The 72089-nt window shown below is 38.6% G+C and overlaps 4 protein-coding genes across 5 annotated transcripts; 2 read left to right on the top strand and 2 right to left on the bottom strand.

Annotated features, from left to right (window-relative positions):
- The first annotated feature begins 9482 nt into the window (after positions 1-9482).
- LOC121974689 lies at positions 9483-10896 on the top strand. The gene is made up of 2 exons (XM_042525853.1): positions 9483-9967; positions 10052-10896. Exons 1-2 carry the CDS (start codon positions 9622-9624, stop codon positions 10819-10821), a joined length of 1116 nt encoding a protein of 371 aa, XP_042381787.1. The 5' UTR covers positions 9483-9621; the 3' UTR covers positions 10822-10896.
- A 398-nt stretch (positions 10897-11294) lies between these two features.
- LOC121974688 (GDP-mannose 4,6 dehydratase 1-like) lies at positions 11295-12632 on the top strand. Its single transcript, XM_042525851.1, has one exon. It carries the CDS (start codon positions 11355-11357, stop codon positions 12474-12476), a length of 1122 nt encoding a protein of 373 aa, XP_042381785.1. The 5' UTR covers positions 11295-11354; the 3' UTR covers positions 12477-12632.
- A 5822-nt stretch (positions 12633-18454) lies between these two features.
- On the bottom strand, positions 18455-34520 carry LOC121974687 (vacuolar protein sorting-associated protein 25-like). Of its 2 annotated transcripts, none has more exons than XM_042525850.1 (7): positions 34200-34520; positions 26119-26192; positions 19799-19938; positions 19399-19452; positions 19180-19268; positions 19022-19097; positions 18455-18741 (listed from the first exon to the last, which is right to left on the bottom strand). In XM_042525850.1, exons 2-7 carry the CDS (start codon positions 26175-26177, stop codon positions 18713-18715), a joined length of 447 nt encoding a protein of 148 aa, XP_042381784.1. In that variant the 5' UTR covers positions 26178-26192; positions 34200-34520; the 3' UTR covers positions 18455-18712. The 2 variants fall into 2 exon arrangements, with proteins under 2 accessions (XP_042381784.1, XP_042381783.1); XM_042525849.1 differs by having other exon boundaries at positions 26119-26228; positions 34200-34519.
- A 10804-nt stretch (positions 34521-45324) lies between these two features.
- LOC121977385 (NAC domain-containing protein 92-like) lies at positions 45325-47020 on the bottom strand. Its single transcript, XM_042529969.1, has 3 exons — positions 46556-47020; positions 46162-46427; positions 45325-45956 (listed from the first exon to the last, which is right to left on the bottom strand). The coding sequence occupies exons 1-3, from the start codon at positions 46722-46724 to the stop codon at positions 45489-45491; spliced, it is 903 nt and encodes a 300-aa protein (XP_042385903.1). The 5' UTR covers positions 46725-47020; the 3' UTR covers positions 45325-45488.
- Positions 47021-72089: the final 25069 nt, after the last annotated feature.

Genomic DNA, 72089 nt, shown 5'->3' with positions numbered 1-72089 from the left:
AAAGAGAGTTTAAAATTTGAAATCTTTCCTTATTTGTTGATTAAAGGAGGATTTTAAATTTTGAGAAAACTTTCAATTTTAATCATGTTCATGATTTAAAAGAGTGTTTAAAATTAAATATTCTCTTTTATAAGTTTCTACAAAAGATTAAGAAAAGATTTGATATCTTTCCTTATTTGTAGATTAAAAGAGATTTTAATTTTTTAGCGATAACTTTCTTTTTATCCACATGTTTAAAAGAAATATTTTAATTTATAAAATTTCCTTTTTATTAACCACCACGAAAGGAAAAATTATTTGAGAATTTTTTATTAATTTCCGGAAGCAAATTAGGAAGTTTTAATTCTTGTGTGAATTAAAATTTCCTTGATTAAAGGGATTAAGGTGGCCGACCATTAACATGATGAAAAGAAAATTATTTTTAATTAAATAAATTTTTCTTTTTAATGGCAAAAGAATTAAGGAAGTTTTTATTAAATTTTCCTTATTTGCCAAGACCAAGGATTATAAAAGAGGGGGTAGAGGAGGCTTCATGATGTATGTCTCTATTATTTCTCTCCCTCTCTTCTTCTTTGGGTATGGTCGGCCCTTTTCTTTTCTCTCCTCTCCTTTGTGTGACCGAAACTCTCTCATGGTGGAGATTGCTTTGGTGGCCGGATCTAAGAAGGAGAAGAAGGAGAGAAAAGAAGCCTCTTTTCTAGCATCTCTTGGAGCATGGTGGTGGTGGCCGAACTTCATCCTAGAAGAAGTTTTGATGGCCGAAACTTACAAGGAAGAAGAAGGTGCTTGGTGGTTCTCATCTCGGAAGATCGTTGCCCACACAACGTCTGAGGTTAGAAGAGGAATACGGTAGAAGATTAAGAGGTTTTTCTAAAAGGTATAACTAGTATTTTTCTTTCCGCATCATACTAGTTATTTTTGGAAATAATACTAAATACAAGAGGCATACGATTCTAGTATTTCGAATTTGTTTTCGATATAGTGTTCTTTTGTTTTTCTTTTTCTTGTGAATTGATTGTTCTTTTCGGTTAACCTAAAGTTATTTTAGGAAATTAAATATTAGCTTTCCATAAAAGGTTTTGTCTAGTCGGTGGTGGTTGCTCCCATATCCAAGAAGGCCATGTGCCTCGCCACGTCAGTACTGGGAACCAATTATGGAGATTAATATTTAATGGAATTAATAACTTAAGGTGATTTGGGTCGAACGTGTTAAGTTCCGCAGGAGATCCAAGTCTAAACCTAAAAGAACAAATAGATTAAGTTTTGGATCAAACGTGTTAAGTTCCGCAGGCGATCCAAAATTTAATTTAAAAGAGCACATGGTATCTAGGAAAAGGTTCAGACCTTTGTACAAAATTTTTGTACAGTGGAACCTCTAGGTTTTCCGAGTAGCAACCAACAGGCTATTCGACGCCGAGCGTCCACCCAAGCTTGGGCCAGGGGGCCTGTCAAGGTAATCTGCTGCTCGGGGACCACAGGCCGATCAGCAGCAGCCATGTACGCCTCCGAAGGAAGGCGCAGAACAGTTTTAATTAAGTTTTGGCCGCTCGGCTCGCTCTGGGAAGCGTCGGCCTTACCGGACGGCCCACCGGTGGACGAGGAGGGAAGCTCGCCCAAGCGCCTGATACGGCGCAAAGTTCTTGAAGGGCTGGACGGCGGCACCTCAGAGCTGGCCCTCGGAGAACCATGAGGAGTCGGAGTACTCTCGAGGGAAATCGTCCCGGACAGCACCGGCGCATCCGCGCCCCGCTCAGGCTATGGCTCATCAAGTGTAGTTGAGGCAGATGCGGATTCCGGTCGTCGGCGTTTCCGAGCGCGTAGCGGCACATCATCGGCCGAACGACCCTCCACCTCGGCTTCGGTAGGAGGTGCTATGTCACCCGCGGCCTCATCGTGAGAGGCAGGGGCGTCTGAGGCTTCGGGGACAGTTGGTGTCCCCTTACCTTCTTCGCCGGCCGGATCAGTTGGAGCAAGGCCCCGTTCGGCGGCCTCCTTGTTCGTCACCGCCTCAATCTGAGCGGCCTTCAGTTTGAGCTTCTCGGTAGCTTTGGCGCGCCACATGACTTCAGCTGCAGGAGCAAAAAATAAATCAGTTAGAACAAAACAAATGGGAAGATAAGGAAACTTACTCATGCTGCAGGGCAGATCGGCTGTGGTAGAGGACAAGACGAATATGTGCATTACTCCCGGAAGGAGTAGCTTGTCAATATGATAGCGCTGGCCGACTAGCCGTTCGGCTGCATGAAGGTAGGCCGCGTCACCTCTAAATTTGCCGAGCTCCGGTTGCGATGACATCGCCGTCTGCCACTTAGTGCGAAAAGTTGGCCGCTCGGGAAAACGTATATAGAAAAAATGCTCCTTCCAATGTTTGTTGGAGCTCGGCATATTATAAAAAAGGACGAAGCCTATCCTAGACTGGAAAACAAAGGTGCCCCACTCGGCTTGCTTGGGATAAAAAAAGTAGTGGAAAATTTTTGGTTCTAAGGGGATGCCGTTCAGTTTGAATAAAACTATCACTCCGCTCAGCAACCTAATAGAGTTGGGAACTACCTGGCCGAGCGGAATGCGGAAATAATTGCAAACTTCTAAGAAAAACTTGTGGGGTGGAAAACGCAGTCCGGCCAGAAATTGGTCTCGAAGAAAACAACAGTGTCGGGCGGCGGATCATGAGGTCGATCGGCCGGTGTGGCTAACACTATTTGGTGGTCGATCGACAGATCATAGGCTCGAGTGAGGTGCAAGGCGTCCTCCTCGTCGAACCGGCTTTCCATGTTCGAGTACCAAAGACCCGGAGCACCGCCGATCGGCTGCGAGGTGCTAGTCATGATCGACAAACAAGGATACGGGACCAAAAGGGAAGGTTCAAGCTTGAATGGAGGAAAACCGACTGAAGAAAGCGATTAACAGAAAGAAGAAAACGTTGGGAACGAGAAGGAGGGTCTTACGAGCAAGAAAGATGATCGACGGGGGCCTGGGGGTTGCCGAAGAATTGAGGGGCGAGGTCGCCGGAAAAAAAAAACGAGTAGAGGAGCGCCGGAGGAAGATGCAGCAACAAGGCGACGGAAACGGAGTTGCGGGCTTTATATTGCCGCCCGGGAGCAACCTCCACCGTCGGATCCAGGTCGTCGATAACGAGGTCATCATCCAGCCGTCCATTTCAAACGGTGGCTGTCCCATCGGAAGTGACGCCACCGCCATACTCTGACAAACGCATGATCGCCACGTGTCAGCTGGATACTGGCCACATTTAAATGAGCTCCCCTTACCGTGCGCAGTGCACGTGATGAATACTAGGGGAGAGCCTAGGACATGGAGTCCAAGAGACCACAAGGCACGGACCAGATATCGCCGAACGGGCGAGCATCATTAGACCTGGCCGAGCGGCCCAATACAATTATCGTTGTTCTGTCAGATCTGCAGTCCAGTCACTCGGACTTCGCCTCCTTCGACTAGACTCGAGGGGAAGGCAAGTGATCCGGTGGTAAGAGCCCGGGACCCCCTAACGAGGGGTCAACGCCACGTGGAGGTCAAATGGTCATGTAGCCCGCCGGAGAAGGGTGAGCCGACCGGACTTGGAAGAAATGGATAAGGCCGATCGGCCTACCAATGGACATTCGGTTGTAAAAGGCGCCCTGACCGGGTCGGGGTTCCGACGCTCAATGAAACAATGTCTCAGAGCCGAGAGGAAGTCACTCGCCTGGAGGTCTCCCCGGCATCGCAGCACAAGCGACAGGCGAGATATGAGGGGCGTGCCGTCCGGGCGGCGCAGGGGATGAAGGCCGTCCGGACGATGTTCTCCATCCAGCCGGCCGGACGTACGTCCCGTCCCGGCCGGCGGTAAAGGAGAATAGGAACATCTCCTGATAGCCGTCAAGTCACATGACTAAGTCATACTCTTAGTCTGACAACGGGGTGTCTTGTTGTCCCATCGAAGGCGCGATGGGACTGTTGCAGTATGGCGTCAGGTAAGTTTTCTGACAGGCACACACCGAGGCATGGGCTGAGGATACGCACGCGCCTCGATAGGTGTGTAGGAGCTTTTTCATCGCCCTATATAAAAAATCGTAGACTTCGCCGGAGGTACGCATTCTACAAGCTTGGGAGCTCCTTTTTCCACTACTTACCTGACTTGAGCGTCGGAGGGTCGCCGCCGGGAACACCTTCCCGGCCCGACTTCTGTGCAGGAACGCCGGAGCTTCGGAGGCCTGTGCCATTGACTAGGAGAGCGCCACGTGCCCAGCGTCCCTTGGTTCGGCGATTCGGACAGGATCAGATGCAACTCCGACTTTCTCTCTAATGCTCTCATTTTTATTTTGTTCATCCTCGTATATCCATACATCCACCTTAACATTCTCATTTCTGCAACTCTCATTTTATACTCATGTGCTCGAGTTATAGTCCAACATTCAGCTCCATATAACATAACAGGTCTAACTGTGATTTTATAGAACTTACTTTTAAGTTTAAGAGGTACTTTACTATAAGGAACTAGTGCGCTAAACACACAGAAAGCGCAGCGAAAAACATCTAATTCCTATCAAAAGATCCATGCGAAGGAAGAAAACATATACTAAGTTTTAACATAATAAGTAGTTATACCTTTGATGTGTGTACTCGATCTCCCGACAGCTAGGATCTCAGCATGATCATGTGTCCGTGCCTCTTTCGATATCCACACGAACACAAGAAAATGGAGAATATCAACACTCAAGATTGTGCTAGCAACCCTCTTCGATGAGTTTCGGCCAAAGAAAGAGAGGAGAAGAAGAAGAAGAGTGAATTCAAACTAAAAAATGAGAGGAAAAAATGCTTTTGTACTTCATCTAATGAAAATACTTAATGAACATTAATTCACTTAATGAGACTTAATGAGCATTAACACTCCATTAAAGTCATTTTTAAACTCTTTATTTTTGAATTCAATTTCAAAATTGAATGAATTTCGAAATGATCTCTTCTAATGTTTCATTAATCCCCATTAACCCTTTTTAGTGAATGAATTCACTTGAGTCTAACTCAAGTCTAATTCGGATTGGATTGAATTCATATGGTTGGATTCACTTGAGTTTAACTCAATGATTCTAATCAGAATGTATCAATCATCTCATAATTGACTCTTAGAGCTAATACTAACAATCTCCCACTAGCTCAAGTGTCAATCATTAAAATAATCTCATCTAATGGTTCATCATATTTTAGTCAAACTAAAATGAACCTATCTCCAAATCAATATGTTCTTTATGTGTAACCCAATAGGCTCTCATAACATTAGCAATGTCTCTAAAATTATTTAGATATATAAGCAATGAATGATATTTAGCAATACATCATTGCTACCCAAGTGACGAGGATATCGAGATCTGACTTAACCTTTCCGTGGTTATTATCTTGTATGACTCAATCCTTCTATCATTGATATCTAGATTGATCAATGAGACATAGATCGTGTTACCATCTTATCAAACTTTATGTTTCTTGATCTCTAAGTAGACACACTTAATCAAATAAGCTCAATATTATTGGTGCAATCGACCTCTAGGATTTCAATGTTTCACAATATGACCAAGGGTTGACCCAAACGGGACTTGATGTTTGGGAGAGAGAAATCTAGTCAGGACTAAATAACTTGCAAAGGTAAGTCCTAACTAAAGGTTAGGCAAAGTGAAAGTCCCGGTAAGTGAAGTCGGGCCCTAGTGAGTGAAGCTAGGTGGTGGAAGTCCCGGTGAGTGAAGTCAGACCCTAGTGAGTGAAGCTAGGTGGTGGAAGTCCCGGTGAGTGAAGTCGGGCCCTAGTGAGTGAAGCTAGGTGGAGGAAGTCCTGCTGAATGAAGCCAGACCCTAATGAGTGAAGGTAGGTAGAGGAAGTCCCGGTGAGTGAAGCCAGACAATAAAAGTTCTAGTGAGTGAAGCAAAATAACCCTAGGAGGTAACCCTAGGTTATATTTGAATTCTGTTAACACTGTTTTTTTTTCTATTGTGCTAACTCAATGTTGCAGGGAAGTTCTGCTAGGTCGACGGGTTTGATTAGGTAGCTGACACGAAGTCCAGATGGGTCGACGGGCTGACCGAACCTCTGGGGGGTAAGTTGAGTTAAGTCACTGGAGGGGAGTGACTGTGAGGACGCGTTCCCAGGAAGGGAACATTAGATGTCGATCGAACTTAGATCTATTTCAAAAATCTAAGTTGAGATCGTGACTAGATTCCGGTCTCAAGGAGACGGAATCTAATTAATACTTATTCCTTATATAAATTGTGCTAACACTTTGTTTTGCAGGGTAGTTTTGCATTTTGCATCGGACTAATGTTTTTTGCAGGTTGCTGAAAAAACAAAGGTCCGGGCGCTCGGAATGCAAAGTATATCCTCTTGTCGCGTCGCCACGTGGAGCTTCATGGTTGGCTGGGATATGTCACACTCCAGGCGCCCGGAAGGGATCTAGGAGCTCGGAGCCTCCTATATAAGGAGGATGCGCCCTGGAGCAAAGAATCAATGAACGACAAGATCTCCCATCGATTGCTCTGCTATGCTCCTGCGACACTGCGAAGGCTCTTTGACAAGTGTTGTTTTTTCTTTCTTCTAAATTAGTGTCGATATTATATTTACTAGCATTTCTGTACCTTACTTTTGTAATCAACTTTTCGAATTGCTAGTGGATTACCCAATGAAAGCACTCAACGAGTGCGGCCTTGGATTAGAAGTCGCCAAAGGCTCCGAACCAAGTAAAAATTACTTGTGTTAGCGTTGTTGTTTTCGTGTTTATTCAGCTGCGTACTCTCGCAAAATTTTTTAATCACTATTCACCCAATCTATAAAACATTCTTATGGTGGGTCATTCAGTACATATTCTCTAATATATACACATGTGTTAACCTGATATCTCATATCTATGACTTGTGAGATTAAATTATTCATTTACCTACATGCTAGTCTCAACGTATTAATATTGTCCTTACATATTAATACTTGACTAGGAATAGTTTAGAATAGTGTTCTTAACGTATCTCATATTAATGCTTGATTTTCTTCCTTAGAGAGTATAAATGTTTTATCGAAACTTTTGATAACAGAGATATCCTATCATAAACTACTCCAAGGTTATGGACTAACTCCGAGACTTTAGGTTTTGGTATTTGTGCAAGGTCTAAGTATTCAAGGTTTACGGTTTGGGATTTGTTATACCATTCTCTTATATTTTGCTCAAATCTTTCGGACATGGATGATACATCAGATACACATACTTACGGCTTAGGAATTCATAAAACTTTCATGCTCACCTGACTGGTAAGGGCTCCGTTTGGAGACTTGCGTACGCGTCAGTCTTTTGCATTTAGTTAATAAATTTTATCACCTTATCATATGCTTATCTGAGTATACTTCTAATCCCTACCAAGAAGTATCCTCTATTAAGGCCTTCAGGCTTACCATCTTACACACTTACTAGCCTTGCGGAACTCCGGATCAAGGATGTTTGTCGAGTCTCCACCTTTCAGCCTTGCGACAAACTTCTTGTAAATAACGATTATTAATGGGTGTATAACTGTGTGGTATAAAAAACCCTTACCTTCACCTTGAACTAGAACTTTAGCCTTCCATAAGCTTAGAACTTCAAGCTCTGATACCAAAATAGGATCGCTTTTCCGAGAAATTGAAATGAAACCCGAGTCGAAACTCAGAATTTATTTCACCTTTAGAAAGTTTTATAGCTTACGAAACTTGCTACACAGGAATAAACACCTTGGTGTTCCTCAAGTGTGTCTAAACCTCTACACTCATAGTCTATATATAGCTTCGTCAAAGTTATAACGATAAGAAGCGGGTGCCCCTTTTAGCCCCATCGTTCTTCTTACTCATTACCTTTGTCGGCCATTATAGACTTTACTGCACATACTGACTCAGCATACCTTACTTTACATGACTCAGCACACCTTTACTTTACATAAAGTAACTTTATAGCTAAGAGTGACTAGAGAAAGGATGGTTCCCCGGGACTCAATCATTTCTACCTTACATCTGTTGAATCTTGGGCTCACCACTTGCTTCCTTGCTATGGTGGGATTTCCTGTATTACATGATAAACATCGCGTAGGATATTGGATGCCCTCCAAAGGTCTTTTCATGTCTCTTGAATAATTGGGAGCTTTTCCATCCAGTAGTTTTCCTTTCCACCTTCTAGATGTCTTCTATGATTAAAATCATATTCCTTCATCTGTTGGATAAGCTCCAACTCATTTATTGTCAGGGAGACATTTCTGATAGCCTGATCCTCGATTTCTTTCTTTTAGACAGGATAATTCATTTCCAAGCCTTCCTCTAGATCCAGATGAGCTATCATCTGTTCATCAAAGACATCTGATTCAGTCGAATAAAAAGAAGTGGAAGAGTTATATCTCATACTACTAATTTATATTGGGTAATTAAATTTTTTTAGGATGAATTTATAATCATTCATGTGCTAGATATATTAGGTTAAATCATCCACTGTTAATTTTGAATACGACAAAGTTTTCTATAACTTTAAAGCTAATTTTCTACTATATTATACGATACTAATTAATTGATATTTTTTTGCAAGTACAAATTGGTCCATGTGCTGTATTTTAAGCTACACAATTAAATATTTGTAATTAAGTGTAATCTCGAAGTAAGAATAGCTTTTTAATTAAGTCAAAGTGCATTAACTTTGACCTGCCCAAGGTTTACCTAAATTAACGGAACCGTCATATTACCAGTGGGCTTTAATTACTAATTAAACATTCAGGAGGAGACTGATTAATGTAATAATGTCAAATGTGAGTGGTGCTTTTGAAAAAATTTCATATATTTTTTTTGTCAACTTATAAGAATATATTTATGGCCTTGGCTGAATTGAGCATTTTGTCAAAATACTTTTTATCTGTGAGCATTATCAAACGCACCCCTATAACTACTCATATTTGCATGCCGACTTGTAGCAGGCTCAAGGATGGATTAAGCACGGCAGCGGAGACTTTGTGTAATAGAACAAAAATTTAGAAAAATAAACCCCAACTAAATTTTTTTCTCAAACCAAAAAAAAAAAACAGAGTGAAAATATGAAAAGTTATTTCTGGAATTAATTTATCAAAAGTTTCGTTACATAAATATAAAATAATGTATATAATATATTTTATATCAACATAAAATTTACCCAGACATTATGGCAATTTTTTTATATTTATTTTAGTAATTTGTTCAAAATTATGATAATATATTATCATACTATTGTTATGTTAACTTAATTAAAATTTACTAGTATCGTAATAATTTTTATAAAAAATTATTCATAATAATTATAACTAAATTAAGAAAACAATCATAATTTTAATATAAAAAATAGGACTAGATACATTTTTAATGTTTTTTTAATATAAGACGCTAAGTTTTGAATTTAAGGAACGCGCCCTTTTTTGCCGCGTTTTAAGTCGTCTTCTTCTTCTACTTGTTAAGCACTCAACTCCATCGATCTTCCCATTTACACTCAATTGATCCAGTACACTAAATCTGCCTGCTATAAGACTATCTCAGATCTTCACTTCTCTGCAAGTATATGCACAATACAAATCTTTCCTCGCCCAGCATTTGCGAAAACAGAGAGGTCGGACAGCCATGGCGTCCAGGGGCTTGACGTTTTCTATTGCGATCGCGGTCGCGGTCGTGACCGTGATGATCTCCATGGAGGCCACGGCGGCGCAGAGGAACAACAACAACAATGGCAGAGGCCGGGGAAACGGGCGAGGCAAGGGGTTTCTCGACCCAGCCTCCACCCACTACATCGTCCTCGACCCGAGGAGCGCCACCGGCCAGGAGCGTTTCTTCTGCCTCGCTCGCGGCCGCTGCCACTACCAAATCATCGACTGCCCTGCCCAGTGCCCCCAGCGCAAGCCCCGCCGCAACCGCCGCGTCAAGGGCTGCTTCGCCGACTGCAGCAGCCGCTGCGAGACCACCTGCAGAAGTACGAGTTCCTTAGATTTCAGCACAAATTCTTGAGTCATCCAACGTTTTCTCTGATCAATTCTTCCATTTCCTCGCCTCGCAGGACGACTTCCCAATTGCAGGGGCTATGGCTCTGTTTGCTACGACCCCCGGTTCGTGGGCGGTGACGGCCAAATGTTCTACTTCCACGGCGCCAAGGGCGGCAACTTCTCGCTCGTCTCCGACGAGCAGTTCCAGATCAACGCCCACTTCATCGGGTGGCGGCCGGAGGGGCGCTCCCGCGACTTCACCTGGGTGCAGTCCCTCGCCGTCATATTCGACTCTCACGTGCTGGTCGTGGCCGCAAAGCCCGTCGCAAAGTGGGACGACCGCCTCGACGCGCTCGCCGTCCTCTGGGACGGCGAGGAGGTAGATCTCCCTGCCGACGGAGACGCAGAGTGGCGCCGCGCGCTGCCGGAGTCGAATGGAGAAGAAATCGATGAGATTATTGAAGTGGGTCAGCGGGAGGTTGTGGTGGAGAGGACGGCGGACAGGAATAGCGCGAAGGTGACGGTCTCGGGGCTGGTGGAGATGGACGTCAAGGTGGTGCCGATAACGGCGGAGGAAGACAGAGCACACAATTACCTGCTGCCGCCGGGAGACGCGTTCGCGCACCTGGAAATGCAGTTCCAATTCAAGCGACTGACGGAGAAGGTGGAGGGGGTTTTGGGGCAGACGTACCGGCCGGGCTACGTGAGCCCGGTGAAGAAGGGGGTGGCGATGCCAATGATGGGCGGCGAGGACAAGTACCAGCTTCCGTCCTTCCTCTCCACCACTTGCGCCAAGTGCATTTACCGTCCGGCCGCTGGCGTCGTCGACGTGGCGCAATACTGATTTTATTTATACTAATTTGGAGTATGTAATAACTAATAATCAGAATGCAATTTTAAAAAGTGTGAAAAAGTTGAATATTTATGGCATATTTATTGTTTCAAATTTACTGTGTTTGTATTATGCAATAAATAAACAAGTGTCCAAATGCATAAAGTCTTACGTTATTAATATAATATTCATATTGTTAGGTGTTTGCCGAAATACTAAAATAATCCTATTTATAGACCTAAAAAAAACAAATTCGAATTGAAATGAAAATTTAAAAGTTGCAAAAGAAAAAAAAAATCGAATTTTGTCATCTAAACTAAATTTTTCTTAGATAATAATAATAATATTCTAGAACGAAGAATATAGACGATTTCTACGATGGATTTATTTGTAGTCGTCCGATTTATATGGGTTAAAATCTTAGCCGTCGAGAAGTTGTAACTGACAACTTTTTTTTTTTCTTTTTCCGTTCATAATTTTTCTATTCCCTTTTCTTCTCCCTTCCCTTCCCTTCCCTTTCCTCCCCTTCCGCAGATCTGGAAAACATGGCGTCCCATGAATCCAACAACGGCGCCAACGAAAACAAGGAGAAGGCCCATGCCGCTTCCGCGGTCCCAAGGTCGATTCCCGGCGATCAGCGGAAGGTTGCCCTGATCACCGGGATCACGGGGCAGGACGGATCGTACCTGACGGAGTTCCTGCTGGGGAAGGGGTACGAGGTGCACGGCCTCATCCGCCGCTCCTCCAACTTCAACACTTCCCGCCTAGATCACCTCTACGTCGACCCCCACAACGCCGCCAAGGCTCGGATGAAGCTTCACTATGCCGATCTCTCCGACGCCTCATCCCTCCGCCGCTGGGTCGACGCCCTCCTCCCCGACGAGGTCTACAACCTCGCCGCTCAGTCCCATGTCGCCGTCTCCTTCGAGATCCCCGACTACACCGCCGACGTCGTCGCCACCGGCGCCCTCCGCCTCCTCGAGGCCGTCCGGTGTTCCCCCAAGGCCGCCCGCTACTACCAGGCAGGATCTTCGGAGATGTTCGGCTCCACGCCGCCGCCCCAGTCGGAGACCTCCCCCTTCCACCCGCGATCCCCCTACGCGGCCGCCAAGGTTGCCGCCCACTGGTACACCGTCAACTACCGCGAGGCCTACGGGGTCTTCGCCTGCAACGGCATCCTCTTCAACCACGAGAGCCCCCGCCGCGGCGAGAACTTTGTGACCCGCAAGATCACCCGCGCCGTCGGCCGGATCCGCCTCGGCCTCCAGACGAAGATCTTCCTCGGGAACCTGTCAGCCGCCCGGGACTGGGGCTTCGCCGGCGACTACGTGGAGGCGATGTGGATGATGCTGCAGCAGGAGGAGGCGGGGGACTACGTGGTGGCGACGGAGGAGTCCCACACGGTGGAGGAGTTCCTGCAGGCGGCGTTCGGCTACGTGGGACTGGATTGGAAGGAGCACGTGGTGATCGATCCCCGGTACTTCCGGCCTGCGGAGGTGGACAGCCTGAAGGGCGACTCGAGCAAGGCGAGGAAGGCGCTGGGGTGGAAGCCCAAGGTGGGGTTCCCGGAGCTGGTTAAGATGATGGTGGACCAAGACGTGGAGATCGCCAAGAGGGAGAAGGTGCTCGCCGACGCCGGATATATCGACGCCCACCAGCAGCCCTAGCTAGCTCGGATCCATTTCTGCTTTTGGTTGTTTGGAATTGTTTGTGTTCGGATCAAATTTCCATCTTGTTATCGATCGATTACTAGTGAGTTTGGTACTCGATCATATTCGTTTTGTCATCGTTATCACACTTTAAGAGCATTTTTTTTAATCAAACCATTAAATGAGCAATTACGAAATCGCAGACTAAATCTGCCTGCATACACAATACAAATCTTTCCTCGCTTAGAACTCGTGCAAACAGAGAGGTGGGACAGCCATGGCGTTCAGGGGCTTGACGTTTTCCTGTGCCCCCTTTGCCACGCGGGGCCCCTCGGCTATATCCACATCAACAGCGATGGTCTCCATGGAGGCTGCGACGGCGCAGAGGAACAACAACGATGGGGGGGGGGGGGGGGGACCCAGCCTCCAGCCACTACATCGTCCTCGACCCGAGGAGGCGCACCGACCATGAGCGTTTCTTCTGCCTCGCTAGGGCCGCTGCTGCTACCACACCATTGAGTGCCCCAATGCAAGCGCCGGCACTTTAAAGGCTGCTTCATCGACTACAGCAGCCGCTGTGAGATCAGCTGCAGAAGTAATTTTCTCTGATCAATTCTGCCTTTCCTTGCCTCGCAGACCGACTTCCCAATTGCGAGGGTTATGGCTTTGTTTACTATGACCCCTTGCTTCGTACTTTGTAGGGTGTTCAAAATGAATCCCATCCAGATCTGAGTCAATTCGAAACAAACCAAGTTCAGTTTGAGATTTTCAGATTCGGGTTGATGGTTTTGAGTTGGTTTAATTTTAAGACAGATTAAGTTGACATAAATTTAGGATTTAGTGATTTTATCGAGTTAAATTAAATTTTATTTTAAAAATTATGATGTCATACATAACATAATATAATATAACATAATAATGATAAAACATAGAGAGAAGTGAAAAATTATAGAAAGATAATAAAATAAATTCAAGTTGGATGGGTTATTTAGATTTATGATTTTTAGGTTAAGTTCAAGTCAGTTTCAGATTGATATTTAATTTGATCTGAATCTATTCAATTCATCCGAATTGACATCTTTATTTTCATGACACCAAGGCTAGTGTTCAATCAAAATCTCACCATGATGATGTGGCCAAAATTCCAACTTGGACTCAAGAGCGAATGATGTCGAAGTTTTTTTCCTACGTTCTTCCGATAGCTTGACCAATCTTGTGGAGAATAACATGCGTTAGAGGATTCATCGAGAGTTTCTGACAAAGTCCCTCGGATTAGACCTGACCCCGGGCCGGGTCTGGCCCGGACCCGGCCCGGGCCCGTAACCGTGTCTGGCCCGGACCCGGCCCGGGCCCGTAACCGGGTCAACGGGCCGGTTGCCCGTTGACCCGGTTCGCCGGGCCGGTTCCGGTTCATTGGTGTAAAAACCGGTTGAACCGCCGGAACCGCCGGTTAACCGACGGTTCATAGCCGTTGGAACCGCCGATTAACCGGCGGTTCGTAGCCGTTGGGAGGGTTTTTTAGGTTTTTTTTTCAACGGTTAGGATTATTTGACCGTTTTTTGATCAATGGCTATGATTTAGTGTCTGTTACTATCAAAACTCTATAAATAGAGAGCTTATTTCATCATTTTTCACACACATCTTCTCTACTCTTAATCTCATTTTCGTATTCTCTAATCTCTACATGCTTTCGTTTTCAATTTTCAATTACAATGGAAGGAGGCCGCGGAGGTGCATCATCTCGAGCTCGGAAGGGAAAGCAAATAATGAATCCGCGGGAGGAGGACCCCAACATTCAATCCACCGATGATGAGATCGAGCATCTTCCGAATCCGACACCCGAAACACAAGGAAGTACCGATGCAATTACTTCTAAGGTTCGGGAACTTCCTCCTCTAAAGTCTTCTATTTTCACTAAACATTTTGAGAAGGTCACTCTTCCGTCGGGAGAAATGCGTGCAAAATGTAAGCACTGCAATGCTTCCTACAAATTCCAAGCCGGCGGCGGCTATGGGTCGTTGAAACGACATGTAGAAACGAAGCACCCGACGGAATATGGACTCGACCGTTCTCAAACACAATTATCAAGATTTTCTTCAACTAGTGGTAGTTCCGGTTTATTTTTATATTCGGATAATAAATTAAGAGAATCATTAGCTAAATTTGTTTTCGTAGAACATCTTTCTTTTAGTTTTGGATCTAAATGCATATTTGAAGATTTTTGTAAAGAATCTCTTAATCCATGTGCTAAACGTGTTCCTAGGACTACACTTACTCGTATAATTAAAAATTAGTAAAACAAGGAAAAAAGAATTTAATTGATGAATTTAGTAAATTAGATAATAAAGTTTCTTTATGTTCCGATATTTGGAGTGATCATTGGCAAACACATTCGTATATGGGTGTGACTTGCCATTGGATCGATAACTCTTGGAACCTCCAAAAAAGATTATTAGCTTATAGAGTTTTTGATGAATCACATAATGCTCATAATATCCCACAATTATTATGTTTAATTTTAGAAGAATATGGTTTAACTCATAAAATATTTTCAATATCATTAGATAATGCTAGTTCTAATACCGCTTGTATAGATGATATAAAATTTGTTTGTCAACCTATTATTGGAGGTTTATTTTTTCATATTCGTTGTGTATGTCATGTTTTAAATTTATGTGTTCAAGATGGTTTAAAAATTTTAGAAAGTTATATTAAACCAATTAGAATTGCAATTTCTTATTTATGGTCTCATCCATCTATAATGAAACAATGGGGTAGGTTTTGTAAAATTAATGGAATGAGACCTAAAAAATTTCCACGTAATGTACCAACACGTTGGAATTCAACATACCAATTATTACAAGATTCATTTCAATATAAGGAATTATTATGTTCATTTTTTGCACAAAACACTAATACTAATATATATTTATTTTCACAACAATGGAATATTTGTAGTAGTATTTGTGAAATTTTAAAAGTATTTAATGATGCAACCGAACAACTTTTCGGTGTTTATTATCCCACTGCTCAATTAGTTTTAGAAAATTTTTCTAATATAGTATTAGTTTTAAATAAACATATTAATAATGAATCTTTATCTCCTTGCATCTTAGCTATGAAAACTAAATGGGAAAAATATTTTTATTTAATTCCTGAAATTTATTTAATTGCATTTACTTTAGATCCTAGATTTAAATTAGAAGTTTTAGAAGAAATGTTAACTTTATATTATGACGCTTTAATTCCAATTAAAGATTCTTCTTCCCCTGATCCAGTTAATATATAATGTTAGAATTTATTTATATGATATTTATAATCAATATTATGCAAAATATGGAACACAAATTAATATTTCTGAAATTCAACAAACTACTAGTAGTAATTTAAAACTTACAAAAGCACAACTCTTATTAAAAGAACGGACAAAATGTCCACGAGGATCCTCAAGTTCCACACAGGAACTTGAGAATTATTTTACGACTTCTTTTGATTTTAATGAAGCAGATAGCGAAAACTTCGATATCTTAAAGTGGTGGTCACAGAAGGCTCAAAGCTTTAGCTTGTCCAGTGTTAACTGTTGCTGTGGAGCAGACGTTCAGTGCCGACGGCAACATATTAGATGAACGACGATCAACTTTGTCTCCCGACTCATTGGAAGCCCAAGCATTACTGGACGATTGGACTAGAGCGGAGAAAAGAATCTAAGGAATGCAACTTTCAGATGACGAAGTTGAAGATTTTGATACTGAAGGAACAAATACGACAGGAACAGGAAATGGAAGTGAATGGAAATGTAAAAGGATAAAAATGTAAAAGAACTACGTGGGCTTTGATTCCCCTAAAGGGATACGTATGCAACTTAAATAAGTGCAAGCCCTTTTTTTAATAAATTTTAATTTCTAATTTTTAATGTTTAATGTTTAATGTTTAATTTTTAATTTTTAATTTTTTTTAACATATTAATCTTGAATCGTGACGAACCGTGAACCGAACCGTGAACCGGCGGTTCTGAACCGTGACCTGCCTGGAACCGTCGAACCGGCGGTTCCGAACCGTCGAACCGTCGGTTCCGAACCGTGGTCAGGTCTACCTCGGATACTTGAGTCATTATGGTGCCTCAAATAATATAATGAAAGAGTAAAATAACAAGTTGCAAGTTGCAAGAAAAGGCGGGTCCCGCCGCCTAGCGGCCCCCTCACCCCTGCCCCACGAGTATGAGAAAGAGTAAAATAACAAGAAAGCATAAGTGAGAGAGAGAGAGTGTGTCTTGTACCTAGCCTTTTAGAAGTGTGAGGTGCACTTAAAAATCATGGAGAGATTGAGAAAAGGTCATGGGGAAAAGAACGTGAAAAAAGTGGGTATCCTATCCTATGTCTCCTTGTGCCTGATTGAACCTGATTACTAGAACTTGATCGGACTGGGGACTCGATTCTACTGACTCTGCTTGGCAAGTCAGTTTGGCTCAGCAAATTGGGAAGTTAGGCACTCAAGAGATAGACTCCGCTCGATCGAGAAGTCAGGAGGTTGGGAGCTCAGCTCAGCAAGTCAGGAGGTCCAGTTTGATAAGTCAGTGAGTCCAGTTGATTCACCATGTGAAATCTATGTTAACCAAGTCTTGATCATGCCACCCGAACTCTTTGTTAATCGGATCTTGCCATGTGGACCTTGTCATCTCCAATGTATTACAAGCATCTCAAATCTAGTCGAAGGAAGATTTAGTCCAGCTAACTAAACAAATGTCATGTCAACGACTCCAAGATCCTTGATGCCAAGGTCCATATGGCTGAGATGCAGGTTGATACGTCAAAGAGCTCCAGGTAAAAAAAGTTGAACATATTGAAAAATCAATACAATTGAACTAAGATGCAGAACATGTTTTTAGTGTGTAACCAAGATTTGATCCCCAATTTCAGCATGTCTCTTGTTGTGTCTCATGGTTTCCTTGTTTCTCTTAGTTTTGGTAAATATCCTCTTTCTTTCAGCTGTCAGAACTTTTTTCTCAATTCCTTTCACTCCTATTGTCTATTTTATTTCATGTCTCTATTTGTTTGTTGGTTGGTTACTTTCTTGCATCGTTTATTCCTTTTGTTTTTTATTTTTATCCTGATACATCCTTTTTAATTTTTTTTTACCTTAATTTTCTAAGGTATTTACAAATGATTTCATTATGATATATAATTTAATTTTTTAACTTTAATTTTCTAAGGTGTTTATGAATAATTTCATTATATTTATATATATATATATATATAAACAAGTTTCGATTTAAAACTTAGCACGTCTTCAAATTCATCCCGAATCAAAAGTTATTACAAACTTGCTTTGTTGTTCTACATCAATTGTCTATGTAGATCTTGAATCATCTTATTTTGGACACTATGATCATGATACATGAATTCCTCAACCAAAACATATCTGTCACAACCGAGGTCAGATCCTCTGATCCAGAATCTTCTTGACCAGAGGAGGCTCTGCACCCCATCTATTTAACAGGTGGAGTACAGTCCACCCATCCAATGAACATGCAAAGGTCCAGGATTGGTCCAGGGATCCTGGATCAGAGGATCCCTGCCCGTCACAACCACAATCATGACCACGACTATCATCCATGGGGTATGATAAGCTTTGGTACTCATCTCCACCTTTCATCCGAAAGAGAGGAATGTCTTTCTTAAATCTATTTCACAAATGGAAAATGAAGATTACTCTCAACTTAATTTTCTACTGCATGAGAGTAATGTTTTCCATTCTAGGAAACCATGAAGAGAAACAAAACTGATCTGATTTCTTATTATAAGAAGATCAAACAAGCTGCCACAAAGTCTCAAAACCAACAAAAGTAGCATCCACTCAAATTCTGGGGAAATAGATACAATCCAGGGCTCAGGCAAAAGTACTTTGAAGTTAAGCCGAAGCCGAAGGAATCTAATCTAATCGGCAGTTCTGAAGTGTGAACCATAACTATTTTCGAAGGTTAAGATTAAGGGTCGATGTTTCTTGAACCGTCAAACCAACAGTTTTGAACCATTAAACTATCGGTTCTAAACAGTGGTCAGGTCTATATGCATGTGGGTATAAATTATTCACTCATGAAAAAAACCAAAAGTATGCTGAAATTTTAGTTTACATCAGGGTTCACTTAGTGGATGGAAATGATCACCAATTGGTAATGGGATTGTAAAACACATTATGATTAAGCAGAGAACTTCACCCCATCATCATCTGTTGATGCCCCCTTGAAGATTGCAACTTTACCTTTCTGCTCGAGTAGTTTCAGAGCCTGCAAGAGTAAACCACGATCAATCCTCGCAAGCTCTTCAGCAATTGCATAAGAACCAACACAAGTTCAGCTTATCGGCAAAAGATGCAATGTAAAGCTAGATTGGCAAAGCTATCAATAGTTTGAGTAATCGTTATGGATAGGATTCACCTTTTTTGTTTTTTGACGTTCTAATACAACCAACACAGACACAAAAACTCATCTAAGTATAAATGCTGGATATTCAGAAAATTTCTAGGACAAACAGTTCAATGCATTCATCAAGTTAGAGTGACATTACCAGTGCCACGAGTTTCAATCCCCGACCGTATTTCTTCGATAGTCATGACACTGCCCTCAAACCCATTTTCTTTAACCTGAAAAGTGCAGGGATAAACAACAGTAGGCAACCATTAAGATTCTTTCCACTTTGTAATGTAGGTCCAATCCTTAACTCACAAAGTTCAAAATATAATCAGCCCACTCTTGGATTCTTAACCAAAGTAGAAGACATTTCTTATGACCTTTGTCCATCCATTCTGCACGACCTGAAAGGAAAAAAACAAGTCACGGAGAATAATGTACTTAAAAATCTAGTACATGAATTGTTATATTTAATTCACAGTTTTGTATTCAACTCGAAGCGCATCATAACTTCCACTGTAACTAAAAACAAACCTTCATTTACCATAGCAGAAAGAAATACCTCCCTTGCCTCATGGCTTAAAGATCCTACATTCCAATTGTCAAAACTTTTAGTTAGTCTGCCAGAAACAAGGGAAATCTGTTTGAGAGAGCTCCAGTCTGTCATCATTTATATTTTATGCTTCCATATCATTGAATGCTTGCAAACAGCCATGTTAATTTCTAATGTATTCAAGTTTTACTTTATGTAGAATATCTTCTTGTTATTATCCTGTTAAAAAAAATCATTTGGATGCATTAGATATCAAATTGGAGCTTTGCACTCAAATTCCTATGCAGTAAAAGCAAAAAAAAAAAAAAAAGGAAAAAGAGCATTATGTCTAGCTAAGCGTGCACACAAAATGAATATGCAATCAGCATAATGTCAACTCACTTTCAATTACAGGATTAGAAAAAAGAGGCAAATCTTCTTCTAATCCTATCACAAATATCCTTTGACTTCTGCAGTAGCCAAGTATCAGCTCTTTCCATAGCTTCACTTGATTATCACGTGTTTCCTTCACAGGCTGCAAACTAAAGGAAGAAAGAAGATAATGATTTAACTCACTTTCTTATACGAAAGTACAAATCTCCAATCATGCAAACAACTAAATTTAACTAAAATGTGACACAATGAGGCATATGTGTGAAACTAGTTATACTTACTAAGTGAAACTAGTTATACTTACTAAGTGAAACAATATAATCAATGAGAAAAAAAGTCTAGTGACACCATATATATATCAAAAATGGACCATATTGAACATTTGAACATTTTGAAATGGGCACAACAGAATGTATGTCATAGAATGAAACAATCATTAAACAATCTTGCTATTGTGACTCAATCAATGGAAAGGCTCAATTTATATATAATCAAGCTTCAACAACTCTTTTTAAATAATTAAATAACAACAGAATGTACAATAATAGTCGATAGGATTGTATCAGGTCTGGCCTATGATCAATATCCAGTATACCCAATTCAGTTGGTCCAAGTACCGACTGATAGCTGGGTTTAGTACTTGTCCAAGGCATTGCCGACCAATGTACTGTATTGTATAATCTACAATGGCCGTACTCCCTAGCTATTCCGTCCCCAAACCATCAAAAACACACACAGCTACATAATATATATTCCATTTTTTAGTTTGCTGACCAATTCACTAACTCTAGCAAACCAAACCTATGTCCAAACTGTATTCTCTTCAAATTTTCTGTGTACTCTTTGAACTTTGTGCAGAATAGGGATGCCAAAGACTACAAATGTTTGGATAGGAGAAGCTGAACGACACGAGTAAAACTAGTTCATCTTTGTCCTTTCTCCTAAAAATTAATGGGCTTCCAACACGAAGACAGTGAAGCAACTATCAATGAAATACAATTAATATTCCCTTAGCATATTCACATCTCACTCAATTTACATCTACAATGAACTATTCAGTATGTTTCAGGTGAAAAGGAGGCTGATTTGCATAAGTGTAACAAAGGCTTCTCAATCAATCTGAATATGACCCAAAAAAACTAGGTTACTTGAAAAACTTATGCAAGATGGTAGGAACTCTACTGGTGTTGTTGATTATAGCACTGATACCCAAACAACTAAGTCCAGTATTAAATGGACATGGGAGTGAGGCTAATTCAGGAATCAAAAGACTGAATATAATGGCCAATACAAGCCAATGGAACAAGATGAGTATTGCCACATTTCATGGACAATTTACTTTATCAAGTTATAAAAGATTACTTCATTTTTTTGCACATACAACAAGATGAAGACAAAGTTACAAAAGTTTTAACGGCTTTTTACTAAAAGGAGCGGCCACGTTTCCTTATTTACCAAAAGAAACACCCTAGTTTCAAAACTACCAAAAAGAGCACCAAAAATAGTGTTATTCCCTTCCTACCCTCCCGCCAACCTCTTAAATCCCACGCTATTTTTCAATGCGTGGACCTAATATGGGAAAATATTAGGCCGGGCCTGATATGGAAAATATCAAGCCCAGGCTAGGCCTGGACCATATCAGGCCCAGAGTAGGTCTGATACGGGAAAATATCAGGCCAACGGTGGGCCTGGTATGGGAACATATCAAGCCCTTATTAATCATGGAGAGAGGGGATGCATTGGAAAACGGCGAGAGATAGAGGGGATTTAGGAGGTTGGCGGGAGGGGTAGGAAGGGAATACCACTATTTTTGGTGCTCTTTTTGGTAGTTTTAAAACTAGGGTGCTCTTTTGGATAAATAAAAAAATGTGGCCACTCCTTCTGATAAAAAGTCGAAGTTTTAAACAAGACTAATAAGCATGGGCACATACGGACTTGTCTCAAGTATCATTCTGATATTTTTGTCAATATCATGCAATCAGACCCATTGGACTGGTATGGTCCAAATAAAGTTTTGAAAAAAAATCATAACCTAATGTTTTGTCTCTCTGATTTTTGGCAATGGTTATTCAAGAGCAAGGCCTGACACATGAACATTAAACATCAGAAAGCAACATACCATTTTGCATCGAAGTATAGATACAAGTCACCTAACCAAGCAAATCATTTTCATATGGAGGAGAATAGAAATATAAATTTTGTTACTAGGAAAAATATTTGTCATGTACCATTTACTACATGGTTATAACATCTAAGAGGAAATTACAATCTCAGTAGTTGTCTTATGTGCAATAAATCAAGTAAAAGGACTACAAAAGTTTGATTTTCAGAGTAACTTCAGCAATGGCAAGTGTGGTCCTAGGAATGATGGTTCATAGAAAGGTGTGGTTACACTGCAACATGCTTGGTTTGGCTAATATAAACGTGGTTTGCTTATGCTTGGTTCAAAGCCAACTTTAAAACTATTTTAAGGGTTAAACCCCATCAAAACCTAGCCAATTGGGTTAGTATCTTGAGTAAGCCCACGAAATGAGATTGGACATAGGGACATCTTCCCAAAAAACCTCATGACAGACCAAGAAAATCTATCAGATCCAAGGACCTTACCCATGCCACAATGGCACACATCATCAATGACTAAGTCACAACTAGAGGGACACACCCCTCATTTATACTGGTGAAGGGGCAGCAGACTGATTGCTCGTCACCAAATGGGAATACCCAATCACCCTTTCGAACCTCACTCCTATATTATATTCAAGACTGCTACCCAACTCACAGTCACTGTGATGGCTAACTCAGCAATGAAGGGTCAGTTGATAAGTCACCTCCGCTCAATGAAAACAGTATTAGACTTTATAGTTAAAGAACTAATACACTAGTGTATATGATTGACAACACAGAAGGTGTTAAATTGAGCCAAAAAAAGAATGTGCTAATTCATGGCCTCATATGAGATTGGATTCCCTCATGTACAGGGTAAATATGCTCTACCTTACTCTTTTCTTGAGAGCAAACTTATTCTCTTTGAACTATGTGCCCACTGAAACCCTTATTGTCGTGCCTCTCTTTTTTATTTGTAGGATCAACATTCAACTCACAATCTCCTCATCATATTTGGTTTTCCATCAAGTCAACAAAGGAATCCAGTCTAGTCACTCAACGTCAACAACAAACACCAAATCAAAAGTTAACATAATGTTTCAAACCAAAACCAAATTATCAACCAATGATCAAGAAATTAAATATAATTGAACTTTTCCAGTTTGGTTCAGATTAAGTAACACATTTCATATATTTATAATGCAAACAAGGAAACAAATATCGCAAGAAAGAAATTTTTGCAAATAAATTGAAGATAAGATCAGTTCATTTGAAATAAAAGGAAAGAAATTAAAAATTTTCAAGAAGAGAAAAAAAATCAAGATTGGCACATCCGTAACAAATGAAATTAAATTGGAAAATATTCAAGATTAGCACATTTTGAGTAATAAATAGGGAATAATTATAATCCCTATTAGATTAGTCTATTTTCTTTATGCAGAATATTTATTTTTATATTTATTGTTGAGTTAACTCTATAAAAGGAGTCTTGAGTCATGTATTGTAATTATCTTTGAATTGATAGATTTTTTTTTGGTGTGTGTGTGTGAAGTTATCTCCTTATTTGCTCCATCAATTTTGTTCCTAACTGCTGGGTGGTTCGACAGTTTGAATTTAGTGCTACATCAATGGGTATCATACCCAAAGCCTAGTGGTTGGATTTCGGTATTAGTTATCCTTCCATTTCCCATCATCCTCAAGCTTCCACAACATTCTTGTCCATGACTCCTTGGTTGTTCTCCTTTAACAGGGTTCCAATTGGATTTTTGCACCTCTTCCTCATGTATTGTCGACCTCACCATTTCAAAAAAAGAAAAAAAAATTATTGTAGTTTCATTCTTGCCTCTGTTCATTGCTTTCTTGATCTCATTTTTGGCTACGGTATATTTTTGTAAATTTTTATCATTTCTACAAGTGTATAATATCTTATAGGCTATTCGTTTTCTGTCACTTCCTTTTATACTTTCTCATTCCACTACCAAAATTTTTTACAAGGTGCACACTCCTTTGACTCACCAAATACTCTCTTGGCTGTCATTTTCAATTTTAATGTCATCTTATCTCATGTCGTATTGGAATTGCTATGTATTTCTCCTAATACTTATACTCTCATCCTCTTTAAATATATATAACTTCCCATCTTTTAACTTCCACCATTTAATTTTAAAAGTCGTGCACATTTTTCTTCTATTGATACTATGTTTGAGGCACATATTGCAATTAAATTTTCTCAAGGAATGAACTTATAGTTTTTACAAATCTTGCTATCTTTCTTCCTAATAATAAAAAGTTAATTTGTAATTTATTATTTTACACTTTTGAACATGATCAAGTATTATTCTCTTTTTTGAAAAACATATTAGCTAGTATAAATTCATATACTATCACAAAATTTAATATAATTTTCACTTCTCTATTTCTTATTCCAAACCTAATCCTCATGTACCCTATCATATTCATCATTTTGGACTCCAATTAAAATCATTTTGTTTGGTGGAATGTTTTGTAATACCACATCTAGGTCGTCCCAAAACCTAATTTGGTGTCTTCATCTAATCCTACTTAAGATGCATATATGCATTACATTAATAGTTTCCTTCGTTACTACTATTTTGAGAGTCATAATCTTATCCCCTTTCTAACTACTCTTACTACATATTTTAACAAATTATTTAAACGAATAGCTATTCCATTTTGTGTTTTACTCATTTCTGTATACCATAACTTAAAACTCTAGCTCTCTATCATCTTTACTTCTCTCCTACCCATTTTGTCTTATGTACACATAAAATATTAATTATTCTCTTAATTATCGTGTGAGAGTTTTTCCTTGTGAGATTATTTTCTTAGTCACTTCATCCACTTCATTCCTAGTTACTATGTGGTTTGACCGTTCAAATTTGGTGTTGCATCAATTCATCTCTTTCTTTTGAATTCCATAGGCATAAACTGGAGTAGCATACCGGTATATGGTATATTATATATATTGATTTCACATTTAGTTTTCAGTTTATTAGAGTTACTAAACTGAAAGCAAATTTTTTACAAAAGTTAGATTTGATTCCATTCAATTACTTAGATTTCATTTATTGAGAAATGGGACCCACATTATAAATACATGAAAAATATCATAGGTTTAAAAAAATGAAAGATATCTCCATTGGTATAAGGCCTTTTGGGTAGAGCCCAAAAATAAATCCATGAGGACTTAGGTCCAAAGTGTCATTGTGCGAATTCTTTTGGCCCTAACAAGTGATATCAGACCTATGGTTCAAACCAGATGTCATGTGGGGTGACCTTGAACGAAGTTAAGGAGGGGCCAGAGCAGGTCAAGAGTGACCGGATGCTTGCGGGGAGGTCCAGAGTAGGTCAAGAGTGACCAGATGCTTGAGGAAGGCCCGACACAAGTCAAGAGTGACTGGATGCTTGCGGGGAGACCCAGAACAGGTAAGAGATACTTGAGGAGAGGCTCGAACTCGGACCATGAGAGTAATGGTAATCCTTCGTTTGAGGGGAGGATGGTTGGGAATACAATTAAGGTCCCACATTGGAAAAACATGGAAAAGATCATGGGTTTAAAAAGATGAAAGATATCTCCATTGGTATGAGATATTTTGGGTAGAGCCCAAAAATAAATCAATAAGGGCTTAGGTCCAAAGTAAACAATATCATACCATTATGGATATGTGAATTCTTTTGGTCCTAACATCATTTTCAAGTGGTTGGTGTCCACCCTAGCAATATGTTTTGCAATTATCGGATCCTAAATATTTGAAGGAAATTGAAGGTAACGTATTAGCTTTTATCCTATGACAATTTCACAAAAGATTGTTATCAATCTGTTGGATCTAGATGGCAATTAGATATAACAAAGCATCACACGAGCCCAATATTAGGCAATTAGGTTATTCTAATAGAGTGAGATTAGAGAATTAATAACGCCATGCATTGAAATGATACTCTCTTGAAACGCAACTATAGGGTTGTCGAATGATCACACTTTTTTGTTGTTTTAAAGAAAATAACTACTGAAACATAGAAATGGGAATATTCTACATTAGGAATTGATAACAATCTAACTTGAATAAATCAACTTAAAACAAAATACACAAAACATAGCAAAATCATCAATATCTATGATTGCTATTAATTTGCATAAGTCGGTTTATTTCAACTTTCAGAAACTTGAAAAGAAACCACTTGAAAGTTTTAGGGAGAAACATTACGTGAAGAAGGGCAGGTAGTTGAAGAACTGAGGAAGCTTAAAGTCTCCTAATTTCTGCATCTGATTCGCTGTTCCCTTCAAAGCAAATGTTTCCTTCTCTTACTATCAAAACTGCAATCAGATAATTCCATCTTCAAAGTAAAGGGGCTCATCTTACCAATTTAATAAATCAATCTATTTTGATATAAGAAGCAGGAAAACTAGAAACAAATTCTTCTTTGGCAATGAATTCTTCTTAGGTTGTATGACTGGCTTCGAGAACTTTCATATTTCCAAGATCTAGTAATCACATATATTAATTGCAAGAACTTTCAGCAATATTAATTGCTTTATATTGCTTTTTTTATATAAACAAACAGCCACATATGACGATAACGAGAAAGAATTAGAACAATCTGCCAAGAAATTAACGGCAACTTGGCAGAGCCATAGAAATGGAGGTTACAAAACAATGAAATAGTTTTAATCAAAAGCTTTAGAAACATGAAAAACTGAGAATATATATGTATATGCGATTTAATTTTTAAATAGTTGAAGTAATCAAGAAAGAATAATTTAAATAATAAAAATAAATTGTGATGTTGTTTTAATAATTAATGAAAAAATGTCTTTTACTATTTCAATAAAAGTGGCCCTTTTTTTTTGCCTTTAGAATTTTTTGGTTGTAATCTCTAATAACTGTTCTCCACCGCTCTCCTCTCAATCCACGAAACCCTAACAACATTGGAACCAGACCCTTGATCATGAGGGCCGTGAAACAATTGAAGCAGCTCAAGCTCGATGTTACTGCCCAAGAAGCCCCATCGACATATTCCTGTAACATTTTTATTCTTCTGTTCCTCTTTAGTTTGGGTGATTTTGTTCTTGATTTGGTGATTTTTTTTGTTTAAAACATCTCTTGCTGAAATTCTTGTTGCTAGAATAAATTTCTGTTTATTTTTCTGCTGGGGGTTTGTTGAATGTTGTTTGTGCAAATGCTGAAAATTTATTGTTTCTCTAGTGTGTTTTGGGGAGAATGTTGAATAAATTCAGGGTTTTGTTTATTGCAGAACAGTGAGTGGCACATGATGAAGAGTCACTAGACATCATGATGAAGAGAGGCCACTTTCTTGAAAGTGGTTGTTTGGGGGGTTCCTATCTAGTTGGGAAGAAAGAAAAGGCGGAAGAGCAATATGGGGTGGGGTGTGTGATGAACAAGGAGTACAAAATTAGATAAATTAGATGATGAAAGAAACTAAATGAGAATAGGGGGTGGGACTAGCCTTATTTTTTTATAAATTTTTTTTCTTTAATTCTAACTTTTTTAAGAAAGATTTTCATCATTTTATTGAGCCACACACTTTACTCCACACACTTAACTTTCACAAACACCTCAACCATGCAACATACATTCAAATTTACTACATCATCCACCTCATTCCTAAAATAGCCCTTCGTCTGTACATGTGCTTGTCTGATCCACCTAAGTCACCAAAGTACATGGAAAATCTTGAAAAATGGGTTATGTTTTATAGGGTGATGATACTATTTGTCTCCTTTCAAAAAAGCTTTTTTTTTTTCAAAACTCATAGCAGGGTTAAATAGAGCGTGAAACCAAGATTAGACGGTATGGTTGAGAGTCTCAAGAATACATTGGTCTTGGTTTGGATTGAATCTGATAAGTGTAAGCATACTAGTAAGTTTTGGCCAAAACTCACTATGGATGTATGAGATAAATTTAGAAATTTTAAACATGGCCGAGTCACGAGTCTCAGAAATGCATAGGTGTTAATGTTGAGTGAACATGATAAGCCTAAGTTCATCATTGACTTTTTGATACACCAACACCAAGCCTTATCCCACGAGGTGAGGTCAGCTATCAATGATTTTTTGATAATTTTTTTTTAAAACACTCACAACAGGATAAATAAAGCATGGCACCAAGGTTGGAGGGCATTGTTACACTCAATAGAGTCCCAAGAATACATTGATTTCAATTTGGGTTGAATCTGATAACACTAAGTCCATTAGTTGGTTTTGACCAAATTACTAATGAGTTCATTAATGAGTTTTAGTTAAAAGTCAATTATGGTAGTACAATGACTAAAATTAAAAATTTTCAATATGCTTGGAGTTAGAAGAGTCTTAGGAACCCATGGGTACTATTATTGAGTGAATATGATAGACTTAAGTCCAATAGTGAGTTTATGCCAAATTGACTAAAGCCTGTATAAATTTCAAAAATTCACAACAACCTATCTAGTGTTTGAAATCAAGATTGGAGGTTATCATTATATTCAGGACTCTTAGGAAGGTATTGGTCCTAGTTCGGATTAAATTTGATAAGCCTAAGTCTATCATTGAGTTTTAGCCAAAACTCAAGGATGGTTGTATAATATCAAAAATTTGAAAATTCGAATATGGTTAGAATCAAGGGAGTCTTAGTAATGCATTAGTGTAGTTATCGAGTGAATATAATAGGCCTAAGTCCATAGTGAGTTTGTGTAAAATTTACTAAGGTTGTATAAATTTCAAAAACTCATAATGGCCTATTCAAGGTGTGAAATCAAAGTAAGAGATTATGGTTACACTCAAAAGACTCTTAAGAATGCATTGTTCCTACTTTGGATTTAATCAGATAAGCCTACGTTTATAAGTGAGTTTTCGGCAAAATTTATTGATGGTCATACATTGCCCAAAATCTAAATTTTCAATCATCTTGTTAGAGTCAAGGAAGTCTTAAGAAGACATTAATATTATTATTGAGTGAATATGATAGACCTAAGTCCAAAGTGAGTTTGAGTCAAATTTACTTAAGACGGTAGAAGTTCAAGAAATTCACAATAGCCTATTCAAGGTGTGAAAACAAGGTCGGAGAAAATGGTTGCACTCAAAAGATTTTTAGGAATGGATTGGTCCTAGTTTGGATTGAATCTAATAAGCCTAAATGCATTAGTGAGTTTGGATCAAAATTTACTAATAGTCGTGCAAAGTTCAAAATTTGAATTTTTCAACATAGTGGAAGTCACGAGAGTCTCAAGAAAAAATTGGTATTGTTGTTGAGTGAATATGATAGGCCTAACTTTAATAGTGAGTTTGTGTTAAATTTACTTAAAATCAAGCTACATGGTTACAATCAGAAAACTTCTAGGAATGCATTGACCCTAGTTTGGATTGAATTTGATAAGTTAAGTCCATCAATGAATTTTGACAAAAACTCACCCATAAAAGTACAATATCTAAAATCTAAGGGTGCGTTTGGTTTGTCCCATTTTCATTTTCATTTTCTGAAAAACGCGCGTTTTTCGTTTTTCAGAAAATGACTTTTCCGCGTTTTTTGTTTTCTTAGAAAACGCTCTTTCATTTTCTTAAAAATGAATGTGGAAAACGCAAACCAAACGCATTTTCCATTTTCTCATAAAATGAAAATAGAAAACAGCGTGGAAAACACAAACCAAACACCCCCTAAATTTTTCAACAGTTGGAGTCAAAAGAGTCTCAAGAATACATTAGAGTTATTGTTGAGAGAATATGATAAACCTAAGTCCAATAATGAATTTATGCCAAATTTACTCAAAGTTGTATAAATTTCAGAAACTCATAGTAGCCTATACCAAGTGTAAAACTAAGCTTTGAGAGCATGGTTACTCTTAAGAGACTCTTAGCAATGCATTGATCGATTTGAACTGAATACAATAATCTTAAGTCTATTAGTAAGTTTCGACTAAAATCGATTGAGTTTTTGAAAAAAAACTTCAGTGTTTTTGAAGGAGAAAAATATTAGTTTCAAAACCCTATAAAATGTGAATATTTTTTAAAATTTTAAATATACTTTGGTGGCTCGGACCAACCTGATGAGCATGGGTACAAATACACATAAAGACAAATTAGTATTTTGGAAAATAGGTGCGTGATTTGATAAATTTAAAAGTATGTTGCATGATTTAAATGTTTGTGAAAGTTGAGTTTGTGCTTAAGTAAAATGTAAAGGTTTTCATTGTCTCAATTAAAATTATTTTTTATTTATTTTTAACTTTTTCTTTTTTAACAATAATTTGAATAAAATAATCATTATATCCCGTTGTTCCTAAATCCCTTGCAAATTTACCGACTCCACCTCTATTGAGTGCATCGTCTTCCTAAGGGCGTTGCTTTTTACACTAGTCTAGAGGAGACAAGGTCTTCCTCTTTGTTCAATATCTTTGCAAGCGGCAAGCAGCAAGCTCTTCAGCAACAAGCGCTCCCTATTATTTACAAGGGTACACGTAGACTGCACTAAAACTAGCTGAAGCTAACTCACCACATCCTAAACTAGTTAGAACAAGATTTTGTCCTAAACTGGTCGTATGTGCAATTTCTTCTATTAACTTTGTCTAAGGATGTGGTCGTAGATCCGATAAAGAAGACACTGATTCAATGCTAAACCTGAACCTAACCCAAGGTCAAACATCCTTCCCAAATCAAATTTGATCCTAATCAAGTAAAATTTAAAAAACAATCTCACAAAACTAATAAGACTACCATAAAATTTAAAAAACCATCTCACAAAACTAATAAGACTACCATGTTTGAATAGTAAAAATACTCAATTTTTGCCAATATATTTAATTAGAATAGATTTTGCTTCTATTAATTTATATTTTGTTATTCATTTATATACAAAATGGAACTAGCCCATGTCTTACCTTAGAATTTATGCACCTATAGATTTAAGCAGCCTTTTGTATCTCACAAACACTTAGGATTAATTGTTTTGCATTAAACCACGTAGATGAGCATGAGATGTTAGGTCCAATCCTTGATTCTAGATGTAGATCAGTGCATCAACATAAAATAAGGGATATAAATCAAAACTAATTACTACAGTGACTAACTCAAAGCTAGACTTGATGATTAATTAATATCGTTTGAGTTAAAAAAAAGGATTAAAAATATTTTTTTGAAAATTAATTTTAGATCGATCGGAAAATATTTTTAGGGTGACCAAAAGAGACTCTGATGATTGACTAAAGTCGTTTGCCATATAGGACAAAATTGACCTTATCTAATAGTAATAGGCCGACCTAACAATCAGTAATGGTTAAAGTTTGAGCATCGACTGTGTCTACTATAATAGTAATAGGCCGACCTAACAAACAGTAAAGGTTAAAGTTTGACCGTCGATTGACGCAACCCATTCGGTCGACCGATACAGCAAGTTGGGTCGACCGATAAAGCCTCGAAACCTGAAAAAGTTGACCATCTACTTGACTTCGGTCGACCAAACATTGCACTCAATTGATTGATCCCCCTCAATACCCTAAAAAACTAATAGTTGATTACGACTGTTAAGTAACCGACCAACTAGGGTGTCAGAAATGAACACGACCCGTCAACCCGATCTGAGTTGATACGAAAAATATTGGGTTAGGGTTGGGGTTTTAGGGTTGGGGTTTTAGGATTTGGGTTGAACCTGAAATCTAACTCAAAATATTTTTGGTTCTGGTCGGGTTTGGGTTGGCCTAAATTACATTGGTTGGAGAGAACGTTAAGTGGTTCATCTTTTTATTTTTATTTTAAAGTTATTTGTTTTATTAATATTTTTTGTTTAAATTAAAATATTATTATGTGTTTTGAATTTTTATTTTAATTATTTTGTTAAAAAATAAAAAATAATATTGTATAGTAAAAAAAAAAATCTGATTGGGTTATTCGGGTTGGTCGAGTTCGGGTTTATAGTTTCAGGTTGGTTCGAGTTAGAGACAAGTTCATATTGGGCATTTTTTGTAATACTCTTGCTTCAACCTGACCCGAACCCCATCCGACCCACTCGAATTGGCACCCCTAGATCTCAGCTTATAGGTCGGCCAAACGTCCTCGGAACCCATAAAAGCATGCTTGAGTGACTAACCATTCAAGGTATCAGTCAACCGATAGACGAGTTTCGCCGACAGATAAAACTCTATAAAACAGAGGTAACTGTAGGGTCAACCTCATCGCCAACAGGTCCTTCCCTTCCTCTTCTTGAGTCTTCTACCAAATCCAAGCCTTTACCTCTCTCTTTCTTTCAATGCTCGTTTACTTATTACAATAAATTCATTTTATTTAGCCAAAAATGTCGCATAACTCAAGATCAGGTTGGTCCCTCCAACTAAAGGATGTGGGGCTGAAGGAAGAGAGCTTCGAGGTTAAGGTAAACTTAAGGGAGATGAGAGATTATGTCCTAGGACAAGGGTAATTTGTCAATATAGACATACTCAACTTTACAGGGGTCTGAGTCATGTGCACCAAGCGACTGGTATGTGATACTAGTTAATTGAAGGTTGAGTTGGGTACTTAACAATCAAATAGAATAAGTTCTCTATTCATAGTTATCTAGTCTAATTGATTGATAAGACTTGATCAGTAGACTACTAAACCCCAAACCTCAAATGAGGAAAATTTTAGGTTAAGACCAATTTGTGGTATGTGAGTCGATTGCTCGTCTAGTTAACTAATGTAGTCTGGGGTTATGGCCAATGAATAAAATATTTGATTTCGTGAGTGAGTCAATTGGTGAGTTGACTGATCATGGATTAATTGACTATTGGAATATTTCAATCGACTACTTATACATGATCTAGATTGTCAGAGGCTATTGACAGAGCAACAATCTGATTTATTGACCACTAGTATGACTAGTCAATTGGAGGTAAATGGGTAGTCGACGGTTGGGTATTGGACAACAGCAACAAATCAATGTTTATAAAAGGAGAAGATAGAGCGGGATTGAAGGCTAACATTCCTAAATAATCTTAAGCTAATCCCTATGGTCATTATATTCTTCTTCTTGTGTTATTTGTGCTTTATTGTAAATGAGGAGGAGAAATTCTTAGTGGTTGTTTCCACAATCTAAGTCATGAACATTGTAGGTCATGGGGGATTGTGAACCATGTCAAATTTGGTGTGATGGTTTGTTTGCTTCTTTCTTTATTTCCACTGTATTCTATTCAAATAACAAAGCTAACACTTTTGAGAAAGAATTTGTGAAATCTTTTAGAAACATGGATGTTTGATCCCCACCTAATCATCATGATCCTCTATAGAGATTTTTTTGAACCGCTGAACTAACAATTCTAAACTATTAAATTGTCAATTCCAAACCATGGTAATATCTATCTCCATGTTTAACCTTTGAGCTATAAAGTACACATTGGAAACAAAAATCAATCTAACTTAAATACTTTACTAAATATATCCTAATCGAACCCAACCATTTGGGAGTAATGTTGCACCAACATGTTTCTTCCTTGTGATTAGGGGTTATTTATGGGTTTTAATATTTGGCAAATGCGTTAAGTTAGTGGAAGATGATTTTCTTGTGAGTTTCTAGGATTATTAGTACTAATGGGGAAATTGTTGGGGAAGTGCTCAAGTTTAATTGGTTATCAAGAGAGAGCATGGAGTTACGTAGAGAGTATACCTAGATGATACATCAAACTTAAGGATCAGTATATCAACCTGAACATAAATGACTATAATGTATCTTTTAGGCTGGCAATTATTAATTCTAAGTAAGACTTGCTAACCTAGAGCGCATTTTCATGTAGCATTAAGTGACTTAGAAAGATTTTAGATAACCTTACTTAATGCTTTACTTTAGATATACAAGTTGATCTACTAGAGGCTTGTTGTTGGTTAATTACTAGAAAACCTTTTGTTGGAAGTTATGCAAATTTTAGTAGATCAAACAAAGTGCCAAATATTTGGATAGTGGACAATTTGATTAACTAAGCACTTTTGGTTGGTTAGCCAAAATAAGCGAGGTGATTAAAAGCTTTTGTTAGGATGATTCACTACAAGAAAATAGGACTTCAGAGACGGAAAAAAATTCATCTCTAAAGATCATATCTGACAAAAGTTGGTATGGTATACTAGGAAAACAGGTAATGCCAAAAGAGTAGAGGCCATAAACCACACCAGCTCTTTGGTAGCAAGAAATTTTATTAATTCATATTTCCAAAAGTGTTCTTAAATGCCTCAATATTATAAAAACACGCTACATACCATGAAACAGAGGTTGCTCACAACAAAGAAATAGGGATAAGTGCATGCCGTTAGATGCGATATGCTAGGGTTTCTTACTGAAGGGAGGAGGAAGAGGGCTCCGACTTCTTGGCCTCTAGAGGGGAAACGACCACTGCTTCGCGTTGAACGGAGGAGGCATGGCCGCAGCGTCGCGCCGAGAGTCGAATAGAGGAGAAACAACCACTCACCTTGAACGGGAGAGGAATGGTCGTTGCTTCGCGTCGAATGGAGGAGAAATCACCATTGCTTCGCGTCGAGTGTACGAGGAATCTTAATGCCTGTTGCGCTGATCGGGGAAGAGGAAGGGAGAAGGAGGAAGGGAGACTACCTGTTAAGAAAGAGGAGAGAGTAGACTGAAGGAGGAGGGGAAGAGGAACGCTCTCGCGGTTTAGTTTGGGGTATGGTTCGGGTCCGATTCGGTTTGGGACAGAAAAAAAATTATAAAAAATTCTAATCCGAATTCAATCCAAACCCGAATATAATTCAAAATCTCAACCCAATTATAATATTCATTGTTATCATACTATCATCTATATTATAGAAAAAAATAGAATCCACCATCTAACAGTCTCAAATAGTTGGTCTCACAGTCATATGTGAGGAGATAAATTAAAAAAGTACAACTGACTATTATGAAAAGGGTATTTTTTTGTTGATGCAAGGAGCAACAGACAATCAAATCTGTGTTTTAATAATGACAAAGAATTCAAAAGTTAAGTTGTTTTGTTATCTAACAAGTGTAAATGAGCTTTCAGGAAAGTCATAGTGAATTCTAGACAGGTGAAAAACTCTAAAGTGAGGTAACCCAAAGTCATAGAGGAAGATAACATTAGGTTATGGGAAATCCTAGCTACGGTTAGGCAACGAAGTCCTGGTCTGAAGGACTGGACGAAGTCTTGGCGAGTCGAGAACTTTGAGCGAAATCCTAGAGTCAAGGACTCTAGGTGAAAATCTTAGGGGTTGCAGACAAGGTGAAAGTCTAGATGGGTCGTGGAGTGGACGTTCAGCATGAAGTCCTGAAGTCTTGGACGTTGAACAAAAGTCTAGATGGTTTTGAGGACCGGTCTGGTAAAAGATAATTTTTTCTAAGAGGAGTAGGTGAGGACACGTTTCTCGAAGAGGAACAGTAGACGTCGATTCGACCTAGGGTTTTTGGAAAATTCGAATGTCAGAACCGGACAACCCGAAGACTGTCAACGTTATATTTTATACTATTTGCCTATTTCTCTAACTTTATTTTGCAAGAAACTAAAATTTTGTAGGTTGAAGATTGCGGCCTTGATCAGTCTATCGAACCCCAGAGATCAGATCAGCCTGCGGCTAAAGTTCGACCAAGGAATCGGTCGACCGAACCTGAGTTTAGTCAACCGAACGGTGGATAGGCATAGACTCAATCGGACCAGATAAGCCAGCGAGGAAAGCGGGATCGGTCAACCGAATGACGGGATTTGTCCACTGAATGAAGACTTATCCGAAGCCGTAATATTTGGATGGAAAGCTGGGCGGGTTCAACAGGTTTGGTCGATGGAACAGCTAGATCGATCGACCGATAAACTTTGGGTTAAACCTGATCTCGAGATTAGTGGATTTGATCAAACTCTACTCTACTATAAAATGGAGTCTCGACCAACACTTTGAATCACCAAAAACTGAACGACTTCTACTCTCTTGTGCGCTGCTCTGAGACAATTCGACGACGTCCAAACGCTGCTCTGAGAATCGACGAACAACTACTAATCCTTTGTTGTAGGTAAATTTTATTACTAATTTCAATCCTTGTAATTGCTATATCTGTAAAGATTTCTCAAACTTGATTGTCTAACGAAAGCGATCAATGATTATAAGTCTTGGAGTATAAGTCGTCACAGGCTCCGAATAAAGTAAATCCTACTTGTGTTTGCGATTGTGTTTTTATCTTCCGCTACGTTTCATTCTGTGCTTTCGAAAAAAGGTGAAATAGTCACGAGCGTTATTCACTCCCCTCTAACATGCATCGATCCTACATTTTTTTATATTTTTGTTGAGCTTCGACTACTTATAAATTATAGCAATATCTATTACACAGTAGCCAACTCAATTATGTCCTAAAGGCATACTAATATTGATATTAATATATACATCTTAATTTATTAAATTTAATTTAATTTAACATCAGTAAATTCACTAAAATCTAAATTCAGATCAAACTGGGTCAATCCAAATCCGACTTGAAAATCTCTAACCCTCCAACTCTCTAATATGAACTTGACCGGAATTCAAAAACCCCCAATCTAAACATGATTTGTTTCGAGTCAATTCAGATCGGACCGTTTCTAAGTTTCACTTTTATCCTATGATTAAAAAAATTATTAGTATATAAGATATTTGATCCAAATTTTATTTTTATATTAATTTTTTGTTTTTAATTAACTCTTGTCAGGTAAATTTTGAATTATTTGATTCCGCTGTAAATTTTTTATTTTTTTATTTTTTAGTTGACATAATGTATTCAATTTAGCTCGATTAATTTTAAAATGATGAATTTAAAGATGGAGCAATTGAATAAGCTAATGAGATCATACAGAAACTCCAATCCATTCTAGAAAATTTGAAATCAACAATTAGCGATAAAGATGGAGCAATTGCTAGTTGGAAGCTGAATGGGCTAGGCTCGTGTCAGATTTGAGAAGGCTGACCCAAGAAGAAGAAAAAGCTAGCAAATAAGTGGGGAAGATTCAGTCTGCTGTCAATAAATTGGAGTCATTAATAAAGAAAAGGATAAGATAATTGAAGATTTAAAGAATAATCTAACTGAAGTTGAGCAGAATCTTAGCAGAGGTAGTATCAGTAACTCAAGAGTTTTTGCAGGCCAAATTTCACATAGAAGAATTAATGGTTCTCTAGTTACACCAGAAGATAGTCAACCAAAAAAGTGTTCCAGGAAGATCCTTGTGTGTCACATACTTCAACAAATGTGAGTTTTTGAATGAAAACAAATTGAATCTTCTCATTTATTCATGTTGTCCTTTATTCTCTTCGTACATCAACTCATTTGTAACTTTAAATTTCTTTCTTATTTCTATTTAATTTTAAATTTTAACATCTTCCTGAATTCTGTTTTGTCTATAATGACACAAGCAATCAATTCTCAAATAGCTTCTATGTACAACTTGCCTGGTTTGTTCTTTTCTTTTCACCATTTCTTATTTCTTAGTTCTGCATAATTTGAGCATCTAGTTCCCAAGTTATATTGCTTTTGCTTTGAACAATTCTGCTCTCTTCAAGAAAGTTAATCTAACAAAATGACATTTTACCACCAGTCCACCGCACATTTCAGTCACATTCTAGAATAAGGAATGTAGATACCACCTTGACTATTTTGTGAGCATAATCTCTTCATTACATCCTTATTCATTGGAAAGGACATACTAATTTAAGCTTAGATGCTAATTTAAGGTTAGAGATTTAAGGGTTTGATTAGAACATATTGTTGCGGTATTGCTCTAATATTTTGATGTAAGTGGTGAATTGGAGGTGCAAGGAAGAAGAAAATAATTACATTGTCTTAATTCATCTTGATCTCAGCTATAACATGCTAAGGAGTTTTGAGTGTTGGCATAACATTATTGACATAGCGACATAGAAGACGAGACATTGACTTCTGCTAAGTAATATTGAACTTTAGTAATTTATTGGAAGCATCCATTTCGACCGTGCCACTAAACACAATATGAGATTTTAAATTATGTAATAATTGAAGATATAAAGGACTCACCTAAAGTTGAAGTCTCCTCAATATGGGAGAATCAATTTTAATTCAAGAAGGCTTAATTTGTATGGGTTGGAAAATTTATCTTAATTGAGACATAGCAAATTAGGTATTATTAATTAATTTTAAGGAATCAATTATTTAGAGAATAAATCCAAGTTTACAATGTCACTTTTATAGAATTATAAGCTCACAAAAAAAAGTGAAAAGTACATGGCCTTAATAAAAATTTGTCCATTCAACTCAAGTACCCATGCTTCTTGAATAAAAATCCTCAGAAATAAAGAAAGAATGTTTTGTAATTATATTTGTGTGATAGAGGACATGTATGATAGCCTACTTACTAGTACTAGAGTTACTACTTACTAGGAATGTTACAAATGAATTTTCTTTTAGGTACTTGAAGAGTTCACTCCAAGTCTCTATTAGTATTAGCCTTAGTACCAATTATAAGATGATTGTAAATGACTCATATTGTATCATATATCATTATTAATAAAAGGCAAAAGTTGGTTATTATATTTATTGCAGTTCAGTGCCGATTGAATAAATATAATAATGTCCTTGGGTAGTAGGTTCTTATCTACAGTATATCAATTGGTTGAATTGATAGTGAGATATTGTAGAGAACACTACTCTTAACTATTCCTAGTCGAACATTAATATACAAGGACAGTATTAATGCATTAAGACTAACATGTAGGTCAACGGATGACTTGATCTCACAAGTCATGGATATGAGATATCAGGTTGACACATGAGTATATATTAGAGAATATATACTGAATGACCCGCTATGAGAATGTTTCATGGATCGTCGTATGAGTGTCATAAACATTCTCATGTGACTATTGGTATGAATAGTCCTTAGACCTGAAGTTACTACAGTTCCCTACATAAGGAGTTGTATACTTTGGTATCGTCAAACGTCACCCGTAACAGGGTGGACTATAAAGTCGATCACTGGGTATGCAATGAATTATGCGGAGGAATGCGAGTGATGTAGATGAGATCTATCCCTTCCATATGACGGAAACGATATTTGTGGGCCCCTTGATTAGTAGGACACAAGAAAGCATGGTCATACGTAAATAAGTCAATATGAGATATTAAGCTTATTTGATAAAGTGTGTCTACTTGGAGATCAAGAAACACAAAGATTGATAAGAGGATGACACGGTCTATGCCTCATTGATCAATCTAGATATCAAGGAGAGAGGGACCAAGTCATACATGATGATAGCCATGAGCAGGTTAGGTTGGATCTCGACTTTCTCGTCACTTGGCTAGCAATGATACCTTGCTAGATGACACTCATTGTTTATGTATCGCAAATGGTGATTTGGGTATATTGCCAACGTTACGAGAACCTCTAAGGTCACACACAAAGAACAAAGTAGATTTGGAGATAGGTTCATGTGATGAATCATTGGATTAAGTGTAATCCAAATTTGACTCATTGAGTTAGACTCAAAGGAATCCAATTGTTTGATTGAGTTAAATTGCATGGGAACCAATGGGTTAGACTCATTGGGTGAACTTAAGTTCACAAAGAAAGTTGAATGGTCAAAATTTAACTATTGGATTGAATGGTTGATTTTGAGCCATTGGATTGGAATATGAAAGGGTGGAGACTCTTGGTATTCCATGGGATGGTTATAAATATCATTTGGATGATATTTTTCATTAGTTTTTCATCACTTGAGAAGGTGAAAGATCTCTTTGCTTCTTCTTCTTCCTCCTTTCCTTGCTTGGCCGAACACACCCTTGAAGGTTGCTAGCACAACCTTGTGTGTTCTTCTCCATCTTGTTGAGTTTGTGAGACAAACGAAGACAAGGCTTGTTCGTGTGGATACCATAGAGGTGCAGACGCTTGAACACGCTGAGATATGCATCTAAACAAGGAAGAGGTTGCTGTCGAGATTGCGAAGGGCACGCAACAAAGGTATAATTTTATCATGTAGCTTAGTATAGATTATGAATAAAAAATGTTTCTTCCTTTCGCATGGATCCACTAGATAAGAGGATCTAGTAATTTTTCCGCTGTATTTCCGCGTCTTTGGCGCGCTAGATCCCAATAGTCTCCAATTTTTTTTTAACATCACTGCTTGATAAACTTAAACAGTCATATTCAATGTCGGCTTATCTTTGTTTCAAGATAAACCACTTTTACATCAGGGCGCATTGACTAACTAGGTTTAAAGCTTTTACAGGAGGCTCAGTGTTGGGTGCCTGCTGGCAATGAATCATTGAAGGCAAAGGTTTACTATATTAATTATATTTATGAGTAAGCCATTTCAAGAATTTCCATATTGTGTTTTTTTCCATGTTTATACTCAATAATCCTGAGTCATTATTGCTTAAATTCTTTTCTCTTAATTTAGGAAATTTTCTTTCTTTAGAGATGGATTTCTGATCTAAGTTTTATTTTCCCTCAGGAAGTCCATGATAGTAGATCATTTGATCTTTTTCCTTTTCTAGCCATGTTTAGAAGACTACTTTATGCCCTAATATCAATTGTGGATCATGGTTTATTGTATAACAGGTAAACTATGTTGATAAATGACTTAAAACTAACAATTGAGTTAGTGGTGGCAATGAGTGGTAGTAGTGGGATAGAGTAGTTGAGTTAGTGGGGTGAATTATGGAGTTAGTGGGTTGTAATAAGTTATGTAGGTAGCTTATAAATAGGCTACATGTTTTATGATTTAATTGAAGCGTAAGAGATTATTATGTTTCACTTGTCCATCTTTGTCCTTTTATCCTCCCAATTTTCTCTAACAGTAGTATCAGAGCGCCGAGTTTGACATGTCCTAATTTGCTCACAATGACAATCAACGGAGTTTCTCAATCCCTCATCCCCATTTTCAAAGGAGAGTGCTACGAATTTTGGAGTATCAAATGAAGACTCTATTTAGATTTCAAGATCTTTGGGATTTAGTAGAGAAAGGCTTTGACGACGAGGATGCCAATGAAGGTCGATTGAAGGAGAACAGAAAGAAAGATTCGAAGGCACTATTCATTCTTCAACAAGCAGTACATGAGACGATTTTCTCAAGAATTGCAACTGCCTCATTTTCCAAAGAAGTATGAGAAATATTGCAGAAAGAATTCCAAGGCTCCTCCAAAGTGATAGCAGTGAAACTCTATACTCTCAGAAGTGAGTTTGATGCCTTGCTTATGAAGGGTAATGAAATTTTACTAGACTTTTTATCTAGAGCAATTTCGATTATCAGTCAAATGAGATCTTATGGAAAAAAGATCACTGATGCAATTATTGTTTTGAAAGTTTTGTGAAGTTTGACTCCTAAATATGATTACATAACAACTGTGATTGAGGAGGTAAAAGATCTCTCGATTTTATCTTTTGATGAACTAATGAGTTTTTTGCAAGCTTATGAGGTAAGGCGAAATAGATCTGCTGAGAAGAATAAAGAAAAGACATTTCAGGCTTCTCAAATGAAGGGGGAGATAGAAAAAAAGGAAGACTTCGCTGGCAGAGGTCGTGGAAGAGGAGGTTTTCATGGTAGAGGACGTGGTAGAGGAAGAAACAATTTTAATGGACGAGAGAAGCAATTTAACGGGGGATCAAAAATGGAATAAAAATTTCATTCGGTGTTATGGCTACAAAAGATTTGGGCATATAAGGGTAAATTGCAAAAATAACTCACAAGCAAACTATGTGAAAGAAGAAAATGAGGAAAGTAAGTTATTTATGGTTCATTCTCATTCTAACGAACTTCAAACCGATATTTGGTTTTTGGATAGTGGATGTTCAAATCACATGACTAGAAATAAGTCATTATTTAAAGAGCTTGATGAATCATAGAAGATGCTTGTAAGACTTGGAGATAATAAACAAATAAAAGTCGAAGGCAAAGACACAATTGCCGTGGAGACTAGTGATGGTAAAGTAAAATTGCTTTACAATGTCTATTTTGTTCCTAGTTTGACACATAGTTTGTTAAGTGTTGGACAATTGATGATGGGTGGCTATGCTATTGTATTTGATAACGGAGCTTGTGTTATTTCTGATAAAGATTTTGGAAAGTCTATTGTTAGCGTGTAAATGATAGAAAATAAAATGTTTCTACTGAAGATCTCTAATGTGGGAAACCAAACTTTTATTGTTAGCGAAGATAATGAATCCAAGATGTGGCACTTGAGATATGGGCATCTTAACATCAAAGACATGCAACTTTTAAATCAGAAAGGTATGATTTTTAGATTATCTCAAATTAGTTCTCTTAGTTTATGCGAAGGATGTATTTATGGAAAACAAACAAGGAAGTCTTTTCCAAGTGGGCAATCATGGAGAGCTTTAAAATGCCTTGAGCTAATTCACGTCGATTTATGTGATCCTATGAGAACTACATCGTTTGGTGGGAGTAAATATTTTTTTAATGTTTACTGATGATTTTAGTCAGACGAGTTGGGTATATTTTCTAGTAGACAAGTCAGAGACTTTTGAAAATTTCAGAAAAGTCAAGGTGCTTGTGGAAAAGTAGAATGATACTTTAATAAAGACTCTTCATACAGATCGAGGAGGTGAGTTCTTATCTAAAGAATTTAGTAAATTTTGTGAAGAACATGATATTCACAGGGAATTAACAACGCCTTATACACCAGAGCAAAATGGTTTTGCCGAACGAAAAAATCGAACCGTTGTAGAAATGGCTAGAAGTTTGCTAAATATCAGAGGACTTCCAAATATTTTCTGGGCTAAAGCAGTGACCACATCAGTTTACTTGCTGAATATTTCTCCAACAAAGGTCGTTTTAAATCAAACACCATATGAAGCATGGCGAGGTAGAAAACCATCGGTAAATTATTTAAGAATTTTTGGTTGTATTGCATATGCTTTGATTAACTCTCAATTTCATCATAAACTTGAGAAGAAATATGAAAAATGCATATTTGTTGGATATTGCAATCAATCAAAAACATATCGGTTGTATAATCCTCTTACTGGTAAATTAATTATAAGGAGAGATGTAGATTTTGATGAAAACTCAAAGTGGAATTGGAATACACAAGGTGAAGAGACTCAAATTCGCATCGCAATGGAGGATAGAACTCCAACAACAGAAGGTGTTGAATCATCTCCTTTGGAATCACTAGCTCCATCACCATCAAATTCAAGAAGTAGCAGTTCATCCTCCTTACAAGAATCTTCTGATAAAGCACCTCCAGCAAAGGTTAGATCTTTAAGAGAAATATATGAGTCAAGTCAATTTATTCTTTTGGTTACAGATCCTACAACCTTTGAAGAAGCAGTAACAAAAGAGGAATGGAGGAATGCAATGAAAGAAGAGTTAATTGCAATCCATAAAAATGAAACATGGGAGATGGTAGATCTACCTGATGGTCAGAATGTGATTGGTCTCAAGTGGGTGTTTAAAACAAAATATCATGCCAATGCAACCATTCAAAAACACAAAGCTTAACTTGTCGCAAAAGGGTATTCGCAACAACAAGGTATTGATTTTGAATAAACCTTTTCTCCAGTTGCTAGATTTGAAATTGTAAGAATTATCCTAGCATCAGCTGCACAATTGCATTGGCCTATTTATCAATTTGATGTTAAATCTGCATTTCTGAATGATAATTTGCAAGAAGAAGTTTATGTAGATCAGTTAAAAGGTTTTATAATTAAAGGCAAAGAGACGAAGGTGTATAAATTGAGAAAGACATTTTATGGGTTAAAACAAGCCCCACTGGCATGGTATAGCAAAATTGATGGTTATTTTCGACAACATGGTTTCACAAGAAGTGAAAATGAAGCTACTATCTATGTGAAAAAACAACGTAGAGATGATTATATTATTGTGTGCCTTTATGTTGATGATATAATTTATATGAGTTCTTCTGATTCTCTATTGACTGATTTTAAATCTAATATGATGAAGAGGTTTGAGATGTCAGATATGAGAATATTACATTATTTTCTTGGTCTTGAAGTAAAGCAAGGAGTTGATGGGATTTTTATCTCACAAAGAAAATATGGGACAGATCTTCTGAAAAGGTTCAACTTATTCAATTGCAATCCAACTGCCACACCTATGAATATAAATGAGAAATTATAACTGGAAGATGGTTCAGAAAAAGCTAATGTAAGAAATTTCAGAAGTTTGGTTAGAGGTTTAATTTATCTAACTCATACTAGACTAGATATTGCTTTTTCTGTTGGTGTAATCTCCAGGTTTATGCAAAATCCTACGAAGCATCATCTTGGAGCAACTAAAAGGATTTTACGCTATGTTGCTGGAACCGTGGATTATGAAATTTATTATTCTAAAATTTTAAAATTTGATCTTTACGGGTTCACTGATAGTGATTGAGCAAATTCAATGGATGATTGAAGGAGCACCTTAGCTAGTGTTTTTAATATTGGATTAGAAGCAATTTAATGGAGTTCAAAGAAACAAACTACTACAACTTTATCATCTTCAGAAGAAGAATATGTAGTAGCAACTTCAGCAGCATGTCAAGCAATTTGGGTTAGAAGATTATTTGCAGATCTTCACCAACAACAAAATGATGCAACTACTATTTTTTGTGATAATAAGGTGACAATTGCAATGATAAAAAATTCAACTTTCCATGCGAGGACTAAACATATTGATATTCGTCTACATTTCATTCGAGACTTAGTTGCAAATAAAGAAATTATGTTGGAGCACTACAACACACATGAACAAGTGACAGATATCCTGACGAAGTCACTTCCAAGAGAGAAGTTTATTTTTTTTAGATCGTGTCTTGGTGTTTATAATTTAGAATCAAAGGGGAGTGTTGATAAATGACTCAAAACTAACAATTGAGTTAGTGGTGACAATGAGTGGTAGTAGTGGGGTAGAGTAGTTGAGTTAGTGGGGCGAATTATGGAGTTAGTGGATTGTAATGAGTTATATAGGTGACTTATAAATAGACTACATATTTTATAATTTAATTGAAACGTGAAAGATTATTATGTTTCACTTATCCATCTTTGCCCTCTCATCCTCCTCCCAATTTTCTCTAACAAACTAAAGTATATTTTTTTAGTACTGATTGTCTTATTATGCTCTTAAGCTTTTATCTGACTATAATCTTTTATCTTTTCATACCACTCAATTGTCGCATTTCAAGATTCATCAGTTTTGTCCATTTACCATAAAGAAGTCATCTTCCATAGAAAATTTGACCGAACCTTTATCGAATTTGTTTTCTTTGTAATCAATTTGTCAAATTCCTGGATAAGAAGTCATAATAACTTCTTATACCATCAAGTAGGAGATTAAAAGATAACCTTTATGAGATTATGTCGCACAGAACAATGATTCAGTGATCTGGTCGTCATTAAAATTTTGAATTTGTCGAATTGAGGTGGAGGCACTCAGTTCAATCATAAAAATGATTATCAAAGATGAAACTCGTATAGCAATTCGCGTAATTATTGCCTTGAATTTGAAAAAAAAAAAAACTGCTGTACACTAGGTGCTCGAACTATAGATCTGAAATATATAGTACAATCTTTTGCATACCTAGCTACAATGATATAACTGGGATGAAGTTTTGAATCCAAATGAAAGAATTTGGAGTGTTGGATTTTACTTTCAGAAGGCCTGAGCGTCGCAGTAGTTTCCACCTTGAACAACTACGCCGCTCGAGGCTCCAAAGTTGTCATCCATCAATCCTGCAGCTTCCACGAGCTGCTCACGGTCATGTTCTTCATCCAGACCCATGTCGAAGAGCAAGCCGCCGTCTTCGCCACTGCCTTTTGACTCGAGGAAGTCGTAATGCAGCCATGCCAAGTCGAGCAAGGTGCTTGGCTTGATGCCCTCCTCCTGCTGCTGCGGGAGAAGGGCGGGGAATGCTGAGGTTGTCGCATGTCCATGGCACGCTCTTGAATCAGGCATTTGCTGATCATGATGATGATGAGGAGGAGACAAGTCCAAGTCCATGTACACTGACGAGAAGCAGCTCGAGTTGCCGGGATTAATCATCTCCTGCTCATTCTCCGACTTGTACTTCACTGGATCCCCTTTCTTCTTGTGAAATACTCTGCAGAGCACCCAGTCTTCCTGTTACAGCACGATCAAGAAGAACCCAAAATTTAGAGAGATGCAAATATAGTTTATTTTATTAATTACAAATATGAGTAGTGTATAAACATATAATTAATCAGAATAAAAAGCAGAATCTTACGTAGTTAAACTAACAAACAAATCTGAAGAAGAATATAATAAAATTACTTAAAAACTTCATATAGCAAAATAAATTCAATACCTTGGGTGGCGTGTGCAGCCCTTCCAGTCTGAATTCATGCATGATCCAGTTGGTCTTCTTCCCGTTGGGAGCCCTCCCTTCGTAGAACACTAATGTCTTCCTCATCCCGACGCTCTCACGGCGCTTGGGATCGCAAACCGTTCGATCTCTCCCCGTCGCTTTCCAGTATCCGCTTTTGGTCGCTCGGTTGGATCGCCACCCTGTAGCGTACTTCCGATCGCGAAAGCTGAAGAAATACCACTCGTTCTTGTTCAGCTTCGCCGCCTCTGATCGATTCACAAATTAATATACATATATCAAATTTAATTTCATGTAAGGTCGTTAATTTGATCGATCGATCGATCGATCTATCACTAACTAGCTAGCTAGCAATATTGACTAGTACTAAATTGACCTGGAAGCTCCCATGGCTCGTGAGTGTGCAAATCCACTTCCACCATGGTTCCTTGAGAAGCCCTCTCATTAGTCACCTTCTTCTGCAAGTAGTAGCACAGAAGCTCCTCGTCGCTGGGGCAGAACCTGAACCCGGCCGGCAGAGTCGACTCAATGTACCTTAAATCCATAGCCCGAACCCTAAATCAAGTCGAAGCCTTAGCTTCAAGAATTTGAAACTCCAAAAAGCTCAAGACAGGTACTCTTCAAATTAGCTTCGTCCCTAGCCTGCATTCTGTGTGTGTATATATATATATATATTAACATGATTAGGTTTATGAAACGTGCATTAATTGCTGTTTGGAAAGCACAATTGTTGTCATGATTTCCAGGGTTTGCGGCGGTCATAATCTCTAGCTTGGAAGAAGATGCTATGTGTCGTCCCTAACAAATATTATGCTTGCGGGAGAAAGATTTGATGAGATATCCATGTACACAAGAAAGGTAGCTGATGTGGCTCTCGTGACTAATTAACTGGGATCATAATTAAATAATCTATGTATGGAACTACTTGTGTACATGAAGAGATCATGTATATATATATTTAAGGATGTTACGTGTTTGCATTCATATATTAGGAGATATCCGTCGTGTGAAAATTAATTGTTAAAATTTTTAATATGACCGTGGGCGAACAGTTTATCTATCCGTCTTAATCATTCACTCTGTTGTTTATTCATCTCAATTTATCTTTTTGAGTTTATTTAAACCTATTTAATTTGTTTGTCGTATCGAGATTTTTCATGTTTATAATTTATTAAAAAGATAGCTACTCTTATCATGAATAATTGATTAGTTTTATTCATGCATATTAAAAAATTTATAAGTTCACTGTCGTGGGAACTTATATATTATACATATAGTTATTTATGTTAAATATAAATAAGTTCCTATTACCCCAATATCAATCTGGTTTAGGATTAGGAACACCTTGTTAATTATGGTATTTCTTGTGAATGAAATGTGTTTGCAAATAGTATAAATCCTTGTGGTTTTCCTTTTTTTTATTTTTTATTTTCTGATGCACGCATGTAAAGTATTGAATAAAGCTACAAAACTCTAGTTATAATTATAAATACTCTTAGTTTATTTTAGTGCAATTAAAGAAAGAATACTATTCTACTAAAAAAAAGACATGCAATAATGTTAGACATCAAATGGATCATGACTAAGACAAATCAGGCACGTACGTATCGACTAATAAATACAGAATAAAAACTCCAAAAACCACTAGTTTAAGTACATAAGTAAGCAGTGATGATATCCTAATCCCTTCAAATCGAATAAGAGAATGTTAATTAAATTAATTAACAAACTCTAATGGAAAACAAACATCTTAAAATATATATATACACTTGTCATGCAAGGCCTGTAAAACAAGTTAAGAAGTTTTTGTCTCCTTTTTTCTAAACTAATTAAGTTAAACTTTTCTATGTTATTTTGTCATAGTCTTACGTGGCCGGCCTTCACGTACGCATCCAAGTCGACATGAAGATGACATGTCAAAAACGTCTTAATCCAATAATTGAAAGGAAAGATGAGCAAAGAAGAGAGGCATCGCCAGAATTTAACTAAGAGACATCGATTCTCCAGGAACTTAATAACTCATGCTTCATATAGCCATTGTCCTCACTGGAATTAAGAGCTAGAAAAAGAGTGCAATGATTGAACTCCATGATTTGGAATTAATAATAATGAACCTTGCACCGAGAAGAAAGCTCACATATATCCAACTCTTCTGTCACATATACCAATAATTTGATTGATGAGACTCAATATTTGATGTGTAAACATTGGATAAATATTGGAAAACCTCCAAAGTCCAAACCAAACATTACATGTACATGGCATATTCCTTCCCATTGGTAGTTAAGATATTTTCGAATTATTGCCAAAATATTTAATTTATATTATTAATTATTGGATGTCATGCAGTAGGACTATCATGAAGCAGGCACGTATACTGTGCGATAGAGATTGGACTGCGAGTGTGCCGCTCACATACATTTCTTGTGTATCATCATTTCCATTGCCGTCATCTACATTATTAGAGAATTAATTATAATCCTATGTATTATGGAAATGAATTCATTCTTTTCAAATTTTTCTATGTATATACACACTCATGTATCTTTTGATCTTTTGTAAATCTAGCCAGTGGCGGATCCAAGAATTCAAATATGGAAGGACAAATCATGATAAACAAGGGGCGATATCCTCCATCTCCATCGGTGGAACCCCATAATACTAGGGGTTCCATCGCCGGTAAGGGAGGGCGACCGCCGATGTCGCCCCCCTACTAGATCCGCCCCTGAATCTAGCAATGAGTTTTTTACTTTCAAAAGATATGTCCATATAATTTTAATTTTTTAAAACAAATTCAGTGCATTTTCATTTTGATATATACATTGCATAATGATTCTATCCGAAAACTGAGAAGACAATTAGTTGGAGACGTAGCAGTTTTGCTATTGACATGGTGAAGTTTCTACGCTGTCCTATAACACAAGGGGTGCTAGTGCCGGACTAGGAAAGGGGTCCTGACGTTGGCCCTCTGACGCTGAAGTCAATACTTGATTTTGGCGAAGAGAATACTAACAACAAATAGTAGCAGAGAGCGTATAGAATGATGAAGCATCGCATACCTCTGTCTGTAGATGGAGATCCTTTTTATAGTATTACTGTAGCACTTATGCACACATCCCAAAGCGCATACATACTTTCCAAAGCCTTCCTGGGAAAAGACAAGTCGAAAAGTGTCTCTGATATCTTTTCTTAAGCGAGTACGCAAATCTCTATGATGTGACAGACTAGAAGCTTCTAAAGTACAATTTGTCCGTAGAACATTCTTTGTTGTCGAGGTACAAACTTTCAAAAAAGTACGATAATACTTGTATGTGGGTCCCGCTATAAGCCGACCGAGCACCATTTGGCCAGGATGTCACTAGCTCGGTCGTACAGAGTGAAGCTACTGACCTGTGCTTCACTCGGCTTTACTGTTATTGAAGACACACATTGTGTCCGATCGGATCTAAGGTCCGATCGGTGAGGACGGTGGTATGGGAAACTTGGTATTTGACTCTTAATCTCAGTTGTAAGTTTCGGAGGACGACCGTTCGGATGGTCTGATAGTCCTTTCACGTCCGACCAACTTTGAAGGTTCGGTCGGCCAACCTTGCCTGATCCCCAGTCCGTAGTCGCGTAGTCCACCCGACCATGTTACTTTAACCATTTGACTTTGACCACGTCAACTGATCTTCGCTGCTATTTTAATTCACTTTTGAGGAGTCCATCTTTATCATTGTATCATGTAAGATGAATTATACTTTACTTAATATATTGATTCATTTAACTGAATATAATTTAATTGTAATTTCTTAGAGATTATGTTGAAAATTGCATAGATTTATATATATAAAAATAAACATTTATATTTTAATAAAAAAAGTTTTCTAATTAATTCACTTGGTTCTCAAAATAATTAAACATATATTGGAGTTTTGTTCGTTATGGTCCATATCTTGAAGTTGTTAGTTAATTAATTAATTAATGAGGATTCGAATGCTGATGTCTTTATGGCTTGAGAAGTTGGTAAAGCGGTTGTCCACAAGCAAAATTTAAGGGAGATGGTGACAAGATTCTTGAAAGTTAATTAAGCATGACGAGATGAAGCTGCAGCAATAATATATATATCATCCTCAGTTTGGCAAAAGATCATACAATAATTAACATTAGGAAAGATAATTACTTTTGCTTGGTGGAAGGAACTAGCTAGCTATCTCCTAGCGAGTAGGAGCTTAGGCCCATGGAGTTCAATTTGGACTCACCTTAGAGCGTATCTATAGATTGATTAAATATCTAATAAATATTGAAGAAGGAAAGACAGAAGGCAAAAAAGTATGACAGAAAGTGATGATCAACTACAATAGAAAGCATCAAAGTTTAGGATTTGGGGACAAGCTTTAGGCTTATTGCAGCATTTACTATTATATATGTAATACGAGTGAGCACTCGTTAACAAGTTTAGCACAAGACCATATAATCTAACAAATTAAATCTTTCCTACAGGGCAAATTAATTACATTGCGAATAAGTTTGAAAGTACTTTGCTGCAGGAATTAAAAAAAGAAAAGAAAAGAAAAACGAATACGAATAATCATGTCCTTGATCGATGTAGCCTAGCTCTGAGTTCACGAGAACTCTACCACGGGATGCTGTTCTTGCCTCACATGACATGCAGAAGCACAGCACAGAGAACACAAGGAATTTAAATTTGAAGATCATTAAAGGGGGCAGCTTCCTGATGACGTCTCCAAACACTACCTCCACAAAGACGACAAGGACGTGTCCTACAACGCGTACATTAATCTATAGGACTCTCAACAGAAAACGAAGGATCAGAAAATGATCTGTACAAATACAATCAAAATTTCTTACTCCATCCACACTCTTGCATTTGCAAGTGCGATACAGTTGACAAGAAAGGTCACGCAAAATGGAATCTTTGTGACTGTTTCTGTTTTTGGCCTCTGGCTTCAAGCACGATTTGTCTTTATGTCTGCTGAAAAATGCACTGATGCTGCATTTACCAACACATTCGATCGTTCAAGCTAGCACTCGGCATGAAGTTTCAGTTCTTTATCATGGCATGCTCTCTTTGCATCGAACTCTCCGGTTTAGTTGTTCAAGATCTACTGTATCATCCAAGCCCGTCACCTGGTTTATCACTTCCTTCAACTCGAGCTTGCCATAGAGCCGTACCTTCCATAAGGCAGGGAGGAAACTGTGTCAAGGCCTGACCCAAGGCAGGGTTCATTTTTTTTTTTAATTATATCAAAATAAAAAAAGGCACGAATCCTAAACTACCACTAAACCCTATTCTCACGGCTCCAAGGCATGCATTGACGCACGACTCTTCTTTGCATGTAATTCCTTCGTGGCATGCGATTTCTTCTCTGGCGTTCTTTCCACCAAGCCATGGATCCACCAAACAAGAGATCATCTTAATCTTCTTCTGCAATCGTCTTCTTCATCCTGCAACACACGACACCAATTGCTTTCTAATCGCACAATGGCGGTCATTCGTGCAACCTAATAGCATCGATTCTAAAGTGGCAGAGTCGAACAGATCTGGAGCCTGTTAACTAGCCAAGATTGACCGAGCGGGCCTCACAACGCCGATCGAACGTGAAGGCTGGCCGAACCACAAGACGACGGGCGCTTTCCACCAAGCACTTATCCCTACGACTAACTTACCGCACGCGCCCAATGCGCTTATCCCATACCACAGAGCATTATTCAGAACGCCTTTAGAAGAGCATGACCGGGTGGAAAGAGCATAAGGATCGTCCTCTGAGAACACACCCGCTTGGGACGCTAGTAAGGGTAAAGAACCCAGAACCGATGATTCTCCCTAACGGGTAAATCTATAGTATTTCCAAGAAATCCTTGAAGATCAGCTGCCAACTCACTTCCAACCTTTGTCAATCGGAGAGTATGGAGGATTGACTGATCCCGAAGATCACCTACTCAAATTTAACAATATCGCCACACTCTACCAATACACTAACGGAGTCAAATACCGAGTGTTTTTCACTACATTGTCTGGTTCAGCACAGAGATGGTTCAAAAGACTACCGTTTGGATCCATTCGTAGCTTCAAGGATTTCTAAGCAACATTCCTCCAATATTTTACTAGCAGTCGTCGATATCAGAAGATGACGGTAAATCTGTTCTCACTCAAACAAGGACCCAAGGAGACATTACGGACCTTTATAAAAAGATTCAACTAAGTGCCACTGACGTCCCGTCAACCACTCAGGAAATTATGGTAAGTGCCTTTTCATAAAATGATTTCTTCTGATCCCTCATCAAAAAGCCTCTAAGGGACTTCGATCATCTGCTCGAACGGGCTACAAAATACATCACGTGGAGGAGGTCGAGTTAACTTGGAAGAAGAAGTGATTCCCGAGCCAGTTGTTGTTTATAAGCGTCGATTGGCCAACAACAACGTGCCCCCAAAAGGGCCCTGAGCGGACCCTCAATAGCAACATCAAGAGTCTCGATCGCATGTAGTCCAACATGTGGAAGTTGAACGGACGAGATCCATTGAGTCCTGACCGTGGACCCCAATGTTTTGCTCTTACCACTACTCAGTAACTCACAACACCAAGGACTGCTACCACTTTAGTTCGAGACCTTGCCGATAGACCCCTCAAGGATATCGTCGATGATCTCCCTCTCCAACCCATCAACCTCACCGTCGACTGAGAGCCCAATATCAAGACAACACACTGACCGAGCGGAACCAACGACACCCCCAATAGAGAGACAACCAAAGGCCCACCTATAGGCATCCGCCGAGCGGCTAGCATGCCGATTGGATCACAAAGAAGAAAATCGGGGCAACACAGCTCGGGGCGACATCGACATGATAGCAAGCGGCCTGACCGACGGTGACTCCAACCATGCTAGGAAATGACACGCACGGAGGTTGGAGATCCATGCGGTTGGGTGCAGCGTGGAAAAGGCACAAGGACCAGAAATCAGTTTCGGTCCTCAAGATTTGAAGGAAGTTAAAATCTCTCATGATGATGCCTTAATCATTAAAATGGTAATCAATAACTATAATATCCACTAGACTTTTGTTGACATAGGTAGCTCGATCAACATCATATTCAAGAAGGCATTTGACCAGCTGCAAATAGAAAAAAGTGAGCTCCAGCCCATGATGACTCCATTATACAGTTTCATCGACAATGAGATTCTTTTGATTGGTCAAGTTTGTCTGGCCATATCTTTTGGGGAGGAGATGCTCATGAGGACTCATCACATGAATTTCATCATGGTGGGCGCGCCCTCAGCCTACAACGTGATACTTGGCTGACCGATGTTGAATGAGTTTCGAGCCGTTGTCTCAATATTCTGTCAGGAGATCAAGTTTTTGATAGATGACTCGGTCGATGAGGTTAAAGGTGATCAGCTTGTGGTGTATAAATGCTACATAGAGGTGGTCAAAGCCGAGTCTCAAGTCACTCGGAAGGCTCAATGACGGGAGGTCAACACAATTTAGGAGGTACCTCCCACTTTGGCTTATGAAGAAAAAGAGGAAGTCCAAGTCCACCCTGGCCGATTGGAGGCCACCACATTCATCGCGACCGATCTGAGCCCCGAGAAGAAAGTTGAGCTAGTTGCCTACTTAAAGCAGAATCATGGCGTGTTGCATAGTCAACCCACGAGGTCCTCGGCATCTCTCTAATAATAATGCAACACGAGTTGCACGTCTGACTAGACACTCGATCAGTCAAATAAAAGAAAAGACACTTCAGCTTGAAGCAAAATCAGATCATCCAAGCTGAGGTAGAGAAGCTGCTTGAGGTAGGACATATTCGAGAAGTATAATTCCCAATCTGGCTAACTAATATAGTGTCAGTATCCAAACCAGGAAACATGTGGCGGGTCTGCGTCAATTTCAGAGATCTGAATAGAGCCTGCCCAAAAGACTATTACCCTCAGTCATGCATCGACCAGATGTCGGACTCTACAGCCAGGTGCAAGTTGATATGTATGTTGGAAGCGTATAGAGCTGTCAAATGGGCCAACCCGTGGTGGGGCGGGACGAGCCGACCTGTCAACTTGGCGGGTTGGAAAATATCCAACCCAACCAATCGAAGGCGGATTGCGGGTTTGGCAGGCCAATCCGTGGACCCATAAACTTTTTTTTTAAAAACAAACTTTCATATCTTCGGCAAGCTTCTATAGCTTGATATGCAATCTTTAAAAGGAGAATGAAAAATTATAGCTTGAGATAAATTCACAAAAAACGTTGCTTGAAGAAGAGATTGATGGTTTGCGAGAGACAATTAGGAAGATCGAAGCAGCAAAGGGTGAGATATATGGATTATAGGCTATGCAAGAGTTGATAGTTGTTGACCAGTAGAAGCAAATTTCAATGCTTCAAGCAAAAAATGCCATCTATGACCTCAATCTCATGATTAATAAAGTCGGTAGCCAGCTAGAAAAACTTTCATATCTTAAATTGTATTGTGTCATTCTCCACGTCCACGAACATGTGTTTCTCAACCCGCGGGCCAACCCAAGCCCGTCACGGGCCGACCCGCGCCGGTCATGAGCCTAGGTGGGTCGGCCTGCAGCGGGCTTGGGTTGATAAAATTTCAACCCAACCTGCTTAATTGGTTTGGCGGGGCGGGCCAACCCGACGGGCACAACCCAAATTGATGGTTCTAGACGCGTATCAAGGATATCACCAAGTCCCTCTTACCAAGGAGAATTAAGAAAAAGTCAGCTTCATCACGACAGATGAGACTTACTGCTACAACGTCATGCCATTCGGTTTGTAGAATGCTAGGGCCACATATCAATGACCTATGAACATAGTGTTTCGGTGACAGATCGACAGAAATATGGAGGTATATGTCGACGATATATTAATAAAATCCCTCCAAGTTATCGCCTTATGTGCAGATATCGAGAAAACCTGCCAAACTTTAAGAAGATATGGAGTCAAGCGTAACTCCAACAAATGCTTGTTTGAAGCTAAGAGTGAACGCTTCCTCGGCTACATCGTGACCAAGTGAGGAATAGAGGTCAATCCCAGCAAGGTGAAGGCACTCAGAGACATGCCCCTGCCATGCAACTTGAAGGAAGCTCAACTGCTGATCGAGTGAATTACAACACTATCAAGATTTATTGCAAGATCATTTGATCAGAGCTTGCCGTTCTTTAAAATTCTACGCCAAGCCAACAAGTTCTAGTGGGATACCAAATGCAACAAGGCATTAGAAGAACTCAAAAGCTACTTATTCTCTTTACATGTATTGGTAAAGTCCATCGTCGGTGAGCCACTCAAAATCTACTTATCTTCTACCAAGCGGGCTATTAGATTAGCGTTGGTGTGGCAAGACGGCAACGAATATCAGTCGGTGTACTTTCTAAGTCATTTATTAAAAGATGTTGAATGCCTCTATACCTGTCTCGAAAAGTTGGTGTACGGGTTGGTCTTAGCTGCCCGGAGGTTACGCCCTTATTTTCTCTCTCATCCTATCATTGTGTTAACTAACAACATGCTTGGCCGAGTTCTCCTCAATCCAAAGGCATTCGGACGACTAATTAAATGGACAACAGAATTGAGTGAATTTGATATACAATACCAGCCTCACTTGTCCATCAAGGCACAAACCTTAGCCGATTTTGTGATAAAAATACAGAATCTTGAGCCGGATGAAACGTGGAGAATCTATGTGGATGAATCGTCCATTTGGCGGGGTAGTAGAGTGGGGATACTCTTGATATCACTATGCAAAAATATGATGCAGTTGTCCGTCCAGCTAGACTATCAGGCCACCAATAATGAGGTAAAATATGAAGCTCAGATAGTCGGCCTACAAGTAGCTAAGCATGTGGGAGCTACTCAGGTTTTTATTTATTTTGATTTGTAGCTAGCGGCCCAACAACTCGCATGCAACTTCAAAATAAATAATGTGAGGTTGAAATTATATGCCAAGGCATTCGACAAATTAAAGTCAGGATTTCAAGAGGTAACATTGTAGAAGATCCTCCGGGCAGACAATCAATATGCAGATTAGCTGGCTAAGCTAGCTAGTTCTTTGAGTCCAGTGGCCTTAGATAAGCTAGTTGAGCATGTGCTGCTAGTGGCTCATATTAAAAGACTGGCTGAACCAGAAGTGCAAAATTATTAGAGGACACCCTTGATAGAATTCCTCCGACCGGGAAATATTCCAGCAGATCGGGAACAGGCTTGACTGATAAAAAAGAGGACCGGTCGGTTCACGCTTATAGGAGATCATTTATATAAGAGAGTCTTTTCCAGGTCGTTGCTCAAATGTGTTAGGACGAAAGACATCCAATACATTTTGCAAGAAGTACATTAAGATTCCTATGGCAGTCATCCGGGTGACCGTTCACTGGCTCAGAAGATCTTATTGACCAGATATTTTTGGCCAACCCTGTAAGTAGATGCAGCTCAGACAGTTGCCACTTACCTATCATGTCAAAGACACTAGAACATACCACACCAACCTATTGAAGAGCTGAAGACATCAATTGTCTCCTGTTTGATCGACCAGTGGGGAATGGATATTGTTGGACATTTTCCCATGGCGACTGGTCAAAAAAAAATTCCTGCTCGTAGTCATGGACTACTTCTCTAAGTGGGTGGAAGCTGAACCGCTCACTAAGATAATCGAACAGAGGATTATCAAGTTTTTATGGAAAAATATCTTGTGTCAGGTCGACATTCCTCACAAACTCATTTCCAACAATGGAAGGCAATTTCAAGGAAGAAGGCTTAGGGAATAATGTGTTGGCTATGGTATTTTATAGGCCTTTACTTCAGTAGTCTATGCCCAGAGCAATGGCCAGACAGAAGTCACCAATAGAGAAATTATCAGAGGACTTAGAATCCGGCTCGACCACCTTAGAGGAAGTTAGGTTGATGAACTACCGAGTGTGCTGTGGACATATCACACCACACACCGAGAAGCTACTGGCATCACCCCATTCCACTTAGTGTATGGAGAAAAAGCAGTAGTTTGGTGGAAATAGGCATCGAGTCCAATTAGAGACTACAATATGACGAGGAAAACTCTGAGCGACATTTTATGAAGCTGGACTTAATAAAAGAAATCAGAGATAAAGCAATTGCTTGGCTGATGGATTACTAGCAAAAAATGAAGCAAAATTATAACAAGAGAGTTATTCCAAGATCTTTCTAAGTCGGCGACTTAGTATGGAAAAGAATCAAGCTAGTCAACGACGTTAGCAAGCTAGAGGCTCCATGGTGTGGACCATATAATGTGATATAGAAGCTTAGCTCAGGGGCTTATTATCTGCAAGATGAAAATGGAAGAAACCTAGAACGACCATGGAGCGCAAATCATGCACACCCTATTGCGCCGAGTAGTAAGTTTGCATTGAATTTATGTAAATTGTAAAGATTATTATTCCATAAATGCAAGAAAGTTTAAATAAAAAACTACTAAGTGTTCTAGACTCTTGCCTCGTTCGACAGAGTTATAAACTAGCTAAGCTCTAGCACCAAGTGTCCCAAACTCTCATGTTGTTTGATCAAGTTATAAGCGAGCTAAGCTCTCACGCCAAGTGTTACAGACTCTCGCGCCGTTCGACTGAGTTATAAGTGAGAAAAACTCACTCGCAAAGTGTCCCAAACTCTTGCGCCAATCGACTGAGTTATAAGCGAGCAAAGCTCTTGCGCCAAGTGTCCCAGACTCTCAGACCGATTGGGCGAGTTATAAACGAGCAAAGTTCTCACGCCAAGTGTCCCAGACTCTTGCGTCGTTCGACTAAGTTATAAGCAAGTTAAGCTCTCACGTCAAGTGTCCCAGACTCTCGCGTCGTTAGATTGAGTTATAAGCGAGCTAAGCTCTCGCACCAAGTGTCCCAGACTCTCATGCCGTTTGGCCGAGTTATAAGTGAGCTAAACTCTTGCGCCAAGTGTCCCAGACTCTCGTTCCATTCGACAGAGTTATAAGTGAGCGAAACTCTCGCCAAGTGCCCCAAACTCTTATGTTGTTCAGCCAAGTTATAAGCGAGCAAAGCTCTCGCGCTAAGTGTCCCAGACTCTCGTGTTGTTCAGCCGAGTTATAAACGAGCTAAGCTCTCCGCCAAGTGTTCCAGACTCTTACCCCATTCGACCAAGTTATAAGTGAGCTAAGCTCTAGCACCAAGTATCCAAGACTGTTGCACCATTCGACCAAGTTATGAGTGAGCTATGCTCTCGCGATTAAGTAAGCCAACCAACCATCTCGTAAAAAGGCTTGCTCTTTGACCAAGTCTTAGAAAATCAGGCCGAGCGGCTAAGTTATTAGCCAACTTGCTCTCGTCATTAAATATGGAAACTCTCCTGAGACCCAAGAAACCACTATGGTGGAAGTTTTTCATAGAGTTACTTAAGTAGATTGTGGAGGCTATGTCTAAAAGATGTAAAGAAGTAAACTATAAAATAGTGCATCCACAGAATGAGAGCTCTGAAAAGTCTAACGGGCATGCGTTGCATTAAACTTAGAAGATATTTTACAAAGCTACTTGGTTGCTATAGGAAACTATTAATAAACTTAATAAAAAATTACGCAAGGTCTGTAATCACATCATCGGGGAGCACCTCCAAAATGTTATGCATTTTGATAAAGAATGGAGGAACCTCGGTGGAAAGATAGCCGCCCTCCTTCAGCTGCTGGATAGTTCCATCAATGCCATAGCCAAATAGCTTGATGGTTTGGTCAATCAACATCTGATTGAAATCTCTCGAGCGGAGATACTCCACCCTATAGGCTTCCAACTCGCCAAGCTCCTCCTCCTTGAGTTTATCGAGTTCAACCTCAGTGCTCATAGCTCGTCATCTTTCTCATCAATTATTCTTTTATGTTCGCCAAGTTGGAGTTCGTGACTCGCCTGCTTGGAAATGAGGCCAACTTGCTATGTCACGAGGGCCGCCTCTGCTTCCTCAAGCTTCTTTGTCAAGCCTCAAGCATCTTCATTAGGCCTCGAGCCTCCTTGTTCTTGATGTCGAGGTCTTTGATGACCCTGAGCTTCCGGGAATTTACCGAGATGATCTTCACTTCAAAATTATGGGTATGTTTCCTAAGTTTCTCCAGCTCGACAGCTTGATCATGATTTTTGTCCTTCTCCACAGTCAAGGCCCACTCAGACCCAAGGAGCTACTCGGATTGACTCTCCAAGTCTTCCTTTAATTGTATCACCTTTGCAGTTAAGCGTTCGATTAAGGCTTGGGAAGCACCCGGGGTTTGCATCTGCTTGAGCTCATGGTCTAACTGGACCAGCCTTTAGTAGATAGTCAAGCAGTCCACCCAGAACTATTGCACAAAGAAAGTGGTTCGGCCAAGCTAAGCAAAAGATATAATTATTCAAAATATAACAAAAACTTACCCCCGTAGAGTTTTGGCTAAACTGATTAGCCAACTCATCTGGAGGGATGGTCGGTGCCCTGACTCTGGCTTCCGCTTAGGTCTGAGCCAAGGGACCCTAAATCCTTATCTTGTGCTTAGGCGTGTGTGGCTCTTCTAGATCAAGGTAACACCACTCATCTATTAGCAATATAAGGATGACCATTACATGCCTGTGCAAACTGGAGCCGAGCAGCTCTGAGCTGGCCTTGCCCTTGGATTTTGATGTTGAAATAGAGCAGATGGTGGAGAAAGGGGTCGTAGGGCTGGCCAACACTGGAGGTAGATAAGATATAGGTTGGATGACAATTACATCGGATGACAACTCAGAAAGGGGAGGCGTCCGGTCGGATGATGAAGGCATTGGTCTGCCTATGGCTCTCTTAGGGGTGGTAGAAGTGGAGCTCTCTCCTCGTTCAGAAGGTGGTTAATGTGTAGATGCGGTGGCAAAAGTTTGCAGGATAGAAGTTGCTGAGCAGGTAGTAGCTTTCGTACGGAGTCTTTTGCGGCGTTAGCACTGAATCAACGACTCCGCGGAAGTCGTCAACTCTGAAGGCACTGCTACAAACACCAAGGAGGGCCGCTCGGGAGGTAACTCACCATTGTTGGTAGCAACATCTTTCCCTGCTACACGACTCACTACTCCTTCATCGGTCTGTGCTTCCGAGTGTTGGTGCAACAAGGGCAGGTAAGAGGGGGTGAATTACCTAAAAACATAACCCCTTCTCGATGCTCATCTCTGAGCTGCTTTCATCTTCTCCTTGGTGGTTTGTTAATAGGGCTAGTTTGGCATATTCTTCAACTTCTGACTCCGATGATAACTCATCCCATTTTGCTTTTAAGTTTTTGTGACTTGATTTAGCTAGCTCTTTCTTCTTCTCCTTCGTATTCAGCTCTGGACAATCATTCTTGATGTGCTCTTCTTTGTTGTAGTTGTAGCATCAGACCTTCCTTTTGCTCTGAAAGTATTTTTTCATCTATGACTTAAATTTATTAGATTTAATAAACTTATTAAATTTTCTTACTAATAATGTGTTAGTACCTCGGGTAGTTTTGATGTGGTCAACCAAATTCAGTTAGGTCATGCTGTATTTGATCCTTGTGTCTAAGTATGTAGGAGCTTAGGAACACAAGAAGTTGAGTGGAAGATGTAGCTAGTGAGAATGATGGCATGGGAAGAGAGTCGACGGGCTCGGTACATCCGAAGGAAGAGATGCTGTGGAAGAGTACACCAGTGGGTGAGAAGGACGTACACAGCGTTTGAGGAATGAGAAGCTGGGAAGGAAGCCTGCTCGAGGAGAAGGTCAGAGTTAGGTTAGGGTAAACTCAACTCCGGTTAACAAGAAAATCACCTACGTGAAGAGATCAACAAAGGAGATGATCTGCAATACGAAGGCATCTTCCAAGCTATGGAAGGCGCCTTCCAAGTGACCATTAGCGAAGATAAAATTTATCTTCACATGGATAAAACTTGCCACGCTGGAGGCGCTTTCCACCCTATTAAAGGTGCCTTCCAGTCTTGGATAAAATTTTTTAGGGGCTATAAAAAGACCTTAGAGCTAGGAATGAAACAACAACTGAACTACAAGTCTTGTATTCACTTCCTAGTCATTCTGTGAGCTGTTAATGTCTATAAGAGGCTACTCTGCCTTCAACAAATGAGTTTTTCTAGTGGAGCTTTCTTCAACGCCTTGGATTAACAACCACCTAGGTTGTAACCAAGTAAATAGATTGCCCTTTTACTTTTCTTTAATTGTTTAGTGTTATTATTCTGTTTATTATTATTATGCTACTAATCAAATCAAAAGAACAAGAAGGGGTTTATTCTTTCTATAAGCAATTCACCCCCTCTTTCTAGTCCCGCTGCACCAACATAATGCTGCTTCATCTTCATCGATAGATACTTCAGAGTCTTGATCATTTGTTCTTTCCTTCAGGGAAATTGTCTAAATTGGCTTCTTTACTTCTGCATATCCAGATTTGTGAAATTCTAGAGTGGAAAATAAGATTTCTAATGCACTAACCTCTAGATCTTTAGAAATATAATAGGAGTCGACTATAGATGAACACTCAAGTGTCTTTGGAAAAGTATTTAATGCGTACCTTAAAGAATCTTAGTTTATTTCCTTTTCTCTGAGATTTATGAGTCTAGTGATTAACTCCTTTAGCTTGACATGTAGTTGTGCCACTAAATCTCCTTCTTTCAGTCGGAGATTGGCCAGTTGGTTTTAGAGTAGATCCCATTTTGCGAGCTTGGCTTTGGAGGTACCTTCATGTAACTCTAGGAATTTCTCCCAAAGATCCTTTACTGACTCGTAGGCGTCAATTCTACTGACTTCCTGCAGAGGTAGTACACTTAGTAGATGGAATTCCGCTCATCTATTTGCTACGAAGTCCGCTTGCTTTTTCTTTGTCCATGAATACTCTTCATTTTCAGCTTCTTGTTGGCCATTGGGGGTTACAAAACCATATTTTATAAATAAAAGAATCTCAAAATTTGTTTTAAAAAATACCTCTATCTGACATTTTCATTGCGCGAAGTCTCCTTCAAACTTCGGTAAGTAGATGCTCAGTCCGGTCATCGTCTTGGTGTTTCAGTCGACGATTAGTCCTTTTAAGACATTCTAGCTCTAATACCACTTATTGGTGCATCGGGGGCAAGTAAAAGGGGGTGAATTACCTATAAAAAAATAACCTCTTCTCGTTCTTCAAAAATTACCTTTTGATTTGATTAAACTAGCACAACTAAATAAACAAAATAATAAAACTAAACAATTATTGAAAAAGAGGCTCAAGAATTACTTGGTTACAACCTAGGTAGTTGTTAATCTAAGATAAATAGAAGCATACTAAAATTCTCCTTTGTTGAAGTCGGAGAAGCCTCTTACACTCTTTGAAAGCTCAAAAAAGACTAGGAAGTGAATATACAAGTTGTAGTTCAGTTGTTGAATATTTTCTATCTCTAGGGGATTTTTTATAGCCCCTGGAAGATCCTATCTGTGTGTGGAAGGTACCTTCAAAAGGGTTCAAGGCGCCTTTAAGTGGATACAATTTTAATCACAACTCAATGGTAACAAATGGTCATTTGAGTCTGACACTGTTCACTAAAGGCACCTTCCAAGCATTTGAAGGAGCCTCCGTACTATTAATGGAAGGCGTATTCCAAGCCTTTGAAGACCTTCGTACTGTTCATGGAAGGTGCCTTCAAAACCTTTGAAGAACTTTTGGTACTGCTCATGAAAAGTGTCTTCTAAGCTTTTGAAGGCACTTTTGACACTATTCATCCAAAAATGATTAACTTCCCTTGTTAACCATTTTTCACTCCACTTGCTTAGGTGATGCTCCGGCCGTCCGAAATTGAGTTCACCCGAACCTAACTCCTACCTTCTCCTAGAGTAGCCTTCCCCCCCAGCTTCTCATATCTTGGACCGCTGCGCGCATCCTTCTCGTCCGTCGGTGTACTCTTCTGTAGTACCTCATCCTTCGGATGCACCGAGCCTATCGACTCCCTTTCTGTGATATCCTTCTCTCTAGCTGCGATTCCACTCAACTTCTTGTGCTCCTAAGTTCCTGCATACTTAGACACAAGTATTAAATACACAGGACCTAACTTAATTTAGTTGATTACATCAAAACTAACCTAAGGTACTTATACTTGGTCTAACTTATTCTGCTTAAATTCGACAAAAAATATCAAGATTTTTTGAAATAAAAAAATATTTTTTTTCAAAACAATAGATTAATCACTAAAATTTAAATATTTTTAAAAATAATTTCTAAACATTATTACTTTACTAGATATTCTTTTAATAAACCCCAAGAAAATTTCTCAATTTTTTATTATTTTTTCATATCTTTTCCATTTTTTATGTGATTAAAGGAGGAGAAATAGGTAAAAGTTAAGAGGATTAAAAGGGAGTTAGGATAAGTTTTATTTTTATCCTTGTACTTATTTTTATAATTTTATTAACTTAGTTAATTCATTGCATTGCAATTAATTGTTATAATTGTAATTTACTATGTTATTTCATTTTAGCTTAACCCTAACTTAACTTGGGTTGATGCACATCAAAAAGGGAGAGATTATAAGTACCCAAGGTTAGTTTTGATGTGATCAACCAGATTAAGTTAGGTCCCATGTGATGGTGCGGTTAGTATTAACGATCTAACTCAGGTTTTGATGAATGACAAAGTAGGTTAAGTTAGTTTCATTATGATCTAACGCTGTGACCAAGTGTGCAGGAGAAGCCCAACTAGGTCGACGGGTTGACCGGATAGCTGGCACGAAGCCCAGATAGGTCGACAGGCTGGCAGGATGTCTGGCACAAAGCCCAGCTAGGTCGACGAGCCGATCGGATAGCTGGCACGAAGTCCAGACAGGTCGACGGGTAGACAGATGTCTGGCACGAAGTCCAGCTAGGTTAACAGGCTGACCTGATAGCCGGCACGAAGTCTAGACGGGTCGAAAGGCTGACCGGACGTCTGACAGGTAAGTTAAGGTAAGTCACTGGAGGGGAGTGATTGTGAGGGCGTGTTCCTGGGAAGGGAACTTAGGCGCCGATCCAACTTAGAACCATTTCGGAACTCTAAGTTGAAATCTTGACTAGATTCTGGTCTCGATGAGACGGAATCTAATTACTACTCGTTTCTTATATAACTGTGCTAATACTTCATTTTGCAGGGTAGTATAATTTGTATTTCACCTTGGACTAACGTTTTCCTGTAGGTAGCTAGAAAATAGAGTTCCAGGTGCCCGGAAGGGATCCAGGCGCCCGGAATACAAGTTTTATCCCAAAGAGACGTCGCAACGTGGAGCGCTCTGGTTGGCTGGGCTACGCCACAGTCCAGGCGCTCGGAATAGATTCGGGCGCTCGGAAGAGATTCGGGCACCCGGAAGGGATTTAGGCGCTCGGAGACTCCTATATAAGGAGGTCTTCTCCAGAGCTTTCAGAACAACAACTACAATGCCGTCCAACGCTTGCTCTGCCGTGTTGTGCTCCTACAACACTACGAAGCTTCTCCAACAATGTGTTGCTAAGAATTTCTTTTTTCCTTTATTCTGTTGTTGGTATTCATTTTAAAAGTTTCTGTACTTACATTTGTAACATTTTTACAAACTGCTAGTGATTGTCCAACAAAAGTACTCGATGAGTGCGAGCCTTGGAGTAGGAGTCGACAAAGGCTCCAAATCAAGTAAATCGGATTGCGTTAGCGTTGTTCTTTTTCTCTTCCGCTGCTTACTCTCGATATGATAATTTTTCTAATCGCTATTCACCCCCCTTTAGCGAATATCTCGATCCAACACCATGTATTTAATCTTTATGTTTAAGTGTGCAGAAACTTAGGAACATAAGAAGTTGAGCATAAGATGTAGCTAGCGAGAAGAATGACATGGGAAGAGAGTCGACGGGTTTGGTGCATTCGAAGGATGAGGTGCTGCAGAAGAGTACATCAGTAAATGAGAAGGACGCACGATGGTCCGAGGGATGAGAAGCTGGGGAGGAAGGATTCTCGAGGAGAAGTCCAGAGTTGGGTTTGGGTGAGCTAAATTCTGGACGATTGGAGCATCAGCCAAGCGAGCAGAGCGAAAAATAGTTAACAAGGAAAGTTAACCATTTTTGGATGAACAGTGTCGAAGGTGCCTTCAAAGGCTTAGAAGGCATCTTCCATGAACAGTACCGAAGGCGCCTTCAAAGGCTTGGAAGGAGCCTTCCATGAATAGTATGGAGGGACCTATAAAAACTAGGAAGGCACTTTCCACGAATAGTATGGAAGCGCCTTCAAAAGCTTGGAAGGCGCCTTCAGTGAATAATGCTAGCCTCAAATGATCGTTTGTTACCGTTGAGTTGTAGATAAATTTTATCCACTTGAAGGCGCCTTGAACCCCTTTGAAGGCATCTTCCACCCACAGATAGAATCTTCCAGGGGTTATAAAAAGACCCCTAGAGTTAGTAAATATTCAACAACTGAACTACACCTTTGTATTCACTTCCTAGTTTTTTTTTCTGAGCTTTCAAAGAGTGTAAGAGACTTCTCAACCTTTAACGAAGGAGAATTTTAGTGTGCTTCTATTTACCTTGAATTAACAACCACCGAAATCATAACTAAGTAATTCTTGAGCCTCTTTTTCATTAATTGTTTAGTTTTATTATTCTGTTTATTTTAGTTATGCTAGTCTAATCAAATCAAAAGAACGAGAAGGGGGTTTCTAGATAATTCACCCCTTCTTGCTGGCCCCCGCTGCACTAACACCGAGGTCCCGATCGGTAATAGCCCATGGCACTCCAGCTCGGCAATTCCACGAGCTTCCATCTCTCCATTAGTTAACTTAGTGGAGCCATTGAGTAAAGCCTTAAACATAATTGATATTGCAAAAGAGAAGAAAAATCAGTTATATCCAAAAATATGGTTAGGAAAATTGCTCATCAAAAGTGCAGGGCAGTTAGGCACAGATAGGACTCAGCCTGAACATGTACAAAACACCCTCCAGTAGTAGCTTGTGTATGTGGTATTTCAGGCCGGCTAGCTGTGCCGCGGCTTGGAAGTAGGTTGACTCCCACCGATATCTTCCCAGCTCAGGGGAGTTGGGTAGCTACATCTGCCAGCCAGTCGGGAAGGCAGCCCGACCGGGAAGTTGGACGTAGAAGTAGTAGAACTTCTAGCCCTTATTGGAGGAGGACATCTTATCAAAATACACGACACTGACCTGGGCTTGAAAGAGGAAGATGCCTGGTTCGGATTGCTTATGGTAATAAAATAGTGAAAAATGCATGGATTAAGAGGAATCTTATACAAATAGAATAGTAATACCACTCCGTATAGTAGCCTAAAGGAGTTGGGTACTAGTTGATTTAGCGGAATGTGGAAGTACTATAGATTTTGGAGAAAAATGGGTGGATTGGAAAGCGAAGGCCAGCGTATAATTGGTTCTTAAAGAAATTTAGAAAGCCTTCTGGAGGAGTGTAAGGATGGTCGTAGGTGGAAGAATGGCGAGTTTATGGTAAGAGGGAATATGGTATGTGAGGTTCATCTAATCAATCTCGTTGCTATTAAAGTCCAACGAGGTTGAGGTGTACCATAGGCTTGGTATGACAGCACGGAGAGAAGGATAATGGGCCATAGGTGTAGGATCGGAAAGACGCTAGAGGGAGGGGGGTGAATAGCGTTCGTCGAAAAATTACGAGCAAATTAAATCGAAGTACGCAGCGGAAGAATAAAAAACAATGTTAACAAATCAAGGGCTATGTAGGTGGTCAAGATGTGGCAATAGGACATATGAATCCTCCGACTAGTGGTAATACCTGAAGAGTAGATGATAGTATGAAATATGTGCAAACTAATGTCCATGTCTAATCTATGGCATAATGCGTAAAAGAGAAATGAATGAAAAGGGTGCATCATCGCGATGTCGCGAGTGGTCAGAGGCAAAATGCATGTGACTAAGACCCTATAATGGGCATAATCTTGGACTCTAAGGGTGACTGATCGAAATAGGGTTACAGTTAGTATACGCTGCCCCCCTAAAAAATGTGAATAGATCGTATCGAGCATAATATGTGAGTAGTGATCACCAAATGGTGGATCCTGAGGGGGGTAGCATTGGAAGGGACATGCGGATGGTCGTAATCCAAAAAAATCATGAATGATAGTAGGGGATAACGTAACATCAGTACCGGAGACCCTAGTGGTATAGGTAAGATCATTAACTTTAACTAAGTTGTTATAGAGTTCTGCACATGGACCTATATTGACTGCACTAGAATAATAAACTAAACACTACAAGCTATAATAATTGATAACCTCGACAACGTGAATGCATGACCGTATGAAAAAAAAATACCTATCTAGATATCTAGACAATAAACACACATAGATAGTAGAGGAAAAAAAATCTAATCCTAAGTTCATCAGTGAGAAACCTAGGATCCGTACTAGTAGTCGAGGAGCCAGCACTAGGATTTGGTCATTTCTTAATTAACAAACAATATCCTAAAAATAAAATCCTAAACAACAACAAAAAAGATAAAGTGATTACCTCGGTTGATTCGCAATGCACGACTTGAGAATTGAAGGAGAAAAGTTTAAGAAATTGGAAAAAAATTATTTTTCTTTTTTTGGCTTTTGCAAAAGTGAAAAGGGAGAGGACCAAGGGGAGGGGGCGCCCGCTGGCCCCTTTAAATAGGGCGGTCTGGGCGCCTAGACTCTGCGTCCGGGTGCCAGGACTCTACATCTGGGCGCTAGGACTCAGAGCTTGGGCGGGGCGCCAGGACCCAGTCCGGGCACCCTAAGCCTGTCGAGGCGCCCTGAGCCTATCCAGGCGCCCAGAGCTTGAAACCAGGGGCGTTTGTGTGGTAGATTTTTTTTTTTAATTGATGGTAGGTTAATTGAGTTGTATAGAAGTTAATTAAATTAATTAATTGGGTAGTTTAAGAATTAACTTAGGTTGAGAAATTGATTAAGTTAAAAATAAATTAAGTTAATTTAAGTTAGGAAATTAATTATGTTTAAGTTAAAGGATAATTAAAAAAAAATTAATTCGGAGGAAAAAATTAAGTAGAGAAGATTTTAATCAATAGTTTTAATTAAGTTCAAAATAGGTTTGAAAATTAATTAATTTGTTCAAGAATTTATTTAAGTAAAAAAAAAAGTTAAGAAGTAATTACGTTAGGCCAATTCTTAATTTAAGTTAAAAATTAATTAATTAATTAAGTTAGTTAATTCATGTTGAGGGAGAAATTAATTCAAGTTTTTGAGTTGAATAAATTAAGTTAGAAATTAATTTGAGTTAAGAATGGATTAAATCAAAGATTTAAGTTAACTTAGGTTAGGAAACTAATTAAGTTAAGAATTTAAAAAAAATAGTAGTAATAAAAGCTTGGTTAAAGATACTCATCTACCATTGGTCCTTAACTATCTAACCTTTGGTTACTAATTGATTACCAGAAAATAGCAATGTTTAGCTGGTTAGTAAAGTTAAGTATTTACATCCAGTTAGAATTTACTGAAGAGAACTACTTAACCTGATCATGTACTATTATATTTTTCACCTAGACTTATATTGATGTACTGATATAAGCATTTGAAGTCTAGATAAAATGCCTTCACATCTCACGTTGTTCTATGTTTATGAATACATAATCAAGGTAGACCTAGTGTGTTTATAAACATGCTCGTTACCTAGATCTATAGGATCATGTTTTCTATGGGTTTAATCTATGCTAAGGCTAAATTAATTTTAGAATTGTAAAACAAATGGGAAATTTTTAAAAACATAGGTAAATAATTTTATTAGAATTTAAAAATTACCCGAATAAATACCCTCCCCCTTAATCTAAGATTTTTTAGGCATAAGCAATATCTTTATGATTATTTGTAAATAAGTTTTAAGGAATTAATTATTCAGTTTCAGATTAATTAATTAGAATCAATCATAATTTTATTTAGTTCATTTTGATTCATTTTAACCTTATTCATCTTACTGGTTTAAATTTTCAGACAAAAAGGATCTTATGGTTTTGTGAGATGAGTTAAGTTGAATTTCAGGATTTGGTTTAACTTATGTTAGATTCAAGTTTAGCTTTGGATTTAATAAACAAACATTCTTTGAGTAAACTTATAAGTTGTGGTGAGTCACCTGAACATCATTAGAGTAACCATGCATTCGAGATTTTTCAAATAATCTCATCTACTGAACTTAATAATAAAACTTAATTATCCAATCGGGTAAACTATTATTTTGGAGGTGCCAACTAGTTTGGAGCCTCCCCTGAATTATTAAACTTTTTGGTTTAGGTTTTAGGTTTATGTTGATTATTTTTATAATTAAAATAAACTTGATGGTAATTTAAATTAACTTTGAAGTTATTTGATTTGAATTTATGTTTTCTATTTGAGTTTGAATTATTTGATTTGATTTTATTCTTAAGTTTGGAATTTATCTTTGAAGGTTTATTTTAGTTTAGTTTTGAGTTAATAGATTTAGTTGAATTTGATTTTTGATAATGAATTTTATTTTTAGGTACATAGAATTGATTGAGTCATACTTGCATAGTTAGACACGCTTTCAAAATCCAAGCTTTAGTTAGGTTTTTATTTTGACTTATAAGTAATATAAAAGTTTTCTTTGTTGAGCTGGACTTATATCTGAGCCCAGACTTATTGTATACAACTTTTTGAGTTTTAAGAATTAAATCTAAATTTTTCGATATAGTGGTGAAAGTTTCTAATAATCCTTGAAGTTTATTAATTTCACTTTTTAAAATTTTGTTTTCCTCCTCAAGTTTTATATCTTGATTTGGATTTCTATTTTTAATTTGTTTCGTGAGGCGTTGATTTTCCTCAAGAAGTGGTTCAGTTTGTTTTTCATGTTTAATTAATTTTTTATTCAAACATGTAATTATTCTAAAAAATTTGGATGTTAAGATAGAAGATACTTCATTCGAACCTTCAGAAAAGAATGCGGACTCGTGGCTTGATTCATCTTTGGACTCATCGTCTTACTCCAACTCGCTTTCTGATTCCAGTTCCGTTGCCATCAGTGCGAGGTAGTTGTGATACTTCTGATCTTTGACATCCGATTCTTCTGAAGATGATTCATCCCACATCGCCTCGAGTGCCTTTTTTCCTTTTGGTTGTTTTGGGTTTGTCGTCTTTTATCTTCGGACACTCGTGCTTGTAGTGTCCTTTCTTGTTACACTCGGAGCATGTGATCTTCGCCTTCGTGCCATTTGATTTGATTACCTTTTTTAGGTCCTTCTTCTAGAAATTGTTCTTTTTTCTTGTGAACATTTTTCTGACCATGTTCACGAGTTGTTCTTCTTCGTCTTCTGAGCTAGATTCAAATTCCGATTCTGATTTGTTCTTGTGTTTGGTTTCTTTTGAGGAACCTACAAAGAGTGCAATACCTTTCTCGACCTTCTTTGAGTTAGTCTATTCATGGAGTTAAAGTTCATAAAACAACTCATCTAGTTTTAATTTAGATAAATTCCTTGAGATTTTGGAAACTGTGTCCTAGTTATTTAGGTTGATGATGTCCCCTTGAGGAGCTCATAAGGTTTGTCATGTAGACCCTGCAGGTGGACTTAGTCCGACATGACAATGAAGTTGAGTGATACTAATCTTGGAGCTAGATATTAATTAAGTGAGTTGTCAGTAACTCATTTAATTAATGGATATTCAATATCTTAAACATAGAGAGACTAATGCACTCATGATAAGAAGAAGCTCATAATGTAATATGGGATTGGTGTGGTAGTTTAATAATAACTCTTTAGTGGTATGAGTTATTATTGATGAACTTGAGTTGGGTGTTCGGGGCGAACACAGGAAGCTCAAGCTCATTAGAAGGCCAAAACTAATTCATCCTCTCGGTCCCTGTTGTAGCCTCTTATTAAAAGCCTTTTTATCCACCCAAATCCCAGCTTTTTACCCAAGCTAGGGGCCGACCATATCCTTGCTTGGTGCCCAAGCAAGGGGCCGGCAAAGCCCATCTTGGTGTCCAAGATGTGGCCGGCCAAGCCTTGCTTGGTGCCCAAGCAAGGGGCCAACCACAAGGATTAAAAAGAGAAGTTTAAATATTTTTAAATCTTTCCTTTTAGAGTCATCCTCCAAGGGATTTGAAAGAGAGATTTTAATTGTAAAAATCTTTCCTTTTATAGCCATGCCATAAGGATTTAAAAGAGAGATTTTAATTTTTAAAACTTTCCTTTAATAGCCATCCACAAAGGGATTTAAAAGAGAAATTTTAATTTTAAAATCTTTCCTTTTATAGCTATCCACAAAGGGATTTAAAAGAGATATTTTAATTTTAAAGTTTTTCCCTTTTTTGTTGCCCATGCTATGACCGACCATGATTAGATTAAAAGGAAGTTTTAATTATGTTTAAAACTTTCCTTTTGTAGCCATCCACATAAGGAATTAAAAAGGAAGATTTTATTTTTTTGTCAAAAATCTTTCCTTTTTTGTATTCACCAAGGATTATAAAAGAGAGGTAGATGGAGCCTTATGGTACAACACATCTAAGAATAGAACCTAAGTCTCCTCTTCTCTTTTCCTTGGTGGCTGACCCTTTTCCTTTCTTTCTTCTACCTTTGTTTTCTTCTCTTGAGGCCGGCGGCACATCAAGCTCCATCTTCTTGTGGCCGGTTTGCTTGGAGGAGAAGAAGAAGAAGGAGGAGGAGTCTCCCTATTGTGGCATCCCTTGGCGGCCGAAGTCTTGGAAGAAAGAAGAAGGTTTGGGTGGAATTCATCTTGGTAGATCGTCGCGCACACGACATCCAAGAGAAGGAGAGGAATACAGCAGAATATCAAGAGTTCTTTGTTTACAAAGAAAGGTATAACTAGTTCTTAATTCCGCAACAAAACTAGTTTTTTTTTGTATGGATCTTGAAATACCAACACAAGAGAATAGCGATTTCGTGTTTCATTTTTTGTGTTTCGATTTAGTGTTTTGATCTTGTGCTTCTATTGAGGTCTCTGTAGTTAAATCTAGGGTTACTGTAAGAAGTTTAAATATTCAATTTCTTTAAAAGGCTT

This window comes from Zingiber officinale, chromosome 4B (genome assembly GCF_018446385.1).
Source record: "Zingiber officinale cultivar Zhangliang chromosome 4B, Zo_v1.1, whole genome shotgun sequence".
Classification (NCBI taxonomy): Eukaryota; Viridiplantae; Streptophyta; class Magnoliopsida; order Zingiberales; family Zingiberaceae; genus Zingiber; species Zingiber officinale.
Note: the sequence above shows the minus strand (reverse complement) of the source record. Positions and strands in the feature narration are given on the sequence as shown.

Coding starts and splice junctions, on each gene's coding strand:
- LOC121974689 (XM_042525853.1), top strand. CDS start 9,622: ATGGCGTCCAGGGGCTTGACGTTTTCTATTGCGATCGCGGTCGCGGTC. Junction 9,968..10,051: donor CTGCGAGACCACCTGCAGAA/GTACGAGTTCCT, acceptor CTCGCCTCGCAG/GACGACTTCCCAATTGCAGG.
- LOC121974688 (XM_042525851.1), top strand. CDS start 11,355: ATGGCGTCCCATGAATCCAACAACGGCGCCAACGAAAACAAGGAGAAG.
- LOC121974687 (XM_042525850.1), bottom strand. CDS start 26,177: ATGCAGAAATTAGGAGACTTTAAGCTTCCTCAGTTCTTCAACTACCTG. Junction 19,453..19,798: donor TTCTAATCCTGTAATTGAAA/GTGAGTTGACAT, acceptor ATTGGAATGTAG/GATCTTTAAGCCATGAGGCA. Junction 18,742..19,021: donor GATTGAAACTCGTGGCACTG/GTAATGTCACTC, acceptor TTACTCTTGCAG/GCTCTGAAACTACTCGAGCA.
- LOC121977385 (XM_042529969.1), bottom strand. CDS start 46,724: ATGGATTTAAGGTACATTGAGTCGACTCTGCCGGCCGGGTTCAGGTTC. Junction 46,428..46,555: donor CGAGCCATGGGAGCTTCCAG/GTCAATTTAGTA, acceptor TGAATCGATCAG/AGGCGGCGAAGCTGAACAAG. Junction 45,957..46,161: donor GGCTGCACACGCCACCCAAG/GTATTGAATTTA, acceptor GTGCTGTAACAG/GAAGACTGGGTGCTCTGCAG.